General features: G+C 40.6%; 1 protein-coding gene across 1 annotated transcript; it reads left to right on the plus strand.

Moving 5' to 3' along the window:
* The first annotated feature begins 1,688 nt into the window (after positions 1 to 1,688).
* On the plus strand, positions 1,689 to 53,902 carry LOC131695336 (uncharacterized). Its single transcript, XM_058983799.1, has 2 exons — positions 1,689 to 2,263; positions 51,895 to 53,902. Exon 2 carries the CDS (start codon positions 52,207 to 52,209, stop codon positions 53,854 to 53,856), a length of 1,650 nt encoding a protein of 549 aa, XP_058839782.1. The 5' UTR covers positions 1,689 to 2,263; positions 51,895 to 52,206; the 3' UTR covers positions 53,857 to 53,902.
* The last annotated feature ends 8,351 nt before the right edge of the window (positions 53,903 to 62,253 follow it).

The following is a 62,253-nucleotide window of genomic DNA, read 5'->3' on the forward strand; positions in this document are numbered from 1 at the left end:
TCAAACGTGATGTCCCGTTCGAGCAGAAGTTTTGTTTATGCCGATGAGACACAAGTGAAGCCGAAACTTGTCTTGGCTTAGCAGGCCTATGCGAAAGCACTATGCTATATTTCACCCTAAGGAGGAAAATTTGGTAAAAACCAAAATTTCTCACTAGGGTGAAAATTTGTTGGTAAAAACCAGTCTTTGTACAGGAGGGCACAAATCCTTATTTCATACTTATGCCGAAACGCAACATAGTATGAAATAAGGATTTGTGCCCTCCTGTACAAAGACTGGTTTTTACCAACAAATTTTCACCCTAGTGAGAAATTTTGGTTTTTACCAAATTTTCCTCCTTAGGGTGAAATATAGCATAATGAAAAATTCATTTTCCGTCGTCAACGTAAACTGTTCCTGGCAGCACTGCTCTATCGGAATCCAATCAGACTAATTGCAATAACTTCAATTCTAGAGCTGATTCTTGTAACTGTTAATAATTAAATGGAAGGTAATAGTCACATTTATTAGCCTTACTTATTTTTGTGACCAAATCTTGCTTCATTCAAAAGTTATAGCTGTTTAAAAATGTTATTGTCCACAAACAACATGGGCATGAAGGGGTTAATAAGGATAAGTTGTTAAGTTTTAGTAAAATCTAAAAATTCCTGCTAAATTTGCGTTCCGGACCACTGTGAACTGCTATGATAAACCGTAATAAAAGTATATAAATTATTCTAAATTCAAGGATCTATAGATTAACAAAAAACCCACTCATTTGATTTATCAGACCATTAGATAGAATACACACCGAATTGTAACCATGCACGGATACTGTCAGCAAACACTTCGCCTGTGCATCTTCAGCCAGCTTTTCCGGATTGATTGGTATCCAGTGAAAAATGGTGATCATTAACTTGGCGCCAGTGCACCTCACACCATTAGCCACATAAACTAGCGCCTAAAACCGACAGCGACGGTCGGCGAGAAAGTGCCCCAAACCATCCTGTGCCAACTATAATCTTAAATAAACACTCCCTCGGGCCAGGGTGAAGAATCCGAGCGAGAGCAAGCACAACTATGAAGCATCAAGCACAACCGGTCGTCCTCAATTTCCCGCCTGGCATGCTGTGCTACTTGTTGAGCCGTATCCAATCCCTCCCCACACATCTGGAAACGGACATCCCAAACAAAGGCTCCTTTCCCGATGCCTCCACAGTGCACTGTGGCGATCCTGGTCGGTATGCCGCACGCATACAAACCCGACCTGCGAAATGCTCCTGAAAGGATCGATGGACCAGCATCTGCGGCTCGATTTTCCATCGCCACGATTCGGCTGGCGGTGAGTTCTATTTTTCTTGTCCGTGGTCGCGTTCGGTTAACGGCGAGAACTCACTCTCTCCTGACTGACTGCCGTTTTCTGTCAGCGAGAGAAGAGAAAATGCGAACCCTCTCTCTCTCTCTTTGACACTCTCTGAGAACAGATGCTGCATGTCCCGTGGGATGGGTTAGTGCAACGTCACAACCAACCGGATCGCGCAACAGGTTGGCACATGTGATGTCGCTCGTCCCGAAGATTGAAGAGACTGACCTGAACTGCGCCTGACCGGTTACCATCGTACACCGGTAAGACCGGCGCGGTCGAGTTCCGTGAGATATCCGAGGGTTTCCAGGGGTCCCGGCGAGGTGGACAAATTCCGCGAGCAAAACATAGCAAAAATACGAGCATCAGCCAGAACCGTCAGCCCTCTGTCAGCAATGTATCCTTTTTCGGAGCGCAAATACCAGTGGGCAAAAAGCTTATCAACTCAGTCGGTTAGAAATTGTCGGCGAGCTACGTTGCGGATTTCACCGTCAACCGGGTAACCACCGGTGGATTGCTGTTTTCTGTGTTCGGTCGGTTCGACTCAGCGATTGCGTGCGTCCCGAAAGTGCGTGTTAGATTTGCGTCTCTAAGGGGGCTTCTCCACGTGACCCGGTGAACGTGGTGTTGATGTAGCCGTCCGTGTGTGTTTTCGTGCCCAGTTTTCAAGGGGAAGTACAGAAGGGTTGCTGGGGCAGTATAGTGGATGTGATTCTTGATGAAACCGAGCGGGTTTGAAAAGTGGTGTAATTACAGAACCAATTGATATCGATTTCTCGAACCAATGCTTTTGTTTGTTCTAGTATTTCACGGTAGTTTCTAGTATCTGTGAAAGTGAATGATTGAAATCAACGTGTAAGAGCTTCCGTTAGGCTGCTGGGTGAGATAATTGGATCGCTGTGGAAAACGGAGTGAAAATTGGTAAGTTGTAAGATGAATTGACAATAGTGTGTAAGGTCGTAAGTCAACCTGTCCACGGTGCGTAATTGTTTTGTTCGATGCTTTAATCAATTACGGGTGAAATATATTTATAGAGCACCAATGATTGAGCTTTTGAATGGAAGGTTGGGGTTATTATTCCACAGAATCCAGTAATGGAATATTAAATTATCGGATTGATGACCATGCCAGGCAGTCGTTCTTAGAATCACATTACTGAGCGTTTGGATATACTAATAGTTGCTGCAATTCAGTTGTCCAAATTAAGTGGAATTTGATGATTGGGTTCATTTTAACATTTGTCACAGTGATAAGCCTTCGATATTCAAAATGCAATGCTCTCAACATAAGGGAGTAGCTCTATCGAAATGCGTCACGACAGCATTAACCCTCAAAAGGACAAGCTAAAATTGTGACTTCAAGAAGCATTGCTCCTAAGGCCCAATGAAATCATAAGCCTCTTTTTTTCGTTTTATCAGTGAGAGAATCGAAAACCCGAAAACGTTCGGTCATTTGTATTTCAAATTACAAAATCATTGAAACTAAAGAACTTTAACTAGCCGGGCCTTTGAGACCCCTTGACTTTTTAAGGGTTAAGAGCAGCGAAATTTAGTTTGTATAGATTGATTCCTGTTAATCCAGATACTCGCATAAGGGCAGCAAATGATAGCTGAACTTTCCAGGACGGAGCGACCAAAAGAGAAATATAATACTCTCAGGCAGTATGAATCAGTGAATATTTTAGCTATTTTAATCATATTATCAAGGTTTCTGATGATTTTTGAAATAATGTGGGAATAATGATCGATGAACAACAATTTAGAATGCAACAATACACCAAGATCCCCGAAAATGGATACATTCCAGTGATTTCTCCGAGATGGTATAACTCTATCAAATAGCTTTTTTTCTGCGTGTGAAACAAATTACTGAGCGTTTGGATACACTGAAACGCAACCGATTTCCGTACACCAACTACAAAACTCATCTAATTGGTATTGTAGCTCAATTCCATCCAGTTAACATCGCTTAGTGACAAAAAGTTTAAATTCATCTGCGTAGATTCGGTTGTATTCTGGATACCTGCAAAAGTCCGAGATTGGGTAAAAGCCAAAAATGGCTCTACATTCCTTTCCGTCGATCTTCTGTTTCGACAGACTTCATCATCGAATCTTAGTGTCGCGGACATTTGCTGGGCCAGTGCTATGATCCAACTGACTATTGACTGGCTTAGAAACATCCGATAATTTGACAAATGAGGCACGGCCAACAGGGTATCGCCAATGAAGTTGAGTAAGGTACCCAGTGTCTCCATCTACGCTCGTGGGAGAGAGTGATCGACACGATCGAATGCTGAGGATCAGTTTTGAACCAAGACTTCTATACTTTTAATTTAATGACAAGTGAACTGTGTCTAATTCGTGATTGTCGATCTACCTGAACATCGATGTATATATATATTTTTTGCCTTTCTCAATAGAAAGGTATTGCAATTGCTCTGAAAACCGACTTTTTAACGGAGGCCCGGAGGGCCGAGTGACATATACCATTCGATTCAGTTCGTCGAGTTCGGCAAATGTCTGTGTGTGTATGTATGTGTGTGTATGTATGTGTGTGTGTATGTATGTGTGTGTATGTGCGTCTGTGTGTGTGTACGCGAACACAATCTCACTCACTTTTCTCAGAGATGGATGAACCGATTTTTACAAACTTAGTCCCAAATGAAAGGTGCAACGTTCCCATAGGCTGCTATTGAATTTCTAATGGATCCGACTTCCGGTTCCGGAATTACAGGGTGATGAGTACGAACACGCAGAAAATGTCGATTTTAATAAATTCTGCAATGAATGTATAATGGTGAAATTTTTTCCAAAATATGACCACAACTGCTTCGATTTGTAGTATTAGGTCACTAACATCCATTCAAAGTCTATTTGGCCACATTGGCCACCATCATCGGTTCCGGAAGCCCCGACGGAAGTATCTAAATTCAGAATAACAGTCACATCGGTTTCTCGAAGATGGCTAGACCGATTCGACTAAACTTGGCCTCAAATGAAAGATATTGCGTCCCCGTAAATGGCTATTAAATTTTATCCTCAACCGACTTCCGGTTCCGGAGTTACGGGTTGTGGCGTGCGATCACATAGCAAATTGTGATTCAAACCGATACTCCGATGGAAGCAAAAAAGGTAAAAATTTCGCTAAAATGTCTCTCAAATAACTTAACCTTGCAGTTCTAGGTCACCGACGGCCAAAAAAACTTTCGTTGGTCAACCATAGACGGTTCCGGAAGTACCCGGGAAAAGCGGCCATCTTTCATAACTAGCAAACTCATATCAGTTTCTCGGAAATGGTTGGGCCGATTTTCACAAACTTAGTCCCAAATGATAGCTATATTATCCTCACAGATGTCTGTAAAATTTCGAACGGATCGCTTGTATGGTTCCGGAAATATAGACTGAACGGTCCGGTCACACATGAAATTCCCATATAAGCCGGAATTCAAATTTTTTTTTCAAAGGGGGGACCCCATGAAAATTTCAGAAATCGAATTCGTATTTTTGATGCCAAACATCTTTAAAATGCATGAAACGTCGAGATTTTATGTTATGTGTGTGTGTGTGTGTTAACCTTTCTATCTCCCACTAGCTGGTAGTGATTTACAGAAAAAAGATGTTTGCATGTATTTAACCATTCATGCAAATAACTTGGTTCACGGATTTAGGAAGGTGTTAGCTCAATTGACTTTCCGATGACCCATTTCGTGTACAGTGCCAGGCATGTTCCGAGGTCATCGTTCCATCAACTAGCCCCGCCTTACTGTAATGTTTATATCAATTGGATTATAACATTACAGTAAAACTTTCGATTCCATTTAATCAGGAAATCGACACGTATTTAGTATATTGGTTCAATTTGTATATATATAACATAACTCATGTGTACTAGAAAACTTACCATTTTTGCAGTTTTCTACCTTCATTCCTATCTCCCATTTATGTCTCCTTTGACTCTCATCCACATTTCTTGAATTCCTGCTTATTTAAGAAAGAAAAGTGGAAATAATAAAAAAAGAACCGATGGACTCCGTGTTTTCCTCAGCGCTTCCGTTTCTCTTAGTCTGGTGTCACTGACTGTTGGACTTGTGTAAGTTGTTCCATTGGAGATCTCCAAGGACCTGTAATTGGAGGAAGATCTGACTTCTATCCAGAAGTATCAGTTTTTCACATTATAAATTATATGTGTGCACTACAAAACAATCCCGTGTATAATGCAACCATTTTTTGAACATTTATATGTACATATACACACATATACACATACACATATATACATACATAGACACACACATGTATACATAAAAATATACACGTGCATTCATACACACATACATATACAATTACCTACATACATATACGCATTGTTCATACATGTATACATACATACACACATATACACAATTACATACATATACTCGAGTTGAAGGAGGACCCCACGATTAACAGCTCAACTATACAAGAGATTATTACCACATCACGGGGTGAAACGGCAGAAGCTAAAGCCTTAAGCCCGTATACAGTGATTATGTGTATCGACCAGGATGATATCAGGACTGTGAACGAGCTAAAAGGTGCACTGAAGCTGCATTTTAACCTGGTCGAGTTGCACATCTTTCCGAGCAAGTGAAGTCAAGTGAATTTCCACTCCACTCCACCGTCGATGTGGAAAATAGGCTGGGGATCTAATCAAAATATTATACTCGAAGAGATCGCAGCAAAGCGTTTACAATCACTTTCACCTGACGCGGGGTGTATTCTTTGGTAGCGGGTAAAACTCTCTGTCGATCTCAATGTTATTAAAAAAGGGTTATCAGTAGATTATGCACAAACGTCGCGAATCACGAGTCACGAGTTTGCTAGACCAAAGCAAAATTAGCGTACGCGAAGCGAAGTTGTCCGTTGGTAGTTTTCATATAATCGAAACATTACTGTATATTAAAATAAAATAAGTTATATTATGATATGGATATATAAAAAATTAAAAGTTTGTGTACAAGCTACATCATATTTCTAATTCGGCTACCTTCGCTCCTCCGCTACAACATCCTCGCTACAAACCCGCATGATCCATCCAGACCCAAAACTCGCTACCGCGGAATCCACCGCAAAATGCAAAAAAAATATATAACAGAAGATAGGAGTTGGACACAGAAAACGCATACACTCCTTATTTGAGTCTCTCAGTGCACAATGAGGAACTCAAACTCGTCGAGCCCGCACACCCTTCCTCCACCATCGTATCCTATCCACCAGTGCTCTCTCAAGCACACACACACCAATTATGCTCTGAATAAGTGGATAAACTGAACACGCTTAAGGTTGGACAGTGAAAGGGCGAAACTCGTAAACGAAAAAAGCAGTTCCCCTCCACACCGCATGTCAGATCCTCACAAAAATCAATCATCAGTACTGTAACAACATTCTACATACGCTGACTGATCTCTATGAAGATCCGACACACGGTGCGGAAAAAAACCGCCTCCCCCGCCCGCAATTCCCGCGCATTCTCTGTCCAACCTTAACGCACAAAATTCACAGTAGACGAAGCCGAAGATAAATACAGGTAGAATACACGCCATCTGTCCAATCTGGTTGATGTCTTCGTGTAGGTGAATTGCATGAAAACTTAAACTGTTCCCATGTCCCTGTTCACTTCTCCTTTTGAACCTTGTTTCGCGGTAGGGATGCTAGGTATATTTTCGTAAACTACCGCACAATATATGAATAGTACCACTTATTCTTCACTATTAAAGCATATAATTATATTGTAATAAAAATTAAATTGACGCAATGTATGGTAGAAACCAAATAGTTAAAGGTATACGGACCCGTCACAATATACTACTGATACCAGCAGACATACCCAACACAAAAAATGAAACAGTTAGAAAACATACTAATTGGCCACACTTCCTCCTGTATATACACGACGTAGGCATGAGTAAGGAAAAAAACAACACACAAAAAATATATATTATAGTCCCAGCAAGCCATGCTTGACAATTTAAATAAAAAATATTCCAACTGGAATTCTCTCACCGCAGTCCGCCTTTATGGTCCTCTCTATGCCTCCTCGCGCCAGTAATGAGGAAATCGTAATGCCCGAAAGGCCAAACGCCGATATTTTAGTTCGGCATCACTCACACTACCAGTCCGTTCATCATCATCGGAGAAGCATGCCAATGGAACTCAGAACGTTCAAGCACAGTTCCCATTGACTAGCTCCCAATTTCCACGGCACGGAGTGCTTTGATGTGAAAAACATTTTCTGACTAATTTGATAAAATGATGACGTGCCGTTTACACTCCGCTCGGTCTTCAAAAAAACAACACATTGCGTGGATTGTACCCTAATCCCGCGAACACAAGCTCACTCCGTCACACACACATGATATCATCGATATATCGGAATCTCTACTTTGTACGAAAAGAGCCAACCACTTCTGGCCGATTGCACACACACAATTTCATCCATATCGCTTGACACTCAATACAGCAGAAGCAAACAAGTTCTTATCTGTTCATCATTCACATTCCCTCCTGGCTCATGGAAAACCAGAAAACCGCCAACCGCTTGAACACTAGCGAGTACTTTTCACCATTGCACCAAAATTCTTAAGCAACTTTCACGACATATCGCCCAGAGAAAAACAATAAAGCACAACAACGCGCGGAGCCAAATGAAAGCGTGACCGCCGCCTTCGGTTTTTCGAACCGAACTCTCAAACGTCGAGATTTTATGTTATCTCGAAAATTTTTTTTTATGAAAATCGACTTTTTGGGACTTTGCCGATTTCGCACCTTTTTTCAGTTCAATATTACCGTGGCTGTTTTTTTCTTTTTCAAAATTTTAGAACTCGAATAATGATTTATTTTCCTGTATATAGTTGTCATGTGATGTACAATAATAAAATGTAATATATGCATTTAAAAGCTTTTAATGAATATAAACAACGCACACATTCTCGTGATTCATGGTTGAGAAAGGCACAATTGCACCGCTAGGTGGATTAAAATAGGTTTTTTATATATATTTTAGCTGGTTTTACAAGACATTTCCAAAAATCAAAAGCAACATAATTCGTCTGCAGTCGTTTTTGCCGTGTACAGTCGTGATTCACTGGTTGGACACTTTTCAACTGGACCGCTTTTTAGTTGGACCTCCACTAGTTGGACCATTGTCCAACTAAAAATCATCTGAACGTCAAAATCTCATGTCAGATTGACTTTGACAATATATCTAACAATCTTTTACACTACTGACGTATTCTTTGGAGAGTTTTTGACATTTGTCAGTCGGTCCAACTAGTGAATTAAATTTGTTAGTGGGACATAGACTGTGGCCCAACCAACGAATCACGACTGTATCTATAGCGGAACGATTTTTAGTTTCTACTCTAGGCGAGATGAGAAGGTAGACTGACCTTAATAAACTGGTGATTAAAGGGGATAAATTTTGTGTTTTTATAGCACGTTCAAGGAATTTTTCTTTTAAAAGTGGATTGTGTTGAGATAGAACGGTGATTTTGGGCCTCGCCCAAGTAACCACTAAGCATTATTTAATGGCTTTAGACATGTTCTATATTTGCATACAAAACATATGGTTTACGGCGTCATAGTTCTATAGAGATCATGAGAGCACAATTAGTTCCGGAAAAGCGGCGAAATAGTGTGCCAGAATAGAGCTAGTTCAGAAGCACCTTAATGGCTGTCAAAAATGTTAATATAGAACCGTTTAAAAATGACTTTTCCCTTCTTTATCGATACTGCAAAAGAAAAAATAAACTTTCGATAACACACTCACCCTTCCGCTCTTCTTTCGTTTGACGTGCCAAACTGACGATTTAGTGCCTGTAGAAATGGGGTTCAATCCGCAGTTGAAAAGCTCATCCCAATGTGGTATACGCGTTTGATCCCTGATCTGTGAGAAGAATTGCTTGTATATTCGGTTTAATCCAAACTCTACTTGAACGTTTAGTTGAAATTACGCAAACGTGGATTATGTTCGCAATTGGATTTTTTTCGAAGAATCGTGCAGAATTTGCATTTTGATTTTAAGTTTATAGCATCATCATTTATTACAGGAAGGCATACGAGTTTAGGTGATTATTGGACCGCATAGGTATATTTGTTAATGGTCGGTGTCTCAAAGCACTATAACAAGATTCTATATTTTAGAATTTTCTATAAAAACTTTATAGCATTTAACTTCAAAAACTTTTTAGCGCGATGTCTATGTTCTGTATGTCGATATAGTGCTAGATTTAATGTTTCAAATTTTAGGTGCGTTGAAGCATTAAAAATACTTGTATACGGCTAGTTAGCTATAGAAATGCTAACTTATAGTCAATCTAGAGTTTTAAATTAGTGCTTATGGTTACTTGGGTGATCAAACGCGTATACCAAATTGAGACGAAGTTTTCGAGTGCGGATTGAATTCCATTTCTATAGGCACTAAATCGTCACTTTAAACATGTCGGCATGTCAAACAAAAGAAAAGGTAATTATTTCTTCTGCTGTGTCGATAAAGAAGGGAAGTTATTTTAAAAAAACGCAGCTCTGTGTTAACATTGCTGACAACCATTAAGGTGCTTCTGAACTTGCACATTATTTCGTCTTTTCCGATACTAACTGTGCTTTAACGATCTCTATAGAACTATGAAGCCGTAAAGCAATGGTTCTCAACCTTTTTCGTTCCACGGATCCCATAGAAAACACCCTGCATTGTTTTATTTCCTTATCTTCGGTGTACCTACACCGTACAGACACATTTTAAAAACTATATATTTCTTATTAATATCTTATATCTATGCTTGGAAACGTTAAAATCATTCACTGAAGAAGCTTCGTTAAATCTGCGGCAACATCTTTCCAGTGGATTATTTTGTCCATATGAAGTACGGTGTCTAGGGATTCACAACAGAGTGGGGTTACGAAGAACACGAGTCCCGAGAGAAGATCGGGACTGTCGATATTACCTGACAGCAAGTCGAAAACAAAAACTCTTTGCAGGAAGATACGGCGAGTCGCCAGAGTCTGCAGACCGAGTAGCATACATCTATCGGCATAAGGAGGCAACACAACTGGATCATTCCGTGGAAGTTTCCTGAGGGCGAATCGCACAAAACATCTTTGTATCGATTTTGTTGGCTATTTTCGGCAAATTTGAGACTAAGAGAAACGAAAGCAATGAAATTGAAAGACGGATAGGTATTCTAGAGCGAATCAGTTATAAACTTAGAACGGAAAACTAGAACTAGGCAGGCTCATATGGGCATGATCGAAAGGAAATGTGAAGAATTTTTTGCCTTCTGCAGAGTAGGAGTTGGGCGTTTCGCCCAAGTCTACCGCATGGTCTATGGTAGAACATAACTCATCATCATGTTTTACCGCCGACGCCGGCAAAAAATTCTTCACAAATCCTCGCCTAGAACGACCATGCGATCATTCTTCTCCCTTTCTGCTAGCATCAAGCCGTGACGTATGCATTCAATCGACACCAAGCTATATGTGCGGAACGAAAAAATAAATAAGTAGTTCAATCACAATAGGATCGGTGCGACACCGATAGCTTGGTGTCGATTGAATGCATACGTCACGGCTTGATGCTAGCAGAAAGGGAGAAGAATGATCGCATGGTCGTTCTAGGCGAGGATTTGTGAAGAATTTTTTGCCGGCGTCGGCGGTAAAACATGATGATGAGTTATGTTCTACCATAGACCATGCGGTAGACTTGGGCGAAACGCCCAACTCCTACTCTGCAGAAGGCAAAAAATTCTTCACATTTCCTTTCGATCATGCCCATATGAGCCTGCCTAGTTCTAGTTTTCCGTTCTAAGTTTATAACTGATTCGCTCTAGAATACCTATCCGTCTTTCAATTTCATTGCTTTCGTTTCTCTTAGTCTCAAATTTGCCGAAAATAGCCAACAAAATCGATACAGTAGAACCTTGCGGCAATTAAAACATAGTAACACAAAACATCTTTGTATACGCAGTAGTCGGTCAATTTGAACGGCTTGGTATGGTGCCCACATTTGCACAGTATACTCCAGAACACTTCTGATCAGGGCACACTAAAGTGCTTTTAGTGCGTAGAAATCGAATCATATAATCATCGAAGTCCGCCGTGTTCCGCTTTAAGAAGCCCAGCATTCTGAAAGCCTTAGCAGTTGTCGCGGTGATATGGTCGGAAAAGCTCAACTTCCTATCGAAGAGCACTCCCAAGTCTCGGATCGAGTCGACGCTTACAATTGTTCTTCCTTTTAGGCTGTATTCATAACGTCCTGGAGTAAGCAAGCGTCGAAACTGATTGCTTTGCATTCCGTTAAGCGTACACCATTCTTGAATAGTACAGATATCTTCTTGAAGCACTACCGCGTCAAGTGCAGAAACGATAGTTCGGTAGATTTTGAGATCGTCCGCCTACAGCAATTTCCCAGACTTGATCCGACTACAGATATCGTTAATAAACAGAATAAAAATAAGCGAACCGAGATGACTGCTTTGCGGGACACCTGTGGGTGTTCTGAATGTGCTTGAGCGCGTGTTTCTTATACTCACGAATGCCGAGCGATCGGAAAGATACGACTGCAACCAGTTAGTCAGCCAGGTGGAAAATCCCAAACGCTTTAATTTCAAGATTGCGAAGTTGTGCGGTACTTTGTCGAAAGCTTTTGAGAAATCGACGTAAATTGCGTCCACCTGATGACGCTTCACGACGGCGGGAAACAACTTAGAAGTGTAAGCTATCAGGTTAGAAGTTGTTGATCGTTTTGTGACAAACCCGTGTTGATACTCCGAGATAATGTGGGATGCAGCTGTATACGTGACGTTGTAGACCAGCTTTTCGAGAACTTTGGAGAGACAGTTTAATAATGAGATACCTCTGTAATTTTCGAGGTTGTGAATATTTCCAGCCTTGTGAATGGGAACGATAGCAGCCTCTTTCCAGGCGATAGGAAAAATGCCTTCAGCGAGAGAGCGATTGAAAATGATGCACACTGGAAGAGACAGCACGTGGGCGCAGCGTTTTATAAATTGGGGCGAGAGATGATCGGGGCCAGGCCCTTTCGACGAATCAACAGCAGTCAGAGCCTTTAAGACGTCAGCTCGGCTTACAGTGGGACGGGGGAGATTTATGTTGTACGATGGTAATGTTTCCAAATACTCTTCCGAAGGGACGGTATAGTCGCTTCTAAACACTCCGCGAAAGATATCAAATTTACGGTATCCGCTGGAGATTGCGCGCTTGCGTTTCCAAGGAAAACTTCAGTGGGAGTACTACCAGATCGTTTTCTGCTGCTAACGAATTTCCAAAATGTTGCGTGGTGATCGCGAAGGCTATTTTGCACATGATTCAAATACTCACGAAAAGCGGAATTCCGGGCCGTTTCGTATTGCAGTTCTATCCGCGATGGGTAACTTTGTTTTCGTCTGATTTATGGCGGAAATAACGCTTTCGTTGTTTTCGCAGGGCATTACGCAAACGGCGAATCTCAGCGTTCCACCATGGAAATTTGAAATCCACCGTCCTGTTGATTCGTTTCAGTGGAACCTTTAGGCGGAGTATATTAAAAGTGCAAAAGTAATTAAAGTTAATTATTAAAATCACTAGATTAACAATAAAACGCTTGATTTTCAACAATAAGGGGATTGTGTTTTCTTTCTTTTTGCCTTTCTCATATAGAAAGGTTATGCAATCACTCTGAAAAACGGCAACCTAATCCCGGCCCGGAGGGCCGAGAGTCATATCCCATTCGACTCAGTTCGTCGAGATCGGAAAAAGTCTGTATGTGTGTGTGTATGTGTGTATGTATGTGTGTATGTGTGTGTATGTGTGTGTATGTATGTGCGTATGTGTCAAATAATGTCACTCATTTTTCTCAGAGATGGCTGGACCGATTTGCCCAAACTTAGTCTCAAATGAAAGGTGCAACCTTCCCATCGGCTGCTATTGAATTTTGGATCGATCGGAATTCTGGTTCCAGAAATTTCTATTATAAACTATAGGAAAAATTTAAAAAAAGAATTTTTATTTTTGATGCTAAATGTGTTCAAGGTACATGAAACGTCGAGATTTGATGCAAACTCGAAAAAAAATTGACGACGATTCACTTTCTTGGATTTTGGCACATTTTTGCCTTTCTCATATAGAAAGGTTATGAAATCACTCTGAAAAACGTCAACCTAATCCCGGCCAAATTTTTTTTCGACTCGCATAAGGTTTCTGGATATTAACGGGGCGTAGTTGATGGTTTACGGAGAGGGGTTACACCCCCACCCTCTACTGTTCACTCCCCTCCTTTAAAAATCTCCTTAAATCACCCCTCAGACCACCACCCCATCCAGCCCTCATACCCCTCCCTTTCAACCCCATCATCTTTAAACCACCACTATATCACAAAGCATACCAATTTAAGCTGGGGAGTCGTTCGTTCATGGGACATTCGTCCTCCTCACATACCCACCCCCGCATGACAAAATGAGTTAGCAAGCAGATAACATTGATCTAATGCCGATTAGGCTAATGGAGTATGATATTTTTTGTTTCAAATGTTTCACCGTCGACACGTAGCTCATCAAGTTCGTGGCTGGCATGCCATTGTGTATAAGTGCAAAGTGTACTAAGAATGTACTAAGAATGTGGACATTTCCACAAATATGTTGAACATAAAAAGCCTCCGTGCCATAGTTTAGAGGAATGGGAAAGGCACAATTGCACCGCTAGGTGCATTAAAACAGGTTTTTTTTAATTATTTCGTTTGATCAAACAGTAGTGAAGTTAAACTTCTACAACAAAGGGTGTACTCGAGTTGATCGGTTGGAAATTTCTCTTGCAATCATTTTCACTGATTTCGAAACCCTTAAACGCTTGTCAAATTTAACATGTTGACCCGGCGCAACTCCGTGGAATCCGGTTCTATTATGTGAAAATTTCAGAATGGAACTCGAAGTATTTTGCGATATATTTCAATTATTTACTTATTTATTTATTTATTTACTCTATTTTTCATCTGCCCTAAGATGGTCTCCATGAATTTTTTGGCGGGAAAGCCCATTTGAAGAACTATTTTCAAATGCGCGTAAAAAGCCAGCCATCTTTTGCGATAGTACGTACAGTGCTTTACAAAATTATTGTAACAAAGTGCATTAGCCGATTACACATCGGTACATCTTTGTTTCTACTTAATATAATTACAAAACACATCTTATAGTCTAAATGAGTCGTTTAGGTCTATTTTTAAAAGCATTACAAGATTCACAAGATCTGTTAAATATATTACGCATTGCCCTTATGGGTTAGTTCTGGCCATATTCAGTTCGCTGAACGTCAAGTCTCAAAAAAACCCATGGTCTTAGACATCTAGGAAGCACATTTACATTGATCTGTGAGAGATTACAATACAGTTCTGGATATATCTCGCCTTTTGACTAGATTATCCGTATCCAATAAACGACAACGTTCAACGTACGATGGCAGATTCGATGGGTTACGCCATGGCAAAGATCTAAGAGACAGACCTATCACTGGGCGTTTAGTGCAAAATTGGCATGTTTTAAGTTAATAATTGTATTCTTATACCCACTCCCCAAATTTTTACACAAATTACGAAACTACCTACGCCCATGGAATTGAGCTAAGGCTTTTGAATAATTCAACCAAACATACCAATGTGATAAATCTAAACTATATGATGTTATTTTGGTATGCTATATGAAATGTCATTGGTACACCCGCAGTGTTGGCAATAAAATGATTTTTGCCAATTAATTCGATCTATCGAACTTTGAACTGCTATAACTTGTTGTAGAGACATTCTAGCACCATGCATCCTTCGGCAAAGTTGTTCAGCATATCCTGCACACTTCTATTTAATTATCTGTATACTGCAGGAAGAATTGTAGTCTGTAAAATTGAAAATGCCAAAAAGTAGGTTTTCCCATACTAATTTCCCTACAAATTTCAAACGCAATGCCCTACGCCGGGTCAAATCCAATCGACCCCTAATTTTGCACAGTTGGAACCAAAAAAGTGCTGTGCTCGGTTGATTAGGTTATGATTACGTTTTTCCATATAACAATGCCCCACCTTAATACTTACACGGTGTTCGTATAAATGCAACTGATGGAATAGTCGCTTAATCCTTATAATGTGCTTCTTTCTAATTTCACACTTTCCAGAAATAAAAAAATCGAAAAGTCAACGACTAGGCATTTGGTGAGGGGGGGGGGGGGGGGTGCCGGGGAGGGTTTGTCAAAAAATCTCAAATTTCGGTCTATGTGACTTATGAATTGCCTTTGCTGTATAACGTTAACGAAAGACTGCAAAATGAAAATCACCATGCGAGATTTTTATTCCTTAGAGGTGTAAAATTTTTGTCTATTTTTCCGTGGAGGAGCTGAAAGCTATTTTTATTTAAATGAAAAGTTTTGATTCAAGTACATTTCTAGGGTGTATTACCAATATAATTGTAGGCCAATAATGAACAAACGTCATATTATGGAACCTATGGAAACTTGCAGTGTTATGGACTGCTTCAGCATTAGGGTACGGATGTTACGTTTGTGCCGATACCTTTGTTGTTTCGGAAACTTGTCACAGTACACGAGAAAACTCTCCCTCGTATCAGACAGTTTCCGTAGTTCTATCTTTGAGGGCCTCAAAAATATAATCATTGAACTGAAAAATATGGGAGATAATCAATATAGAAGCAGCAAATGTATCAATCTTTCTTCCATGAGATGTTCTTCAAGGCATATATATATTCTTCTCGGACAATTGCACCATGCATGTAAGTGAGAACTAAGTTAACCTTTAAAGGCGCAAATCGATTTTTTTTTCAAATTTTGTAAAGCTTCAATACTGCGATAATTTTGAGATAATGTTCGCAATGTTGTTTTAAAACAACATTGTGCATTTAAGGGGTGCATTATTCATACACTAATACAAATAAGATTGTTTTTGTTGTTTTGTTTTATTTATTGGGTTACTTTGGAGCAGGGAAAGTCCCCTGGAGCTAGGTTTCAGGTTACGTGAACTAATTTCAAAATTGTTTTGTTCGATTACTGCATTTTAAAGAGCAAAACTATCTGAAAATGAGTTATAAGGAATGAATACTTCTATACGAAAAAAACATACACTGAACAAAATGTTGTGTCATTTTTCACAAAATAAAAATTTGTGTTAAAAACTTAAATTGCAAAAGCACCCATTTCTTCTATTTTTTATATTTTGTCAACCAAAACCTAAGGTGAGAAGAAACTTTTTGAATGTGATTGTGTGATGGAGAACTTATCGGTAAAAAAGTTTTTCTAACAATAACTTTATACATGTTTTAAAATTAGATACTATCTCGTCGCTGTTGTTCTATCTTATGACAAACGCCATTTTGGGGTAAACTGAGTTAGAAAAACCACATCACTTGTCTAGAAAATCTCTACAAAGTGGCGTTTTTAGAATTTGGACTTCGAATCAGAAAGTTTTGCATCATCTAGGTATCTGGGATATTTATTATATTACCGCGCTTCTCATCCAGTAATTCCGGGACCGAATGTCGCATCAGAAATAAATTCAATAGCAACCTATGACTTTCATTTGAGACTTAGTTTGAGAAAATCGGTTTGGTTATCTTCGAGTGACCGATGTGCGATTGTTGGTAAAATACACACACACACATACACACACATTTGCCGAACTCAACAAATTAAGTCGAACGTGCGAGGTGAAGACTTAATCACTTAGTTTCTTACCCCTGGATAATGTTGCTTAGGGCATACTTGTTGTGTTGACAGCACTGCCATTGCACAGTGGATGTCAAATATGCTTGTCACAGTCCATCATCATCTCGTTGTTTAGCAGCCGTCCGTAGAGGTAACTCTTGCTCTTGTGCCTCTCGTATCGAGTTCTTTCTTCCGAAGTCATGGGATTTCACAGAACGGGATGAGGTACGGCCCTTCGGGCCTCTGTTAGGCAATTTCAGTGTAATTGCATAACATTTCGATAAGAAATACGTAAGTAAGGTGTTTTATATGGAAAATTCATATGTGATCGGATTTTTTTTACTCAACTCCAGAACCAACACTTCATTCAAATGAAATTCGGTGATTAATTAATGTTAATACTATACCCTTCATTTAAGACTAAGATTGTGAGAATCGAGTCAGCAATATATGAGAAACAGGTGTGAATCAAATTTGGGAATTTGGCTTTCCTCGAATTTCTGTAATCCTCAACAGTTCTCAATGTGGTCAAAGAGACTTTGACTTGCAATTATTGATCTGAACCAACAATTTCAAGCAATTTAAAACTCATTTCAATTAGTTTTGCATCATTTAGAAATAATGATTTGTATGGGAATTTCGCATGTGACCGCATACTTCAACCCGTAACACGGGAACTAGAACTCCGATTTCAATCAATTACAATAGCTGTCAATATGAATGTTGTAGCTTTCATTTGAGGCTAAATTTGAAAAAAATGAGTCAGACATTTCTAAGAAGCAGATGTGAATTCACTTCAGGAACTTAGCAACTTCCCCGAAGCTTCCGGTTCCGCCGAAGGTGTATTGGTCAATGTTGGTTTGATTGGGAACCAGTTATCTGAAACTATAAATTCAAGCAATTTTGAACACATTTTATGAGATTTTGCATCATGCTGATAATAATTTATATGGGACTTCCATGCGTGATCGCACTCTTGAACCCATAACTCCGGAACTGGAAGTCGGAATTGAATGAAATACAATAGCAGCCTATGGGAACGTTGTATCTTTCACTTGAGACTAAGTTTAAGAAAATCGGTTTGGCCATCTCCGAGCAACCGATAGGCATATTTTGGTCACATACATACCTACATACGCACACACGCACAGACATTTGCTGAACTCGACGAACTGAGTCGAATAGTATAAGAGACTCAGTCCTCCGGACCTTGGTTCAAAAGTCGATTTTCAGGGTGATTACATAGCCTTTCTATAGGAGAAAGGCAAAAATAGCAACGGTGAATGCCCGGTCAGGTTAAAACCCGAATATGTTTATTCGGTTTTTAACCTGACCGGTCATAGCATAAAAAATAAAGAAACAGAGAATAATAAAATCGTTCCAATGCCATTCGCAAGATATTTAATTCGATTGAATATTAGACAACTTCCGAAAGTCGGCTGCCTGGAGTTGAAATTGCATTTCTTACAAACTGAGAAATTCTATTATAAATTCTTGGCAGCCGGCTACCCAGATGAGCAATAAACATATGATAACATTGCATTGATCATATTACTAATGTGCATGAATTCAGATTTGTGTAACCTTTTACCCCATCTCAGTAACAAAAAAAACCTTTACATGGCAAACGTAGAGATGCAGAGGTATACACGGTTTCCATAATAACGTTTGTCACATTATTAGTCTACATCTTCCCCTATGACCATAAGGACGTGGCTGGCGCCGTTATTGGGATTACTTATATACCATAAAATTTAAAACAAAATAATTAAAAAATTGAGGGGCCCCGTTTCAGATAAAATGAAACCCTACTATTTGACGTTTGGTGAACCAGAATCTATACATTCGGCTAAATTGTACTACAATTCTAAAAATATTTTGCTACTTTGGAGAAGTTTTTCTGGTATCGCAACTTTGTTATAAGACCCAAATTAATTAGCAAAAGTCTGTACGGTCCAACATGTTTTACAAATAAAAAAATGACTGTTGTACATGGATTTCTTGCAAAAATATTTATTTTGCGTTAAATATGAAACGTTTTGAAAAACTATCATTTCATATTGAGGACAAACATAGATTTAAACGTAAATTATTTATAGCTTTCTCGCTACTAAAACATGTTGCAAATTGATATTCCATGGCTTGTTAGAATGATATTTCTGTAAACTTTCTAACCATATCAGTATGCATCTACGTTAAATTGCCGCGTTGGGCCTTCCGATAGAAACTAGTTTTGAAAAGATTGGTTCAGCCATTGTTGAGATAGTTTGGTGACATTAGTATTCATTAGGGTGGCAACTACTTTTGCGAAGTTGGAATTTTATCCAACGCCGGCCAAGGAATGAATCATGGTATCAAAAATAACACTTGAGCAATATTTGACCATACTAACACGTGCCTTAAAGCGAGAATCCGACAACTATCCGCTTTCAATTTTTAGGAAAAACGTTGTAAAAATACATGAATTTCCAAAACTTAAAAACCTTTGGGGCACGTGTTAATATCCAGTTTTTCACAAATTTCGTTAAAATGTTTTGTTGATGCATTGATTCACTCTTTGACCGTCGATAGATAAAATTTCAACAACACAAAAATATCTGCCACCCTAGTGATTCAATTTTTGACTTTTAGCTCCACCAGGCTCTACTGGTAATTGTGCAAATTTTGGGACGGCGCCGGTGGTTGAGTAGTAAGCGTGACCGCCACTCATTCCAGTTGGCCTGGGTTCAATTCCAGCCGAGGTCGTTGAAATTTTTCTGAGGTGAATCTGTGGTCACGTCTTCCTTCGGAAGGGAAGTAAAGCCGTTGGTCCCCGGTCTATGAAATTGGTGGATCGATATCCAGGTAGTTGAATCACCTCTCTGACGTCGGTAAAGAAAAAAATAGATCCAACTTCTATACTCTTACTAACAAAAATATTTGATACTTGTGGAGTGCGCAGTAGTATATACGGCCTCTAGCAAAAGCAAGTATCGGACTAACCATTCCTTCCCTTTCCTTCCGCGATCTACGTTCGGGCCTGGCCGCGCCGGTATTAATCAAAAACACTTTAGGATGACCAGGAGTTGCACATTGAAAGATGTTTCGCTACTCCCAAGCATAATTATCTACTGATTCCCTGTGGAACTTCAGCTAGTCCCGATCGATAACAGCCAGGGGTGGTCACACAAGCTCAAGCTCAAACTTAGTAATTGTGCAAATTTTGGTACCGATCGGTTGTGTCTACGGACCCTCCAAAAATTTCACAGTTTATATGGAAATTAGCATGGAAAATCGGTTAAAATTGAAAATAAATTCTTAAAAAATCACCTCATCAATCAATTCATGAGAACACTATATATTTCTAAAGGTATTCTCCATCGTTATACAACGGTAAACTAGACATGCCACGCACCGCTCGCGTATGACAGATGCAGCTATTCAAACAGGGTTGCTATGATTAATAATAAAAACCAATGGTTTTGAAGTCATGCTTCTTTATACTACGTTCACACTACGAGTTAAAAAGTGTTTTAACGCTATCTTGATGACATTTTTCTTGTTGCTAATTATTTAACTCTGTAGTGTGAACATGGTATTAGTTAATAACTTTTCTCAGCAAATTTCCACAAACATACAATGCTCCATGAATGTGTTCAATAGAAGAATACCTTTAGAAATATATAGTGTTCTCATGAATTGATTGATGAGGTGATTTTTTAAGAATTTATTTTCAATTTTAACCGATTTTCCATACTAATTGCCATATAAACTTTGAAATTTTTGGAGGGTTCGTAGACACAACCGATCGGTACCAAAATTTGCACAATTACTAAGGGCCATAAAATCAGTAGAACCTGGTGGAGCTAAAAATCAAAAAATTGAACCAGTCTAGTGCACATTCATACATTTACATCAAGGCCCATTGGCTACAAAATGTCGCTTTTCTAGCAAACGCTTTCATATTACATACTTTTCAAAGTCATAATTGTAATTAAAAATTCCTCGATGATGACCAAATGTTTAGTTTGAAGTATGCTCAAACAATGCGAATCCTTCCAAAATATCAACAATGAATCGTAGTAGTAACAATTTGCGCAATTAGTCGCTAAGACAAAACAAACCAGGAGCTCTTCCCGCATCAAAACAGCACGAGCTCCAGCGGCTACACAAAGTCTGTTTCTATCCATTATTGTGTTCACACCCGTAGAAGGCGCGGCACGTAACCGAGCTGCCAACACGAACCCCTGCTTGGCCAGCGAGGCTTCTACGCGTATCTACTCGCAGACCAATTTTCCCGGGAAAATATAGCAGCTGGAATTCCGCAAGCAATAAATATCAATTTACACTTGCTTTCTTTCCGTCCGACGCGTTTCCCGCAGCATGCCCGAGCTGGCATTTTTGCTCCTGCTTAAATCTGCCCGCAAAACACTCTGGCGTTTTGATGGACAGCGTCTGGGCCATGCCGTCGGCTGTCGGGAAAACTTCTTCAAATTTCGATCTCAAGTTTCACCTTCAACCACCCCCCCCCCCCTCCCCCGTGTCTCACTGGCTTCCATCAGAGCACAATCAATCGCAATCGAGACGGACGCGAGACCTGCGAACGGGCGCGCACTTCTATCTGACCGAAACAGTTGAAGTTTGTTGTTTTGGAATTTTCTTTTTATTTCACATCGTCCTCCGTTCGCATTTTTTTCGTGTTTAAAATCACGTTCTCGGGCGCGTGTCGTTCTTCTCTTGGTCCCGATCCGACCGGGTGTTCCCGGAAACGGAATTGGTATTCCGATGGAGTTTCGGCACCTGGCACTAATGGTGGCAATCAGTGTTTATTTATGGCTTTTAATTTGAACCTCCTTACGCTGGCTGGCTGGCGTTGGCGGTTCGCTGAGTGGAGTAATGTTTGTTTGTCTGTATTTTGATGTGCACGGATTCGCTTGTTCGTCGGAATGAAAAGGAAAACATTTCAATCGTTCAATTAATCGAAATGGACAGGAAGCGGGATTTCAAGTAAGAACGTATAATATTATTCAATCAGTTGTCGATTATTGTTTTTCGCCTTTCTCGTATAAAGTAAACAATTTAAGTTTTGAAGACAACGACCGTTGGCAGAATCATTCATCGATTAGTAAAGCGCTACCGCTGTGTCTGTTGGGCAGCGAAAGTATAGTGAATAATTCTGGATCAAGAGCTTTCAAGTAAGAAATCTACGCGAGCATCCAAGATATTATGGTTTAATACTTATATTAAATTTTCGCTGCTTGGATAAACTTCACTAACCTAACCAAGAAATTCTGAATAATTAATGTAGTCCGCTTCGATATGCATCCAGTTTTCGACCATTCGCACAGAGTAACTATTTATGAAAGGCTAACTGTGGATCGAGAATTAGTGCTCTTCCCCTACGAGGACAATCTGAGCGGCCAACTCTCGATTTACTGAGCCCTTCTGCGCCCTTGTGCCATTCAGCATCAGGCTCGGCTCCCATGTTCCATACAGCCACAACTTCTTGAGTCCTTTGGACCCCTGTCTAGTCTCATTCAGCATCGCAACTCCTTTAAGCTGTTTGATTTTCTTTTTGTGCCATTTAGCACCCCTTTCTTGAAGAGCCATTCCGCTCCCGACTTGTTCGAAACTACTCGGTGTAGTTCCTGACGATGGTTTGACGGGGGTTTTCTTTTTTTTTTTTTTTTTCATACGTTTATTTGACACGGCATTTGCAATAGCTTTTTACGCCAGTTTCTTTTTTTACATAGCACGTTACAAAAATCCTTAAGACTAATTTTAACTATACTAGTACTTTGTCTAAAACTAACACTGAAATCACTTTATTGTTTGCTTTTTTCCTTACATTGTTGTATTTCATACTGATCTAGTATTTTCGGGTGTATTTATTTACTTTTTTTTCTGTTATTGTCTAAATTTAAAAACTAAATATTCTAGGTTCCTTTAATTGGTGAATGATTAGCCTTGGATGAGAGTATGAGGAGATGAATTTAATTAAATTTTGACAGACGCTGTTTTTAGAAAATGATAGATAAGTTCCATGTATAGAGGATCGCGATACGCCAGGATGTCTCTAACAGGAACATGGATTGGTCTTCCTCGGACTTGTAAAGAATCTACTAATTGTGATCTGGCTTCACGATATTCAGTGCAGGACCAAACAACATGCTCAATGTCATGGTAACCTTCTCCACAAGCACAATGATTACCCTCAGCGAGCCCAATACGACGGAGATGCGCATCTAAAGTATAATGATTGGACATGAGCCTAGACATCACACGGATGAAGTCCCGACTTACATCCAATCCTTTGAACCATGCCTTCGTTGATACTTTAGGGGTAATTGAGTGTAGCCATCGTCCCATATCTCCATTGTCCCAAGATGTTTGCCAACTAGCAAGTGTCCTCTGTCGAGAAGCGCTATAAAATTCATTGTAAGCGATGGGTCTTTCATATATTTCACCATCTAGTGCACCAATCTTGGCTAAATTATCAGCTTTCTCATTGCCCGCAATAGAGCAATGGGCGGGGAGCCACACTAGGGTAAATTTATAACATTTTCTTGTCAGGTTACTCAGAGATTCTCGTATCTTCCCCAAAAAGAATGGATCGTGATTATCAATCCTCTTTGAGCGTAGAGCTGCAATTGTGCTGAGACTATCAGTGAGGATAAAGTAATGGTTCGGGGGTAAAGTATTAATTATTTGCAAACTATAGTGAACTGCTGCTAGTTCCGCTATATAAACAGAGGCGGGTTCTGCAAGTTTGAGAGAAATTGAAAAATTATTGTTGAAAATACCGAAACCAGTGGCCTCACTGATTCGTGACCCATCAGTGTAAAACATTTTAAGGCAGTCTATGTGTTGATATTTACTTGTGAATATTTTAGGGATCTCCCGCGAGCGTAGATGATCCGGAATTCCACGAATCTCTGCTTGCATGGACGTGTCGAAGAATAAAGTGGATTCAGGAATATCTAGTATATTGACGTATGTGGGAACATACCTAGCAGGCGTTATTTCTTGTGACATGTGATTGAAATACACTGTCATGAATCTGGTTTGGGGTTGAAGCTCGACAAGTCTTTCAAAATTTTCAATTACCAGTGGGTTCATAACCTCACATCGAATAAGTAAACGAGAAGAAAGATCCCAGAATCGGTCTTTTAAAGGAAGAACTCCCGCTAGTACTTCAAGACTCATCGTATGGGTCGACTGCATGCAACCTAAGGCAATTCGTAAACAGCGATACTGTATCCGTTCCAGTTTAATAATGTGAGTGTTCGCAGCTGAACGGAAACAGATGCACCCATATTCCATTACTGAAAGTATTGTTGTTTGATACAATCTTATCATGTCACTTGGATGAGAACCCCACCATGATCCAGTTATTGTTCGCAGAAAATTTATCCTTTGTTGGCATTTCGTTATTAGATACCTAATGTGGCCTCCCCATGTGCCTTTAGAATCGAACCAAATTCCAAGGTATTTAAAAGTCAGGACTTGGGCTATCGTTCTACCAACCAACTGAAGCTGAAGCTGAGCTGGATCACGCTTCCTTGAAAAAACAACCAACTCTGTTTTCTCCGTAGAGAAATCGATGCCTAACTTCAAAGCCCAACTTGATAAATTATCCAAACTATCTTGCAGTGGTTGTTGTAAATTTAAGGCTTTTGGTCCTGTAACAGAAACCACGCCATCATCTGCAAGTTGTCTTAGAGTGCATGGGCTGACAATACAATTATCAATATCATTCACGTAAAAATTGTAGAGAAGGGGGCTTAAACAAGAACCTTGTGGGAGGCCCATGTAACTTATTCTGAATGTTGCCAAATCGCCATATGAAAAATGCATGTGCTTTTCTGACAATAAGTTGTATAAATAATTATTTAATATTGGTGAAAGACCACATTGATGTAGTTTCTCTGAGAGAACATCAATGGAAACAGAGTCGAATGCTCCTTTTATGTCTAAGAACACAGACGCCATTTGTTCTTTTTTTGCATAAGCTAGTTGGATTTCTGACGAAAGTAGCGCCAGACAATCATTCGTTCCCTTTCCCCTCCGAAAACCAAACTGGGTATCTGATAGCAAGCCGTTCGCCTCAACCCAATTGTCGAGACGTCGTAGGATAATTTTTTCCAACAATTTCCTGATGCAGGATAACATTGCAATCGGTCGATACGAGTTATGATCGGAGGCTGGTTTTCCCGGTTTTGGAATAGCGATAACTCTCACTTGTCTCCAGTCGTGCGGGACAATGTTCTGCTCAAGAAGCTTATTGAATAAATTCAACAAGCGTCTTTTTGCTAGGTCAGGCAGATTCTTCACCAAGTTGAATTTAATTCTGTCTAGTCCCGGAGCATTATTGTTGCATGAGAGGAGTGCAATTGAGAATTCCATCATTGTCAAGGGCGAATCTATGAAATCGTTACTTGTGGGAGCATCGCGAGTGATTTTCTGCGCAGGAGCAGAATCGGGACAAATTTTCTTGGCAAAATTAAATATCCAACGATTCGAAAAATCTTCGCTTTCATTAGTCACGTTTCGATTCCTCATTCTTCTGGCTGTGTTCCAAAGAGTACTCATTGATGTTTCTCTTGACAAGCCATTAACGAAGTGTCTCCAATAACTAGATTTTTTGGCACGACGTATACTGTCAAATTTGTTTTGCAAAATGAAATAATTTTCAAAGTTCTCACGTATACCCCCTTTCTGTTTCATAATTTCTTTGTAGGCAACTTGTTTAGCTTCATATGCATCAGAGCACTCTTTGTCCCACCAAGGATTAGGGGGCCGTCTATTTATTGTCATTCCAGGATTGCATTTCGTTTGGGCTTGTTCTGCTGCTTCAATAATTAAACCCGCTAGGAATTCATATTCTTCGGTAGGGGGTAGCTCTTCTGTCGAAGCAAGAGAAGTGGAAATTAATGTTTCGTATGTTTTCCAATCAATATTTCGTGTTAAGTCATAAGGAACATTGATTGAATTCGTAAGGCCTAATTCACTGTTAATTGAAACAACGATTGGCAAATGATCGCTACCGTGAGGATCAGGTACAACCTTCCACGTGCAGTCTAACCGAAGTGATGTCGAGCACAGAGATAGATCTAATGCACTTGGACGTGCAGGAGGTCTGGGGATGCGTGTTGTTTCGCCAGTATTTAAAACTGTCATATTAAATTCGTCACAAACATTGTAAATCAAAGAGGATCGATTATCATTGTAGAGGGAACCCCACAATACTCCGTGCGAGTTGAAGTCTCCCAGTATCAGACGCGGAGCAGCCATGGATTCCACTACCTCAAAAATTTGACGTTGTCCAATTTGAACTTTGGGAGGTATATATATAGAAGCGATAGACATGTCTTTGCCTTTAATGTTCGTTTGGACAGCTACAGCCTCAATGCCCGCAAACAAGGGGATGTTAATTCTATAGAAAGAATAGCACTTTTTAATTCCTAGAAGCACTCCTCCATACGGGGTGTCTCGGTCTAGGCGAATAATGTTGAAATCATTTAAGTTGAAATTAATGTTTGAGGTAAGCCATGTTTCACATAGAGCAAAAGCATCGCATTTTAAATTATGCAGTAAAATTTTTAAGGAATCAATTTTAGGTATGATACTTCTGCAATTCCACTGTAAAACAGTGATGGAATCTTTCATTGGAGGAGGTGAATTACCCATTGAAAGATACAATCGCTGCAAGGATGGGCCATTGAGCAATCAGCTGCTCTAAAAATGTTCTAATTGTTGGGAGGAAAGCTGAAAGTATACTCTTTAGTGGTTCAGAAATATTGAATGCTTTAAAAATCCAATCAACAATTTCAGAAAATTTCAATAATCCTACCCCCGGCTGAGGCTCAGAGGAAGTCGAAATTTTATTATTTCCAGTAATGGTGTTCTGTTTGGATTGTACGTTCCCAAAACCGGGCGGAATTGATTTCGGTTTTGAATCGGAATTTTTCGGTTTTGGGCGCAGTTTGGAGAAATTTTAAGGCCCTTGCTTGGCAGCTTGGGAAAAGAAGACTGTTTTCTTTTTCTGGAATTTCCGGGTAAAACAAATGATGTACCTTCGCACGCTCCGTCAGAGTCAGACTGTTCCGAAAATAGAGATGTGTAAGTGTTTTCTAAGAAGATGGGTTTAGGGGTAGCATTTTTCAACATTTCTGCATAGGAGCGCTTAGACCTCTCCTTCAAGGATCGTTTAATTTTATCCTCACGCAATTTATAAATGGGGCATGCAGGGACCTCATGTGAGTTTTCTCCGCACATTAAACATTTTTCTGAATTTTCATTACATGTATCCTCTTGATGAGAACCCCCACATTTGCCACACCGTGCCTTATTGGAACAGTAAGTGGCTGTGTGGCCAAGCTGTTTGCAATTAAGGCAATTCATTACACGAGGGATAAAAAGGCGAACAGGGAGACGAATCTTATCGATAATGACATAGTTGGGCAGCGCAGACCCAGCGAAAGTCACTCGAAATGAGTCAGACAGTCGATAAACTTTTTTATCTCCTTCGTGTGATACTGAATGCAATTGCTTGCATTCAAGTATTTTTACGTCTTTAAGTATGGTGTCTTTGAAACGACCAACCCCATGCTTAACTAAGTCATCAACAGTCAAACTCGATTCTGTGATGACCCCATCAATTTCAATTTCCTTTGAAGGAATATACGCTCTATACTCACGCGTAAAAAGCTCGCAAGAAGCAATTGCATTGGCTTGTTTGAAACTACCAACGACAATGCGTATTTTATCTTTATTGACTTTGACGATCTCTTTTACATCCGAGAATCGCGAAGTCAAATCTTTAGAAATTTGAATAATATTTAGCGCCTTTACTTTACGCCTAATAAATACAATCCATGGTCCCGTTGACGACTCTGGGTAAATTTTAATTCTAGTCGGATTTACATTTTCAGCATAAGGCTTAGGGGGAGGGTCTGTTACTCGTTCTCCCATCTCTTCATCCATTTTACCTAGCAAGAAAAACTATCACAAAAAGGAATGAAAAATATACCTGTTATACCTGTAGAACACACCTCATGTGTTACGTTGTAAACTCGGTGCCCGTTGTTTGACAATGTGACACCTGCTGTTCTTCTTCGTCGCGTTGCTTCTTCAGTAGAGAAATAGTCCTACCTGCAACACTTCAAAACTCTCTCCGATTAAGCTGCTCGTCGGTATCACCACCACAAGCGCGCTCTCTCCGTTTCCACCACCTCGGTAGACAAATGTGGCTACCTGTGGCTTGCTGCGAAAATCCCACTGTCGATGCGGCACTTTTCAGTGCCACTTGTTTTCCTTATTCGTCGTACCACTTCTGCGGTAGACAAATAGAGCAAATGGGTCTACCTGTGACGCTTCCCTCTCGTCGATTAGAATTGCCCGACGACACCAATACACTATATTTTTTTCTGTGTGTACAGGCACGATCACTGTCGATCTCTGCCACCGCGGTAGGCAAATTCGTCTACCCGCGGTTTGCTGTCAAAACACCACTTGTCGAGGATGCCGTTGACCACGCCTCCGACGTATCAACTGTCGACTCACACTTAACAAACTGGTCTCTCTCTCTCCCACAATAACGCATACAGCGTCTCGCACTCCGTCACTCTCTCGAGAACAAATCCTTCCACCTGGAGGCACAACCGTCTCGGTCGGTTGCAAAAACTGTTATGGGGGGTTTTCTTTGATTTCAGTTGCTTCGATGCTTCTGCTAGCTCGTCGTTAGTCACTTGTCGATCGTCCGTGTTTGCATTTTTTCCTACGCTGTACGGTATCGGTGATCAGGTAATAGGTGCGTTCTTCGCAAAAAGACCCTCAACTATTATCTTCAGCTTATCCGAACACATTTCGGCTGGCGTTGCTATCACGACTCGGTACGCGTCCCCCAGGGATTGGCTTGTAGCTTCCTGAAAAACTGTCTTGCGCTCCTCTCTATCTAGCTCCGATACCGCTCTCTAAGCCCACATTTTGGCTGTGAGACAAGCAGCGTAGCGTTCTACGTGTCTCGTTACTATTGGAACGCTGGACGCCATCTACTACGTGGCTCCAGTTTTCGCGGCATTGTGGCGTAGCAAGCCGTAACATTCCATGATGGTCGTTTCCGTCCTCTGGAGTGCAAATCATGCATTTCGATCTCTGCGTACAGTCCCTCGTGAGATTACCCATCTCTCCGCATTTCCAGCACATCCTGGACCTATCAGGGTTTTGCAAGTCTCTGCCAAATGTCCAAAGCGCAGGTATTAGAAGCATTTCCTCGCTTGTGTTTTCACTTGCGGGGCAGCGCTCAATTGGCATCTCAACCACCCAAACATAACTTTACCTACCTCCAGCGAATTGGCAGTAGCGGTCCTCCTTTAACCGAATTTTTCTTTAACCGAATCGCCGCCCAGGTTGCACTGTGTCTTCAGTGCTCCTCGCAGATGGCCCACCGTCATTATCTCATCAAGGTTCTGGGCTTAAGGCTTTTACTTCTGTCTCTTCGCCCAGTGATTTGTTCATAATTGTCTGCATAGTCGAGCTATAATTAGTGAAGTTCTTGTTTAACTCGAAGAGCATCTAACTGTTTTGGGTACGCCTGGTTTTCATTACGTTTTCACCCAATTTTCCCAGATTTTGATTCTCGTTGACTTGTTTTAAGAGCGCTGCATACAGCGTCGCGTCATTAGTCTTGCAAAGGACGGTTTCTCTCCTTGTCACCTTCTGACAAGCCTGAGGTTTTTCTTTGCTCTACTTTTCTCTTCTGCTTTCGCTTTTGTTGTTTCCTTTGTTTGTCCTTCAGACCGAGAACGGTACTCCAGCTTTCTCCCGCCCTTCGCTTCGGCAGTGAAAACGTTTTCGCGCAAATCTTTTTGCCCTTCGTGCGCGCTCGTGTGTGTGTGTTGCCAAAAATATGCACATCGGTTACTCAGAGATGGCGGAACCGATTTTTTTCAAACTTAGTCTCAAATGAAACGTTCCCATAGGCTGCTATTGAATTTCATTTAATTCCGACTTCCGGTTCCGGAGTTACAGGTTGAAGCGCGAGGTCACGCATTAAATTCCCATATAAATCGGAATCAGCATGGTATCTAAAAGATAAAAAGCTTCATAAAATGTGTTCGAAATTGTTTTGATTTATAGTTTCAGCTCACTGATGCCCAATCAAATCTACTTTGAACACATTGGACATCTTCGGCGGAGTCGGAAGCTTCGGGAAAGTGGTTATGTTCCTGAGTTGAATTCACATCTGCTTCTCAGAAATATCTGACTCGATTTTCGCAAAATCAGTCTGAAATGAAAGCTAGAATAATCCCATTGAATGCTATTAAATTTCCTTTGAATCGGAGTTCTGGTTCCTGTGTTACGGGTTGAAGTATGCGGATACATGCGAAATTTCCATATAAACCGGTAATCAATATATGTATGAATAAGCTGACCAACTCTGACGAAAAAATCAGTACACCATACCGCAACGAAGCGAAATCGTTCACCATACTCAAGCAAACAGTCCGCACGGTGTACGGATTTTTTCGTCAGAGTTGGTCAGCTTATGTATGAATGATGCAAAATAATTAAAATTAGTCACAAATTCCTCTTATACCATTCGATGCACTTCGTTGAGTTCGGAAAACGTGTGTATTCGAATGTGTGTATGTTTGTGACCAACAATTGCGCATCGGTTACACGGAAATGACCGAACCGATTTTCTCAAAACAAGCCTCAAATGGAAGGTATAATAAGCAGTTTGCTGTAGTATCGCCCCCTACATATCCTAACACCTCCACATTTAATCAACCCCCCCCCCCCTGGCCACTCTCGCACCCGCATTAGGGCATTGCAAAAACACTCATTTTTGAAATCTCAAAGGCCTCCTATTGTGACAAATAGCAAAATTGACAATCGTCTGAACTCTCGATCGAAGCAGATCGTTTTCTTGTGCTGTGCATAGAGTGGATCAATATAAATATATACATTGTGAAGGCCAGTCATTGTTTGCGGCAGGCTTTGTTCGCCGGTGCCTAGGTTGGTGAAGTGAATAGTTCAATAACCGGACAAGCCGCTATATACGCTAAGTATCTTTTTTTTTCTCATTTCCCTTTCCCCCGATCTGTCGCTACTTCTTAGATCCCTTTCCCCTGAATATAAGTTTCATCTCTCGTTTACACCACGTGCTATCCTCGTGCCTAAATGGCCGAGGGCGAAGTAACATTGGATGGGAATGATATTCCCATGGATATACCGGATAAACCCGAAATTACTCCCTCCCCTGATTCCCCCAGTCCTCCTCGTATTAAAACATACCCACCCAGTTCAACTGGGCCCTGGGTGGTCTATTTCCGGCCCATTACGAAATCGCTTAATATTTTAGAGATCTCACGGGAGCTGACTGCTAACTACCCGGCCGTAGCTCAGATAACACGTGTTAGAGCTAATAAGATACGCATATTAGTGAATGACCTCGACCAGGCAAACCAGATTGCTCGCAGCGAGCGTTTTACAAAGCAATTTAAGGTGTATATACCTTGTTTGGCAGTGGAGATCGACGGGGTCGTTGCCGAACCGGGTTTGAAGTGCGAAGACGTGTTGAAGTATGGAGTTGGTTGCATTAAGGACCCCTCACTTGAACATGTGAAGATTCTGGAATTCAAGCAATTGTATTCAGCAAAAACTGAGAATAATAAGACAACTTATTCATTGTCAGACTCGATTCGGGTGACTTTCTCCGGGTCTTCCCTTCCCAACTATGTCCTCCTGGATAAGGTTCGTCTACCGGTTCGCCTGTTTGTACCGCGGGTAATGGACTGCAGCAATTGCAAGCAGCTGGGCCACACAGCCACCTATTGTGGCAATAAGAAAAGGTGCGGCAAATGCGAGGGAGAACATGAGGATGACGCTTGCAGTGGAGAAACTGAGAAGTGTATTTACTGCGGGGGCCTTCCGCATGATCTTAAATCATGCCCCGCGTACAAATAGCGCGGGGATAAAATTAAGCGCTCCCTTAAGGAACGCTCGAAGCGCTCTTATGCAGAAATTCTTAAGAATGCTTCGCCATCTGTCCCTTCCGAAAATTCCTTTGCACTTTTGGCTGGCGTTGAGCAAGAATCTGACGACCCACAAGAGGGAACATCTTTGGTTAACCCAGGGGAGTCCAGGAAGAGGAAAAATCAAGCTTCCCCTAGATTGCCTCGTAAGGGTGCCAAGGTGTCGTCCACTCAGAGTGCGCCAACTACTATCAATAAATCCAACGGAAGTGATGCACTAAAGCCGAAGCAATTTGCTCCAGGACTTGGAAATTTTAATTCTAACAAGGAGTATCCACCACTTCCAGGGACACCAAAAACCCCAAGTGTTCCCTTTTTTCAAACAAATACTCAGTCCAGTAGCGGACTAATGAAATTTTCTGACATAGTGGACTTAATTTTCACAGCTTTCAATGTTACTGATCCTCTTAAAAGCATTCTGATACATTTTCTCCCTATGGTGCAAACATTTTTGAAACAGTTAACTGCTAAATGGCCCCTCCTTGCAGCGATCGTATCCTTCGATGGCTAAGTCATCAAACGAGGTCACTGATTCGATCACTGTCCTACAGTGGAATTGCAGAAGTATCCTCCCGAAAATCGATTCCTTCAAATTTTTACTAAACAGTATAAAATGTGATGTTTTCGCATTATGTGAAACTTGGTTAACTTCCGATATAAATCTCAACTTCCACGACTTTAATATAATCCGTCTGGATCGAGAAAACCCTTATGGAGGAGTACTTTTGGGGATCAAAAAGTGCTATTCTTTCAACCGAATTAACCTCCCTTCGACACCAGGCATTGAAATTGTCGCTTGTCAAGTTCTAATCAAAGGTAAAGACCTTTGCATTGCTTCCATCTACATTCCTCCTAGAGCCTCGGTAGGGCACCGAACGCTTTGTAATATCACGGAATCCTTACCGGCACCGCGGCTAGTTCTGGGAGACTTTAACTCGCACGGTACGGTATGGGGCTGTCTTCATGATGATAATAGATCAACATTAATCCAAGATCTTTGCGACAATTTCAACATGACCATCTTAAACACGGGAGAAATGACGCGGATTCCTACACCACCAGCACGCGCAAGCGCGTTGGATTTATCGCTATGCTCGACATCGCTACAGTTAGATTGCAGGTGGAAGGTGATCCCTGATCCCCACGGTAGCGATCATTTGCCTATCGTGATTTCAATTGCTAACGGTTCAAGACCATCGGAAACAATCAATGTCTCGTATGACCTCACACGGAACATTGATTGGAAGAGTTACGCGACCGCGATATCCGTTAAAATCGAATCCACTCAAGAACTTCCTCCGGAGGAAGAGTACAGGTTTTTGGCTGGCTTGATTCTTGACAGTGCGAATCAAGCTCAGACTAAACCAGTACCCAGCGCGAATACCCATGGACGGTCTCCCACCCTGTGGTGGGATAAAGAGTGCTCAGAGCTGTACGCGGAAAAGTCCACTGCATATAAGGCCTTCCGGGAAGACGGGTTACCCGCTAGCTATCTACAGTACGCGTCGTTAGAAAGGCGAATGAAGAGTCTAATGAAAGCCAAAAAACGCAGTTATTGGCGCCGGTTCGTCGACGGGTTAACGAGAGAAACAGCGATGAGCACTCTTTGGGGTACGGCTCGACGTATGCGTAACCGTAATAGTACCAACGAAAATGTGGAATATTCAAACCGTTGGATATTCGCTTTCGCCAAGAAGATCTGTCCGGACTCTGTCCCGGTACAGAAAACGTGCCGCGCCGCGTCTCCTCACGATACCGCGAACGAAACACCGTTTTCGATGGTGGAGTTCTCACTTGCTCTCTTATCATGCAACAATAACGCCCCAGGGTTAGACAGAATCAAATTCAACTTGCTGAAGAATCTGCCTGACACTGCAAAAAGACGCTTGTTGAATTTATTTAACAAGTTTCTTGAGGGTAACATTGTCCCTCATGACTGGAGGCAAGTGAAGGTCATCGCCATCCAAAAACCAGGAAAACCAGCCTCCGACCACAACTCGTATCGGCCGATTGCAATGCTGTCCTGTATTCGGAAGTTGTTCGAGAAAATGATCTTCTATCGCCTCGACAATTGGGTTGAAGCAAATGGATTACTGTCAGATACACAATTTGGCTTCCGCAAAGGCAAAGGGACGAACGATTGCCTTGCGTTGCTTTCTACAGAAATCCAAATGGCCTATGCTAACAAAGAGCAGATGGCATCAGTCTTCTTGGATATTAAGGGGGCTTTTGACTCAGTTTCTATCAACATTCTGTCAGAGAAGCTGCACCAGCATGGTCTTTCGCCAATTTTAAATAACTTTTTGCTAAACCTGTTGTCTGAAAAGCACATGCACTTTTCGCATGGCGATTTAACAACATTGCGATTTAGCTACATGGGTCTTCCCCAGGGCTCATGTCTAAGTCCCCTGCTCTACAATTTCTACGTGAATGACATTGACGATTGTCTTGCCAATTCATGCACGCTAAGGCAACTTGCAGACGACGGCGTGGTCTCTGTCACAGGGCCCAAAGCTGCCGACTTGCAAGGACCATTACAAAATACCTTGGACAATTTGTCTGCTTGGGCTCTTCAGCTGGGTATTGAGTTCTCCACGGAGAAAACTGAGTTGGTTGTTTTTTCTAGGAAGCGTGAGCCGGCGCAACTCCAGCTTCTATTAATGGGTGTAACGATCAATCAGGTTTTCACATTTAAATATCTCGGGGTATGGTTCGACTCTAAAGGTACCTGGGGATGTCACATTAGGTATCTGAAACAGAAATGCCAACAAAGGATCAATTTTCTCCGAACAATAACTGGAACATGGTGGGGTGCCCACCCAGGAGACCTGATCAGGTTATACCAAACAACGATATTGTCGGTGATGGAGTACGGGTGTTTCAGTTTCCGCTCCGCTGCGAACATACACTTCATCAAACTGGAGAGAATCCAGTATCGTTGCTTGCGCATTGCCTTGGGTTGCATGCACTCGACCCATACGATGAGTCTCGAAGTGTTGGCGGGCGTTCTTCCGCTAAAAAATCGATTTTGGGAACTCTCATATCGATTGCTCATCCGATGCGACATTCTGAACCCGTTGGTGATTGAAAACTTCGAGAGGCTCGTCGAGCTTAATTCTCAAACCCGATTTATGGCCTTGTACTTCGACTACATGGCACAGAGCATTAATCCTTCTTCATATACTCCCAGCCGTGTTCGTTTCCTAGATACTTCTGATTCTACTGTATTCTTCGACACATCCATGAAGGAAGAGATTCGTGGAATCCCGGACCATATACGCCCGCAAGTGATCCCCAATATATTTTATAATAAATTCCGAGAAGTCGACTGTGACAAAATGTTCTACACTGACGGATCAAATCTCGATGGGTCCACTGGCTTCGGTATCTTCAACAATACTATCACCGCTTCATTCAAGCTCAATGATCCCGCTTCAGTTTACGTCGCAGAGTTAGCTGCAATTCAGTACACCCTTGGGATCATCGACACTCTGCCCACAGATCACTACTTCATCATTTCGGACAGCCTCAGCTCCATCGAGGCTCTTCGTGCGATGAAGCCCAAAAAGCAATTCCCATATTTCCTGGGGAAGATACGGGAGTCCTTGTGTACGTTATCTGAAAAATCTTATCAAATTACCTTTGTTTGGGTCCCCTCTCATTGCTCTATTCCGGGCAATGAAAAGGCCGACTCATTAGCAAAGGTGGGCGCATTAAATGGTGACATATATGAAAGACCAATCTGCTTCAACGAATTTTTTAGTATTTGTCGTCAGAGGACACTCAGCAGTTGGCAAACCTCGTGGAGCAATGGTGAACTTGGATGATGGCTACATTCCATTATCCCAAAGGTATCAACGAAGCCTTGGTTCAGGGGGATGGATGTGGGTCGGGATTTTATTCGTGTAATGTCCCGACTTATGTCCAACCACTACACCTTGGATGCGCATTTGCGGCGTATTGGGCTTGCGGAGAGTAGTCTGTGCGCTTGTGACGAGGGCTATCACGACATCGAGCACGTTGTCTGGGTATGCGCCGGGTATTTGGACGCCAGGTCTCAGTTAAAGGATTCCCTTCGGGCCCGAGGTAGACCACCCAATGTCCCAGTCCGAGATATGCTGGCAAATCGTGATTTCCCCTATATGTCCCTTATTTATACTTTCATAAAAACGATAAATATCCCAATTTAGCCCCTCTCTTTTTATTTCTCGTTTTAGAAGTTTTCTCCTGCCTTTTGGGACCGATCAGCTCCAGACTGCAACTATGTAACCGCCGTCGCACTTACCACTACGGAAACTGAAACGAGAGCGACTCGAGGTCCGATGACTTTTGACGCGGGTCCGAAGAATACCATCCGCCAATCCGACCTGCTAGACTGAGGCGCTAATTTGTCTCGCTGATCTCCCGTTTGCCCGAAAGTTGCAAGTTTTGCTCTTCTCTCCCGGTCACCATCTACGCTTTCTCTCCCCTGTCCTTGATACAACTGCTTCTACAGCCCCCTCTGAATATCTTGACCAAGTATAAGTCTCCGCTAAAAAAGTTCAAATTTGTATTCTGTATTCCTAGTTTTAAGATAGTTGTAATTTTACCTCTTTGTTAAAACTATTGTCCCCCATCTTGTAAATAGAATTGTATCCCTAGTTTTAAATCACCGGTGAATTTTCTCATAAACATTTGTTCCCCCTTTTGTGTACCAAACTATATTGTTAGTTTTAAGATAACTGTAAATATTTCCTAAAAAACTATTACTATTGAATTCCTTGTTTTAAAATTTTTCATAAAAAAAATCTTTTGCTCCCTCTCTTGTATATAGAATCTTATTTCTAGTCTTAAGATAGCTGTAAAATTTTTCTTTAAAAAAAAAAAAAAATTTTTTCACCATTGTAACCTCCTAGTTTTAAAATATCCAAAATGTAAAAACAAAAGAATTTGGCACCGCCAAGCTAACGCATTTGTGCCTATCAAATAAACGAAATGAATAAAAAAAAAAAATAGCAAAATAAACTCAGATGTCAAATTTCATATCATTTGGATAATTTTAGACCGTCGCCCACTTTGTTTGAAGTTTTTGACATTATTCCATGAGAAAATACAGTGAGTCCCACATTTATAAGATCACCCTAATTTTCCAGAATAACTTTTTTTCTATTCAAACAAACTGCACAAAATTTTCATAGTTCCTGCAAAAAAAACTTTCCTAGTAGGTCTGAAAACCAGTGAAAAATTTGGTTTGAAATGATTTTGAGTTTGAAAACTACTTTAAAATTGAAACTAATTTTAAAATTTTTAACAAGTTGAAACTTTTTGACGGGGTCCGGACCCCCCCGAACCCTCCTTCTGAATCCGCTGCTGGGTTCAAGTGTTTCAGCTTCGACACATAGCTTCTAAAGTTCGTGGCTAAATTACGAAAACCATGACCAAATACCTAAAATTATGAATAATGAACCTCAAATTCATGAAATTATTTGTGTTTTCAAAAACTAGTTCGCCCCGAATATATACATGGCGTTACATTAGAATGTTTGGTTACGGTACTGTTGTTGTTTCCTGGACATGTTTAGTTTTTGTTGTGATTCTAGTTCATGATTTGAGAATACACAGCCGACAGTCAAATGATGCTCATGATTTCAAGAGCTTATTCGCGATTCTTGTGATTTTTCATCACATTATTGTGCCATCATATTCATGAGTTTACTATCGCATTTTTCTGTCAGACTAGCGGGATTAAAATTCATGATTTCAGCATCTTAGTCGCAATTTTATTAATTTATGTTCACGTTGTCGTGATATTTTAGTTATGAGTAGAGTGAAATGATTCCACGAATAATTCTCCAAATTTTGTGAAAGAGTTCACGGCAAAATTTCATTATCATATTGCATGAAATTATAAATGATTAACGATATCTTCTAAATATCACCAGTACGCATAATAGATTGTAAATCATGTACTAGGGAGCACGGATGTTGGTTCGTACCTAATATATTAGAGATCATGAATTAGTTCACGAGAATGAATTCATGAATACAATTTTGAATTTCGTGAAATTGTTCACGAGAACATATCCAGAATATTTTGATTTTGTGAACTAAGTCTCCTATATCTATGAAAGTCATCATAAGTCAACCTTTGGTTTTATGAATAATGTTCATAAAATTGTGAACTAGTTCGCGTACTGAAAATCGCATTAGAAATGACTTGGCGGAAATCGTAACTGAAGTTTGCAAAACTAAAACAAATAGTTCCACTCATTCGTTTACGAGCGGTCTCTCGAGAAACAAATGTTTTTTTTCCAGTCCGTCATTGTTCGATAAAAAATCGTACTAATCCCCGTTCAAGGTTACATTCTTTACCTCTCGAGGTTTTGGACTTTTTCTTTTTTTGTGCGTGTGTTAACCGTTAGGCCGTTCTCAGCCTTTTGTTCGCGTAGTGAGGATTGAACAATAGCCAGCTATATAAGCTGGACTGGTGCGTCGTGGGAAACAAATTTACAGATAAGTAAAATCTACCTCTTTTGACACATTTACGGCTTATTCCAGGCTGCGCGGGTGCTAACCCCGTGCGTCGACGGTGTCGATGGCTCCCTCCCCGGACGGCCAAATGGAGGTCGAATCGACTCCCAAGGCTCTCCCCCGACCCAAACAATATCCAGACCTCTCGACCGGTCCCTTTGTGGTCTTCTTTCGGCCCAAAACAAAATCGCTGAATCTATTACAGATTTCAAAAGACCTGACGGAACGGTTCTCGGCTGTGACCGAAATAAGAAAGGTCCGCTCAGACAGAGTCAGGGTCGTGTTGGCTAATTCAAAGCAGGCAAACGATATTGCTTGCTGCGAGCATTTTTCGAAGGACTATTACGTGTACATTCCACACGTACCCCCAAACTCTTATCGGGTGACCTTCGCTGGTACCGCTTTGCCAAATTACGTTCTCTTGCACAAGGTTCGTCTGCCTGTGCGTCTGTTTGTGCCGCGGGTCATGAATTGCACAAAGTGTAAACAAATGGGTCACACAGCCACCCATTGTAGCAATAAGGCCCGCTGTGGAAAATGCGGTGAAAATCATGTGAATGATTCGTGCAGTAAGAATGCTGAGAAGTGTCCTTACTGTGCAGAGAATCTGCATGATATCTCGGCATGTCCCGCGTACAAACTATGCGGGGATAAACTAAAACGTTCCCTTGCGGGACGATCCGAACGTTCTTTCGCAGAAATGCTAAAGAAAGCTACGCCACCAACCTCAACAAACATCTATGCTCACTTGCCTCCTAACGAGGGCGAGGCTGATGACCCACAAGAGGGAACATCTACTGGGGTGCCTAGAAGTTATAGGAAGAGGAGGAACATTTCCTCTCCTAAAGTTCGTTGTAAAGGCCAGAAGGTATCCCTTGACGGGACTCAGAAAGTCACATCTATTGGAAGTGTTGCAACCAAGCCGAAGCAAGTAGCTCCTGGTCTCGGAGGATTAAACTCAGAGAAGGAGTTCCCAGCACTTCCCGGAACATCAAAAATCCAAAGTGTTCCTCTGTTTCAGTTCGAGAATAATCGCGGCACTGGAATTATCAAACTCTCGGACATTGTGGACTGGATAATAAAAACTTTCAGTATAACTGATCCTATTAAAAGTCTGTTGTTAGCTCTTCTACCCACAGTAAAATCATTTTTAAAGCAGTTGACTGCGAAATGGCCCCTCTTTTCAGCGGTTGTATCCTTCGATGGCTAACTCATCGAACGAGGTCACGGATTTGATCACTGTTCTACAGTGGAATTGCAGAAGTATTATCCCAAAAATAGATTCTTTCAAATTTTTAATAAATAGCTTGAGATGCGATGCATTCGCTTTATATGAAACTTGGTTAACTTCCGATATAAACCTTAACTTCCACGATTTCAATACTATTCGCTTGGATCGAGATACCCCCTACGGAGGAGTACTTTTGGGGATCAAAAAGTGCTATTCCTTCTACAGAATTAACCTTCCCTCAATACCAGGCATTGAAATTGTCGCTTGTCAAGTAACAATCAAAGGCAAAGATCTTTGCATAGCTTCCATATATATACCCCCCAACACCGCGATTGGGCACCGCCGGCTACATGACATCATAGAATCCCTGCCTGCACCGCGACTAGTTTTAGGCGACTTTAACTCTCACGGTGCGGAATGGGGTTGCCTTTATGATGATAACTTTAATTCACAATATTTGCGACAACTTCAACATGACAATTCTAAACACGGGTGAAATGACACGGATTCCTCCCCCACCAGCGCGCCCAAGTGCATTAGATTTATCCCTTTGCTCGACCTCGCTACAGTTAGATTGCGCGTGGAACGTAATCCCTGATCCCCACGGTAGTGACCATCTGCCGATCGTAGTCTCGATCACCAACAGCTCAAGACCATTGAAATCAATCAATATTTCGTATGACCTCACACGAAATATCGATTGGAAGAGCTATGCGGCCGCGATATCCGACAACATCGAATCTACCCAAGAACTTCCTCCGGAGCAAGAGTACAGCTTTTTGGCTGGTTTGATTCTCGATAGTGCGAATGAAGCTCAGACTAAGCCAGTACCCGGCGCGAACATACAAAAACGTTCTCCTAATCCCTGGTGGGATAAAGAGTGCTCAGACGTGTACGCGGAGAAGGCCGTCGCGTTTAAGACCTTCCGGAACGACTGGTTACCCGCTAGTTTTCGACAGTACGCGACGTTAGACAAGCGAATGAAGAGTTTGATGAAAGCCAAAAAACGCGGTTATTGGCGCCGGTTCGTCGACGGATTAACGAGAGAAACATCGATGAGCACTCTTATGGGGAACAGCCCGACATATGCGAAATCGAAACAGTACTAATGAGAGCGTGGAATATTCAAACCGTTGGATATTCGATTTCGCCAAGAAGGTTTGTCCGGATTCCGCCCCGGCACAGAAGATCTACCGCGCCGCGTCCCGTCGCGATAACGCGAACGAAACAGCTTTTTCGATGGTGGAGTTCTCACTTGCTCTCTTGTCGTGTAACAATAAAGCTCCAGGGCCAGACAGAATCAAATTCAACTTGTTGAAGAATCTGCCAGACTCTGCCAAGAGACGCTTGTTGAACTTATTTAATAAATTTCTTGAGGCTAACATTGTCCCACACGATTGGAGGCAAGTGAAGGTCATCGCCATCCAAAAACCAGGAAAACCAGCCTCCGACCACAATTCGTATCGACCGATCGCAATGCTATCTTGTATCCAGAAGTTGTTCGAGAAAATGATCCTATCCCGCCTCGACAATTGGGTCGAAGCAAATGGCTTACTGTCAGATACACAATTTGGCTTTCGCAAAGGCAAAGGGACGAACGATTGCCTTGCGTTGCTCTCAACCGAAATTCAATTGGCCTATGCTAGCAAAGAGCGGATGGCATCAGTGTTCCTAGATATTAAGGGGGCTTTTGATTCAGTTTCGATCAACATTCTTTCAGAGAGGCTGCACCAGCACGGTCTTTCAGCGACATTAAACAACTTTTTACTAAACTTGTTGTCGGAAAAGCACATGCATTTTTCGCATGGTGACTTATCGACATCACGATTTAGCTACATGGGCCTTCCCCAGGGCTCATGTCTAAGCCCCCTGTTATACAATTTCTACGTCAACGACATTGATGAATGTCTCGACAATTCCTGCACGTTAAGGCAACTTGCAGACGATGGCGTGGTGTCTGTTACGGGACCCAAAGCTGTCGATCTACAAAGACCATTACAGAATACCTTGGACAATTTGTCTGCATGGGCTATTAAGCTGGGTATCGAATTCTCCACGGAGAAAACTGAGCTAGTTGTATTTTCTAGGAAGCGTGAACCAGCACAACTACAGCTTCTATTAATGGGTCAAACTATAGCTCAGGTCTTCACAGTAAAATATCTCGGGGTCTGGTTCGACTCGAAAGGTACTTGGGGATGCCATATTCGGTATCTGAAACAGAAATGCCAACAAAGGATCAACTTTCTTCGTACAATAACCGGAACGTGGTGGGGTGCCCACCCAGGAAACCTAATTAGGTTGTATCAAACAACGATACTGTCGGTAATGGAATACGGATGCTTCTGCTTTCGCTCCGCCGCGAGCATACATTTCATCAAACTCGAAAGAATTCAGTATCGTTGTTTGCGTATCGCCTTAGGGTGCATGCAGTCGACCCATACGATGAGTCTCGAAGTGCTGTCGGGCGTTCTCCCGTTGAAAAATCGATTTTGGGAACTCTCATATCGATTGCTCATTCGATGCGATATCTTGAAGCCGGTCGTGATTGAAAATTTCGAAAGGCTTGTTGAGCTCAATTCTCAGACCCGTTTCATGTCCCTGTACTTTGACTACATGGCGCAAAATATTAATCCTTCTTCTTACAATCCCAACCGTGTGCATTTCATAAATACTTCTGAATCTACTGTTTTCTTCGAAACATCCATGAAAGATAAGATTATTGGAATTCCGGACCACATACGCCCACAAGTGGTTCCAAATATTTTTTATAATAAATTCCGAGAAGTCGACTGTTCTAAGATGTTTTATACTGACGGATCAAACATCGAAGGGTCCACTGGCTTCGGTATTTTTAATCAAAAGTTCACCGCCTCCTACAAACTCAGTGACCCCGCTTCAGTTTACGCCGCAGAGCTAGCTGCTATTCAGTATACCCTTGGAGTCATTGACACATTACCCGCAGACCATTACTTCATCGTCTCGGATAGTCTGAGTTCTATTGACGCTATTCGCTCGATGAAACATGGAAAGCATTCCTCGTATTTTTTTGGGGAAAATACGGGAGCTACTGAGTGCTTTATCTGACAAATCTTTCCAGATTACCTTGGTGTGGGTCCCTTCTCATTGCTCCATTCCGGGCAATGAGAAGGCGGACTCCTTAGCTAAGGTGGGTGCCTTAGAAGGAGACGTTTACGAAAGACCAATTTGCTTCCACGAATTTTTCAGTATTACTCATCAGAGAACCCTCCAAAGCTGGCAAAACTCGTGAAGCAATGGGGTGCTAGGAAGGTGGCTACATTCGACAGTCCCTAAGGTATCGACGAAACCTTGGTTCAAGGGGATGGATGTGGGTCGTGACTTCATTCGTGTGATGTCCCGACTCATGGCGAACCATTACACGCTGAATGCACATCTCCGACGTATTGGACTCGTGGAGAGTGGTATCTGCGCTTGTGGCGACGGTTATCACGATATAGAGCACATAGTCTGGGCGTGCACCGAGTACAGTTTCGCCAGGTCTCGGCTTATGGACACCCTCCGGGCCCGAGGAAGACCACCCAACGTCCCGGTTCGAGATATGTTGGCCGCGATGTCCTCATATGTCCCTTATATACCTATATATATATATATATATATATATATATATATATATATATATATATATATATATATATATATATATATATATATATATATATATATATATATATATATATATATATATATATATATATATATATATATATATATATATATATATATATATATATATATATATATATACCTATATATACCTTCGTAAAAACCATCAATATCCAACTTTAACTGCCCCTTTTTCCTTAACATTCTCAGAAGCGCTCTCTTCCATCTGTACCATACACCCACGATGGTTTAATGCGACTCCAAGGCGACACAAAACATCCCTGTCGAATGAGCCAACAAACACGGGACCTAACGCACGAACATCACACGCACAACTCGAAATGTAGCCGATCAACATCTGAGCCGCACTACGAAATCGTCTGGAGAAACCCCTGCCATCTTGAGAACGACCACCCGGCGTCCCAGTACATGATTCTTCCTGATGAAGGGCACCCTGATTCTGTAATCCATCCGTTGATCTCCCGAAGCCTGAAACTGAAATAGTGTTCTCCCCCTGCCATCTTTGTCCACCCTATTTCCCCTGACTCTTATACACAGAAGTAACACCCCTCCCCCCCCCCCCAAATATCTTCATGAACAATTTAGCTCTTCTTGCCTTTTCTTGTTTTAACTATTATATTATATGATCTCGTTGAAAATGCCCAACTCTACTACAACATAAAATAACTCTAATTAATGTCCCCGAATCTTTACAAAATTTAATCACGCCCTCTAATTATTTCTACTTTTAAGATAGTCGTAAAAATTTTCCCCCTTAGTTAAACATTATTTGCTCCAATAATCTCATTGCTAAAAATGTCAAACCATATTGCCATAAAAACTAAATGACCCCCCTAATCTTACGAAAATTATATTACCCCCTTGTGTATATGTATAGCTATAAATTAGCTTTAGTTTAATTTCAAAAATGAATATGTAATCCCCTAGTTTGAAGTAATTTAAAGTGTAAAACGAAACAAAATTGGCACCTTTAAGCTAACGCAAACCTGCCTTATCAAATAAACGAATTGAAAAAAAATACTGCGTATAACAGTTAGGAAGTATAGTATCTAAAGTATTAGATATGTGTCTTGGATAATAAATATATAACGCCTATTTTTGTATCTAAATATTTCATGTAATGTTTAATATGATTAGGAGGAAAATTAAAATAAAGCACACGTAAATTATTTTCAAACGGTCTAAATAAATACTTAAGCTTTAATACGTAACACATGAACACAAAACATCAAATTACACACACGTTAGGAAAACAGGAAACGCTCGGGACTGGGAAACTACGGGAAAGCATGAAGTAAAACCAAACGGGAGAGGAAAATTGCTAGTGAGAGGGAAGCTACTGGGTTAGGATAGAAAGAATGTGAATCACTTTTGTTTATTTGTTTATTTGTTGTACCGTCACCAACAGACAGACCAGAATCACTTTTGCTAAAGACTCAAGAAAGGCAGACAACAAAGTAAAAAGAGTAAGAAGATAGACAGTTGGAAATATTTTTATATCGTAAAGTTATAGTGGAGCAAATAGAGGAGTGATAGAAAGTGAATTAAATAAATCCCGAGAAGGAATCAGGTATGAAATAAAAATAAGAGCAAACCTATAAGATTTCCCTCCCTCGTCAATATTATCCGCTTGCAGGACCCATAAAATTAGATCCTAAAGCCATCGGAGTGGCGTATTGTCCGAGGCGTGGTGTCCCTTGAACGGCCCGTCATTGATAGTGGCACCATCTTCGCTAAAAGCCCGTCAAAAGCGCCCATGATCACACTGAACCAGCCACGAGGTTCCATCGAGACCTCCGAGTCATCAGCAGGTAGCTGAGTCCAGCCACGAGGTGCCAGAGTGCCCTTGAATCGCCGGCCTGTCGCCGAAGATCAACCGCAGTGATCGCCTATCGACACGCCCGCCAGAAAGTGGTATCGCTGGTCGCATCGGACCCCGCCACCCAACAGCCCACGTGTACCATCGCCACACCAACAGCAGACAATCGCAGCAATATCCCGTCGTCGTAGCCATCGCAACAGCAGCCGACCGTTTCCCGCTTCGCCCCAGCGTTCGCCGGCCGGCCGTATACACACCTACACTCACATACCAAAATTGTAAGTTACAATAAATAATTTTAAAAAAAAGTGAAAAGACCGTGTTTGTTTTCTGATTGGGATAGAGTGACATTGAGCCGACCCTGAAGCCTCCGTGCCTCAAGCTCGAGCTAGCCAAGAAAAGAGACCTTCGGAGTACACCCCAAACGGTCCACGTGGCTTAACCAGGGACTACAGGCAATATAAGTCGCGACCCCTTTGGTCCGGCCAGTAGCAACGTTCGCTTATTGTATGTGTTACATCTATTAATCTCATACTGTATGTTAATGCACTTCATTTTCGTACCATGATCAGTATATTTGTAGGTTTACATATTGTATACACTACATACTCCATTTTTTTATGTATATTTGTTACGTATACACTATTTGCGTTTTTCAGGGAGGAAGACTTCCACTCAAAACATTCATTATTAGCATTTTTTAAATATTCTAAATTGTATGATGTTTCCACATTCAATATACTCATTTTATTATACTATATTATATTATATGTTCGTTACATCATTTTGAATTGCATTATATTCTATTATATGATATATTTACATTACAAAACAAAGGAAATCGCATAGGGGATGGGAGCTTCAGGGTATCATACAAATTGAGGACTAGGCGAAGGAACGTGGGTAGCCAGCCTGAGTCACTTGAAGGAAACTTTAGAAGGTCCGATAGGAGTTTGACGCACCCTTCTCCAAACAAACCATCAGGTGGGTTCAAGCACGTATAGCGATTTTTTTTACCCTTTCGATGGATATTATTGTTGGAAGAGGATCTTTCCATCGCGCGAAATGCGCGTAAGTGTCTCTGTTTACGAGTTCGCCAAAACCCCTTTTGTCCCCTCTTCATTAACAACAGTAATATAAAGGTTAAATGATAAACTATTTCGGAGCTGCGATCAGTGTACCCGTATACACTGGAAAAACCTTGAGCTGATGGTGGCTATATATCACATCACATCACACCTCGTGTTATAAGCAATCGGCCGCTTCGGTGGATCCATAGGCACTCTACAGCATATGGCCAGAATAAACCGGTAGACAGATGTTGCAGCAAATTCTTACCTCTTCGACTTATGTGCTACTAAATTTAGTTATAAGTTAGCGTTTCGAAATTTCTAACACGCCAATAATAAGTTTCTTAATCTGTACGGTATCTGCCGAAGATCGAATAACTAAATAAATTTCACCATGAATTTGTTGTACAGTAATGTTTCGATTATATCACTATGCGTTTATATCAATACTCGTTTATATCAACCTCGACTATATCACGGTTTTGTCTCGATTATATCACGCTTTTTGAAAACAGACAAGGCCTACTACGTTGTCACCCAATTAAGCCACATATTATGTTCTGATACTTTTAAGATATTCTTACAATTGCTTATTTACATGTAGGGAAATGAGCCTATTATTGGCTTTCGAACTATTTCGTTAAGGGTTTATATATGATGGGGTCGGTCAAAAAGTCGAAACCTTTTTATTCTTTTATCTTAAAGAATAGATTCTAGGAATGAATCTGAAATCTTTTTAGAGGTCTAAGTAGTAGAAACAGTAGTTCAGTAGTAGTTTTTGTTTTAAATTCTTCGTAACTTTATTGCCGTTTCCTTAAGAAGGCGTCTGGTGTAGCGGGTAAAAAAACGACTTCATTTTTATTCGCTCAATTGTTAGTTATCCGCAGGAAAATCTAACACAATGATGAGAAAAACAAAATAGGAAAGATATGGTAGGTATGCCGAGATATGGCATTTTCTCTTGAATGGATGTGAAACCTTTTCTTTTGGAAGGATTGAATATGGGACTATTTATATGGATGTTGAAACAACGAGAACTGAATCGTAGTCCCTTCGACTACATCTTAACGTGCCAAATTCCTTGAAGTTTAGATTTTGGTGGTTCAACAATTTTAAGAAACGGTGCGAGATACGTAAAGGGAAGCTATGTGGAGAAACATTATCCGCTGATGCCATACCATTTGATCCAATGCGTTGAACAAAGATGGCGAACGCTGTTCTAACCAACGGCTTGAAATGGGTAGTATGAAAATAGATACATGGCAAAAATAGGCTCATTACCCTACTATAGTTTATTCTTTTTGACTAACTTTAACTTTTTGTTTATAGAAATACATGGATTAATGCTTGAATGTAATATTTTGTTTTGTTTTGAATATATCGCGTTTCAAATATATCACGCTAAAATACAGACCGACCGTGATATAATCGAAACATTACTGTATATGGGAATCATTTCATTCGATTAGTTATCTCAATGAAGACGTTTGGTTCTTAACTCATCCAAAAAGAACTGCGCATCTCCATCATAAGCATCAAACATTAGAAAACAACTTTTAGGTTTTCAACTAATCTGTTATTATAAAACGGTGAAACTCTGGCTTCGAGAGTGAATAATCCATTAAGTCCCATTAATTCCATTCCGGCTGCGCTTTCCGAATGTAGTATAAAGAGTCTATTTTCGCTCTGTTTCTATTATCACTATTTGGAGCCGTTGGTGAGAGCAGTGCCTGTCATCTTTGTTCAACTTATTAAGTCAAATGGTAGGGCGATAATTGTGCCACTCGATTCGTGTTTTATTTGCATTCAAGGATGAGCATTTCACCGTTATGAGACCATTTTAAATATTATATTGGTTCTCTAGGACGAAGCAATGACGTTGATGCCAATTCATACGCAATCCAGCGTTTGAAAGCCGAATAATTAATTAAATAGTTCAGCACCCTTCATAGTAGAACCAAAACAGGCTCTTTACTCTGATTGGTTTTCAATTATACTACACTAAAGTATCGTTCCAGAAATACCTGGAAATGAAAATAGGTATCTGGTAAATGTTGACATCACACGCAAAATGTATATGCATCATGTATCTCAAATGTGCTAAATACTATGATCCGATTTGTACTGGGTAAACCTGACACATATAGAAACACATACATACACACGCTCGCCAAAACTGTTAGCAGTGTATAGAAATAATAACGACGATCGATCGAGAAGCTATTTGTAATGCAAAACCCATTTTCCGGTTGAATTATTAACTACCTACCGATAGTGTATCTGAGAAGGCCAAAAATGCCGAAAAGGACCCATTCGATCCCGAAACAAATCGAAAGCTTTTTTGCTTGCTACGTTGTTGTCGATTTTCCTAATGAACGAAAAATGGTTTTGTTCCGTTCACTTCCATTTATTATCTAATGCGTTACGTTACCCGAACGAATTTTATTGGAAGGTGTTGTTGGTAGTTTTTACTAACCGAATATCGATCTAAAGGCAAGTATGAAAATGGAAGCACCGTTGAATGAAACCACCTTTCAGTGTATGCTGGGGGAAAGGGAAATTATATTAAATTACTGCAAGAGTAAAAACCCATAGTCATACCGTTACGACACACTACGTTACGCGAGTGAGTGCTGGAACGAATCAGTACAAAGTTGGTGTAATGAACCGGAATGCAATTACTCTTAATAGTTTTCATTCTCAGAAAATTTGACTGACATTTAACAATTAGGAACTGTTTCGGCTGACATATTATTAACTCTGACACTCTTGGGAAAGCCAACTTGGATGACCTGCCCTTTTCGATACGTACACTCAGGCAAAAAATACAGCGAATTTCATAGGAATATCGTATAATTTTTAGCCACAAGTAGCACGTATGTAAATCATGAGATTATCTTATGAAACGGCATTTATTTGGTCAAATCGGTTTGCTATGATTTCATGTTCCATAAGGCATCTTTGAATTATCATAAGACAACATTATACATTTCTCTTATGTTTATGAGAATCATAAGATGCTCGTATGAAATTCGAACGACTGGCATATGCAATAACTTATAAAATATTAAGGTAATCATACAAGTCGTATGGTTTTCATATTAATCTTATGGAAACATAGTTTTTCTACTTTTCTAGTCATCATAAGATGAATCTTATGAATTTCGCTATGTGTTTTGCCTTAGTGTACTACATAAAGTTAGTTAGGTGTGCTGATCAAATGTGCTTTTTATGAACCTGCTTCAGCAGAGGCAGAAAGGTCCAGGGATGTAGGTGGTCGGGATGCTTATTAAATCTTGGACTTCGAAACTAGCACCGAGGAAATTAAATGTTCGCTTTAGGTTTGCTTTTTTGTATTTAGGTGATGACTTCTAAAACACTTTTTGGTGTCCCACTGAACCAGACATAAATTGGAAGGTACACAGCGGTTCACAATCAACCATCGTTCTGTCCCTGCGGCCTTGCTTCCGGTATCCATCCAACCAACCATATTAACGAGTTGATGCAGAAACGGGCCGGATACAACGAGCAAAATTCTAAACCATCGCTGCTCTGTTCCCCTTTAATGAACCCACTGCACTCTGGAAAGTTGCCCATTTTATGGTGATTTCATTCGTGTGCCAAAACCCTCACCCCACTACTCCCTTCGCCGATCAATGCCGCGGCAGCGAACTGGGCCAATGATGTTTCAGCGTTCTGCCGCTTTTTGTTTCTCGGTTCATCGCCAAATAGCACCAACTTTTCAGACGTTTAGCTACTAAACCCCATCAGAGTCATCACCATCGCCGCATTTTGGTTCGCCTGGTTCGCTCAATGCCACCCTCCGCCGCCGAGCATCCGTGTTCGGTTGGAAGCATCAAGGCGTAGTGCTGACGGGAGGGAAAAATCATCACCTGCAAACCGGTGCCTCTTTGATCATAGCTGAACCGGAAAAATTCCGCTTGGGATCCTGGTTTTCTGTGTACTTTAGTAACTGTACCGCACCGGATGGGCTCACTCCGCTGGTATGTTGGTAGGTATACACCCTTTCTCGCCAGCCTCATTACCGATGTACCCAACAGAACGGGAGTTGTATTCGCAGTTTCCAATTCTGACAACAGTATAGTTTGCAAGTGCCCATTCCCCACGTTGGATTTTTTCGTTCATTTACCTCGAAACTGCTCAACCGGTGCTTCATCCAAACGTATACACAGCCGTTGGCATCCGATGCTGGCAAACGCCGATGCGGATATGATTTAAAGCGGCTACGAGTTTCGGCCTGAGTCGCATGTCGGTTTCTGCAATTGGAAGAGGTATGGCGAATGTTATTGATGGAAAATTGGGATATCTGGTAACTCTGAATATTACATAGGAAAATAATACTCAAGTTCACGAAAAGTTCGTCAGCGCACATTGTTCTATAAATCCCAATTAAAAATAAAAATCTACATCAGTTCAATCTAAGTTTGGACAGAACGAACTAATTTATAAATCTCATGTTCTTATCGAATCGATCTCGTCACCAATTAACTTTCAGCATCTCACGTTGACTTTTGGGGTAAGCTCGAACTGCTAAAGAATGTCGCGCTCCCAAAGCATACTCCCGGTGAACCGCAAAACAAGTGCAATCGTACCTTCTGAAAGCAAACCGAAACTTTTCCAACCGACATTAAATCCGGGAGAAATGTTTTATCGCTTCTTAAAAAGCTACTACTTCCAAACAAGTTCCATCACTACCACGAACGGACTAACAGTACGAAACGATTAAAAAACAGAAATTTATTCAAATTACCACCGCACAGTGAAAAAAACGATCCTCACTGCCAGTCTCAGATCCGGCAACAAACCTCGTTGCACATTTTCACCTCCGGGGGTCTCTGGGTCAAACGTTGCAATCGTGTTGCCAGAGCGCCGGGGATCAGGGAGTCAAGGGGAGAAAACTTTCCTCGACTTTCTCGCTGCGTTCGTCTCACTGCAGTTGCTGACTTTAAGGTCACCACCGTTCAGGTCAGGTCAGGTAAGGTGATTCTGGTTTAAGTTTTTTTTTCTTGGTTTGAAGTAAAGATAAGGGGAGAATTTTCAGACGTTCAGCATTTACTGCTCTGCGTTTGTGTACTGGACGTACTGAGTGTAGAATTGGGACTTGTTAAAATTATTTAGAGAACATTATTCCAAGACAGATGCCCTATGGGTTAGTTCCGTAGTTGGCCAAATAAACACAAATCAAACAAAGGAAATAGTTTCCTCACTTCACTTGTTCCACAGTGCCATCAAATCAACGAACATATACGATTACATCCGACCAAAAATGAGCAATTTTGGTTATCCATGATTTTCCCAGTTTTTCCAAAGAGTAAACCCCACGAGTAATGATTACTGTGTTCGAATTAACAGGTCAAAGTGTATTTTACTTCACTCCGGTTATGTCTCTGACATAACCCACCCATAGTTACTATTTTTACACCCATTTGCTTGAGTCATTGTATACTTTCCTGAACAATATTGGAATTAAAACTGCCTTTTTCGTTTTCTGAAGGTAACGCTTCTCCTGGGCCCCAACTTCAACATACAACACAAAAAAAACATTCCGTATGTTCGTCTCGTAGCGGACGTTGAGACAGCTATAAAAAACAAACCAGAGGCCGACGACATTCGAGCTGAAGTGTCTACAATTGTTTCCAACTACATCAACTACCAAAACCAACCACGAACGAAGGAAGACGAATGGATACAAAAAGACATCGTAAAAAGCCAAAAATATTTGCAAGAGAACCCAAATCTCTATGTGACAAAAGCTGACCAGGGAAATAAAACGGTAATATTGTCAGCCAACGAGTACCACCAAAAAATGACCACGATGTTAAATGATACATCGACCTACAAGCTACGAAAAGACAATCCATCGAATAAAGTGTTGAAAAAGTTAAACACCATAGTGGAGCAGTGGTGGTTAGACAAACACATAGACTCAGCAACCAAGCGCAAACTTAAAGTATACAACTGTAACCCACCGCGAGTCTATGGACTTCCCAAGATCCACAAAGAAAACCGTCCTCTCAGACCCGTTGTATCCACCATCGGCTCAGCAACTTATCGTATGGCCCAATATCTATCAGAAATTTTGAACAATTTGGTAGGTAAAACGGAGTACCATGTGCGCAACAGTTTCGACTTCGCAGAAGAGATATCCAAGGTGAGGGTACCGGAGGGATTTGTACTCTATTCGCTAGATGTAATATCCCTCTACACTAACGTTCCGGTAAACAAGGTGTATGAGTATGTGGAGGAAAGATGGAACGAGCTAGAGCACGAAACGAGCATTCCCTGGCAAAGTTTCAAACAGGCCATGCAGACGGTACTAGAAGCTTCCTTTTTCCAATACGATGGGAAATGTTACGATCAAATATTTGGTGTACCGATGGGATCCCCATTGTCTCCAGTTATTGCAAATATAATTATGGAAAAACTAGAAAAAGATGCAATAGAAAAACTAAAGCATAAAAACATATCGCTCACAGTATACCGCCGATATGTAGATGACTGTTTTTTAGTAGGACGAGAAAACGAAATAGAAACGGTTATGAATGTGTTCAACGGGGAACAAAACAGCATTAAATTCACGGTAGAAAAGGAGCAAAATAATTGCATCCGCTTCCTAGACCTTCATTTGACTAGAGAAGGAGAAAAAATAAGCAAGACGTGGTACCCTAAGCAAAAAACGGGTCGATACCTTGACTACACATCAGAGAGTCCGCATAGTCACAAGAAAAACACTGTCATCGCACTATTTGACAGAGCGCTTAAACTCACAGATGTAGAAAAACGGGAAGAAACCATAAAAGCGGCATCGGACATGTTACGCTGCAACAACTACCCGGATCATTACATTAAGCGTGTGCTTAAAGATCGAGTAGAAATACTTTACAACACCATGCGAACCAGGAGAACAGACGAACGAACAACAAAATATGCAGCGATGCCGTACATCCCCTGTTTGAGTGAGAAGATCGGAAAGCTTCTACGCAAAAATGACGTCATCGCAGCGTACCAGCCGATGGACAAAATAAAACACACAATTTTTACCCGACTGAAGGACAAAATCCCAAAAATGCAACAAACAAATGTTGTCTATACCATCCCTTGCGGCGGCTGTGACAATAGAGCGTACATTGGACAAACATCACAAACACTGGACAAACGCATAACGCAACATAAAAATTCCATACGCACAAGCACGTCGATCACGGGTTTAACTCAGCATGCGATGGAACATGGACATCAGTTTGATTTCTCCAAGACGCGTGTATTGGAGAAAATCAACAACGAAGCAAATAGGCTGGCAGCTGAAACACTACATATAAAAATTCGAGAGAAGAGCGCAGTGAACTTACAGCGCGACGCTGCCGGTTTCTCCTGTGCCTACAACGGCCTTCTCAACAAGCTGCGACCGACTCAACACTACGAGCGAGAGCGACAAAGAGAGACGTCACATACGTGAGGGAAAATATTCAAATTTAGTTAGAACGTGATAGCCACAGTGAGAACATGAGGTGAACGGGTTAAAATGTGAGTGGATAGGTTTAAGAAGATATTCAAATGTAAAATTAATTGTACTTTTTTGATTACTCTTATTATAAAATAGTTCTGAAGATAGCTGAATATAGTAAGCTGAAACGTTAACTACGGAAATGTTTTTATTTTTATCATCACCGAAACACATCAATCATAGCATGTAAACAATAAAGTTATGTTTGTGAGTAGCAGCACATCTTCTTAACGAGACTATCCTCCTCGAGCCGACAGGGGTTCGTCCAAAACGATTTCGTAGTACGGCTCAGATGCGGATCGGCAGCACACCGAGTTGCGCGTGTGTTGTTTGAGAGTAGCTCCCATGTTTGTTGTTTAATTGAACAGAGATGTTTCGTGTCGCCTTGAAGTCGCATCAAATCATCGTTGGTACACGGTTCAGGTGGAAGAGAACATTTCTTAGAATAAAAAGAAAAATCAAAGGAGCAGTTGATGATTTTTAGGAAGATGTTCTACTAACAATGATCGCATATCAGTCCCACAAAGATAGGAAATCCCATAGAAAATGGGACAAATATGCGATCATGGGTAGTATACGAGGGACAAGTAGCGGAGGAGGCTGCTTGCCAGTATATCTGTACATTGGGTGATCTTCCTCGGGCCTGAAGGGAATCCAATAGTTGATGGCAGGCAGAACAATACTCGGCGCATGCTCGGACAACATGGTTCAAATCTACTAGATATCTAGATATCTAGATACCTCTACTCGCGAGCTCAATGTATCGGAGATGGGCGCCTTAGTATTACCTGAATGAAATCCCGACTCACAACCATTCCTCTGAAACAAGATTTCGTTGAAACCTTCGGGATAATAAAATGTAGCTATCGCTCTAACTTTCCATTGCTCCAAGATGTCTGCCAACTTTCTGGTATCGTCTGACGAGAGATGTTGAAAAATTCATTGAAGCAGCTTAGTCTTTCGTAGAAGATACCTTCTAAAGCGCCCCAGTACCGTTTTCACGCATGGGCACACTGAGCCAGGACCAGTAGTTTTTAGTCTAATGAATATATTGTCAGAGTTTCATCAATATCAAAGCGATTCATTACGATATTCTGATTGTCAGACTGAAAAAAGCTTGGCCACACGATTAGGTTTTGTGAGCGGCTTCGATCGTATCTCGTTCAACGTCAAGTTGCTGTTTGTATTGACACTGCTCAGTTTGATTGCTTTTCGATCAGCTCTGGAGTTCTTCAAGGTAGTACACTCGGACCGCTGGTATTTTCACTGTTTTTCGCTGACGATTTTAAACTATGTTACGTAATTCACGATCAGTTCGACTGCCTGGTACTGAAAGCGTTCTGGATACTCTTAACGACTGGTGTGTGCTAAATATGATAGTTTTGTGTATTCCCAAATGCAGTGTCATCAGCTTTCATCGCACTAAAGGGCGAACACGAAATTATTGCGACACCGAAAATGGCATGCCAATTTTCTTATAATGTTTAAAATCAAACCAAAATTTTAGGGTAGTTTTACACATATATTTACTTCAAAAATCAAAAGAAAAGTTAATCGCTGGAGCCTTGGGTGTAAAATTGAACGCATTTTCGCTTGATGCCCTCCATCAAAGTCTTTACAGTGTCATCCGGTATCAGTTTCTCAGTTTTTTTCCATTTTCTTAACATGTCCTTCTCATCTTTGACTGTCTTCTTGCTCTTCCGAAGTTCCCGCTTCATCATTGCCCAGTACTGCTCCACCGGGCGCAGCTCCGGACAGTTTGGCGGATTCATGTCCTTTGGAACAAAATTGACAGAATTGGCCTCATACCACTTCAGGACACTTTTAGAATAGTGGCATGATGCCAAATCTGGCCAAAATAGCGGAGCTTCGTCGTGCTGCTGCAAGAACAGCAAAAGGCGCTTCTCGAGGCACTGAGATTTGTAGATCTCGCCATTTACTGTGCCCTTTGTCACGAAAGGCTCACTCCTCAGTCCGCAAGAGCAGATGGCCTGCCAAATGAGATATTTGGAGGCGAACTTCGACATTTTCTTCTTCTTAAATTTGTCGTCCACATAGAACTTGCTCTTGCCGGTGAAAAACTCCAACCCCGGAATTTGCTTAAAATCGGCTTTTATATACGTTTCGTCGTCCATCACACAGCAGCCATATTTTGTCAGCATCGTCTCATAGAGCTTCCGTGCCCGAGTTTTAGCCGTCGATTGTTGCCGCTCATCGCGGTTTGGGAAGTTCTGTACCTTGTATGTATGTAGTCCAGCTCTCTTCTTTGCAATCTGAACGTAGCTCTGCGACATGCCGATCTTTTTAGCCAAATTCCGGCTTGAGACGTTGGGTTTTGCTTTAATCATCCGCTTCACCTTTCCCTCCGTCTTTTTGTTCTCCGGTCCCGGTTTTCTTCCAGCTCCTTTGCCGTGGTCCAACGTCAACCGCTCCTGGAACCGCGTCAATACTCTGGAGACGGTTGAATGGTGAATGTTCAACATTTTTCCCAACTGCCGGTGCGACAGGTCAGGAAATTCCAGGTGTTTGGGAAGAATTTGTTCTCTCGACTCGCGTTGGTTCACCTCCATTTTCGTTGACTCGAAAAACAAGACTTCGAGTTTGACAGCATGTAAACAATACACATCAATGAGAAAGTATGCAAAATTTGGTTGATTTTTACCCAATGGTAAAAAGGTTATGCCCTGTTGAATGTGTCGCAATAATTTCGTGTTCGCCTTTAGGAAGACCATTCCTTTTTATTATAATATTTATGGAAATCACCTACAACGTGTTGACTGGCTTATAAGCCAACTTACCATCGTCACTTTTCTGCAACAATCGACAACGCCAAACGACAACTGGGATTCATGTTTAAGATATCCAACAAATGTCGTGATCCGTTGTGTTTTAAAGCTCTTTGCTGTTCATTAGCGCGTTCGATGCTAGAATTTGGCAATGTCTTTTGGAATCCTTACAATGCTGTTTGGATCAATAGGATCGAAGGCGTTCAGAGACAGTTTGTCAGGTACGCTCTGCGTTTCTTGCCATGGAGTGATCCGCAAAACCTGCGGCGCACAACAAATGCTGGAAAAATCAGATCTCCCCAAGGCGGCCCTCTATAGAAATACTAAAAGTGAAGTTTGTCTCATTCCTTGATCAAATGCAATTGATTACTCGCCGTTTGGTTGCACGTCCGCCATTGTTATGAAGTAGGCGCAAGGCAATTGTCAGTTTCCGGTGTCAGGCGTATGCATTGACTTTTTGAACAACTGTAGCTTTTAACCCAAGCAAACAGAAGTTCGGATAATACTTTAAAAAAACACTTTAAAGTTCACATAAAGTTCCTAGCGAACTTTCAAGCTGCTCAAGTTTTAATAGAACTGCTTAAGGTGCTATTAGAACATAAAACGCATTGCAAAATTACTTAAAACGAGAAGCTTATGCAGCTCCTTTATATCAACTGTTTGTTGCTTGGGTATTTACTCAAGACGTGCTTACAAAAGTATGAAAGGCTAATTATTGCGACTTTAACACTTCATTTCAGAACTAAGAGTAATATATAGTGATGTATTTGATGCCGGAACAGCTCTAGTATGGACAAACTTTAGCTCTAGTATTTCCATAGAGAGCCGCCTTGGGGAGATCTGATTTTTCCTGCTTTTGTTGTTCTTTTCTTGCATTTTAATTTGTTTATAAAGTGGTTTGCCCGTTTTTGCCCGTTTAAAAGTTATCGGCATTGAAAAAAGTGCTATTTTCCATCAAAAAACGTGAATATCTCCACACATACTAGCGATAGAAAGATTCAGTCTTCGGTATAGTAATGCAGTTTCATAGTCCAAACAATGTTCTAGAACATTTGTATAAAGGAAAAAATCTAGAAGAACAGTTATGAGCAAAAAACTGGTTTTAAGGGGCCTTTCATAAATAATGTCCCATATCTCAAAAAGCTTAAAAGATAAAGAGTTGAAGTCTTCAGATAAAATATTTGTAACGAGTTTCTCTACAACTTTGCTGAAGTAAGTATTTGTCTATCTGAATTATTGAAGAAAATAAATTTCCTAACTCACTATTAGGGGGATTAATCATCAATCCGATAAGACAAAAAGAATAGGAGTTCTACTCCAAGAAACTTTCTCAAAGACACCATATTGCTAAAGTCAATAGTTTTGACGCAATCTAAAAAACCCCCTTTTTACATTTCTTATAAAAGAAATGTATAGAATTCGCTCAAACTTTCAAGATTTTTTCCGAGGCCCGGAGGGCCGAGTCTTATATACCAATCGACTCAGCTCGACGATTTGGGACAATGTCTCTGTGTGTGTGTGTGTGTGTGTGTGTGTGTGTGTGTGTATGTAACGGACAAATTCTCATTCGTGTTTCTCAGCAATGGCTGAACCAATCTTATCCAAACCAATTTTAAATAAAAGAACTATGAACGCTATTAATTTGTTTTTGATTCTGATGTTTAGTTTCCAAGATATGAATGTTTGAATGCGTAAAAATGGCGTTTTTTGCAGTTTTTTTGAATTATCTGCCGAAATTGACAATATAGATTAACAATTTATATGTTTTTAGACAGCTTTAACGAATACCTTTCGAAACAAGCTATATATTGTTGAAATCGGACTATTATCAAAAGAGATATTTAACATTAAATGCGGACGAAAGATTTTTATCATTTCCCATTGCCAGAAATATGACCAAAACATGTAATCTATTATTAATGATAAAACGGCTTATTTTAGGTCAATAGTATCTTCGAAGAATTTAATGGAGGTAATATGCCCTTTCTTTTGGTATTATGCTTTTGCTGATTAATCCCCCTATGAGTGAGATATTTTCACAAATTTTCTTGGAAGTGATTATATCGAAATGATGTCTTCAGCAAATTTCTAGCTCTTACTTTTGCGAATAACTTTACTAAAGACTTTAAATATCTATTTTGAATACTTTAAAAGTTATGACTTGTTGTTTGTTGATTACTCTTTGTCGCCTATTTATTGTTCAATATAGTAATAATCTATTGAACTAAGTCAAACATTATTTCGATAAAACGAATTTTGTATTTCATTTTTCTATCTACAACCGCTAGAAATAATCACCGAACACTTCCAAGTTGTCTGGAAGGAACTTGATAACTTATCAGTGCAAAAATGTTCATTTGTGCGAACCTTCTGACTCCAATTTTTCTAACTTATGACCATCGGATCGATCTGAAACATATCGGAAAATGAAAAGCGAAATAAATAACTCCAAGCAACGGCGTAGCCAAGAGAAGGTTGTGTTGTAAACATCATGAGGACTTTTGATAAATTGTCGGAAAGGGGTCCTGATACGTAACTGATCTATTGGTTTTGATTTCACAGTTGTCTAATAGCATCAATATCAAATTCCTACCTGAAAACATTCCAATAGAAAATTCCAGAGTTCTGTAATGTAATGTAATGAGCTCGCTTTTGTAGAGATGTACTGTGATAAGGGTCTTTATTTAATAGGAAGCGAAGTTAAAATTGATTTAATGTCTATCAAACATAGAACTGCTCACCAAAAAAATGCATAACTTTCAACATTTGCTAAAAATGTTTTTGCCTTTCTCATTCACTCTAAAATTCGTCAATCTAATCCCGACCCGGAGAGCCGAGTGTCATATGCCAATCGACTCAGTTCATCGGAAAATGTCTGTGTGTGTATGTGTGTATGTGGAAAAAAAATGTGACCTCTGTTAATCAGAGATGGCTGGACCGATTTGCACAAAGTTAGTCTCAAATGAAAGGTACAACCTTCCCATCGGCTGCAATTGAATTTTTTATTGATTGGACTTCCGGTTCCGGAGTTACGAGTTGAAGAGTGCAATCACACAACAAATTCCCATATAAAGTGAAATGAAAAAAATTCAAAATCAAATTTGTATTTTTGATGCCAAATGACTTTATAATGCATGAAACATTGAGATTTGATGTAAACTCGAAAAAATAATGTTTGACAAAAATTGATTTTTTTGGACTTTGGTACATTTTTGCCTTTCTCATATATAAAGGTTATGCAATCACTCTAAAAGTCGTCAATCATACCGACCCGGAGGGTGTATGCAGTGAGGGGTTGCTACTTTAAAATTAAAACTAGTTTAAAATTTCTTAACAAGTTGAAAATTTTTGGCAGGACCCGGACCTCCCGGATCTTTCTCCATGATCCGCCGCTGGTTTCAAGCAATGTTTCAGTATCACATAGTATCTCTAGATCGTGGCTGTCGATCCATTGTACGTATGTGCAAATCGTACTGGACATGTAATATTCATTTCCACCATTGCACTATGGGTCACAGGGGCGGTTTTTTGGTACAAAAATCAATATCTTCCAAACCGTTCATTTTAGAGAAATTATGTCTGAGAGAATATTTTTGGAAATTAAATTGGCTTTCTTTTAAAGTAAAATGTAACTAGGGTGGTCCTCTCGAACATTCTTTTCGAAAAATTATTTTTCGAACGAAATGGTATAGCAAGGTACTTACTTCAGCAAAGTTGTAGAAAAATGTTTTTCAAGAAACATTTTCAAATACATCAAAGTTATAGCACTATCAGTTTTCATGTTATAATTATTTTTATTCTTTAACTTAGGGTGTTTCTGAAAAAGTCAGTTTTTTAACTATAACTTTTTAAGTAGTTCGTTTATCTTAATACTTTCTATGAAGCAATTTTAGTACTTTTCATTGCGCATATTTTTGCTGAAGAATGTGAATCGATATCATTTTTCGTTGTCGAGTTACGATCATTTTTTTAAATAAAAATGATAGTTTTCAATGACCTCTAACTCAGAAGGTTGCAAAAAGTAGCAGCTAAATTTGTACTCTTTCGAAAATGCATAAAAAATACTATCAAATATCTCGAAATCAACTTTAGCTTTTTTGTCCTTCGATGTCATATATAAACAACAACACCACGAGTCGTGACAGTTTAATTGGTATCAATCCCATTCATGTATCGAATCGCAGTAGCCGTCGACTGCTTTGATGAACGCGTGTAGTGCTTTGTATTATTAGTTCCGTTAAAATGGATAAAAGAAAATCATTCGATCTCTGGAAAGTGACCAAAGGTGAAAATAGAAATAAAATAAAGGCTGGGTTTGAGAAAATTATGAGATCATTTGATGTGGGAGAAAATGAAAAAAAAAATTTCGCTCGGAATGCAAAAGCTGTAGCAATTAAAACATGTTAAAGGTTTGATCAATTTTGGAAAGACAGTCATCAAATTGAGACGAAAGTGCTCGATAAAAATTCGAAATATTTTGAGAAGCTGTTAACAGTTCCAAAAAAATGCACTTCCTCCCAAACCAGCATTCACAGAAATTCGTCGCTTACTCAGAACAGAATGAAGGGTAATTTTGGATATTTGATAATTTAAACGCAAAGCTGTTCCCTTGTTGGTAGTTTTTCATAATCTGGTTTATTCCATTTAAAAATCTTACGAGCTAACCTAGCTAACCTGACTTAAACTATTCTATGTACATCAAAATGGGAGGAGTCAGTTACAATTTCAAAGTACATAATTATGTACGGGTAGCGTAAAAAAGGGAAAACAAATCGATGAATAAGTATGGGTACCTTGGTTGCTATCGGTGCTTTTGTTTATTTGTCGCCTCTGCATAATAATGACCTAGTGAGAATGTTGCTATAACAAGTGGTGCGACCCAGAATGGTTTAACTGGAATGCGCCCATCTGGTTATGCAAGTTGGATTTGAAAACGATCGTTCAAGTAATTTACGATCTGTGGGAAAATATGAGTGTGGCCTCGTTTCAAGTGGCCTGACTAAAGGGTATGTTAAATTTGGTTTTTATGACCTGTGACCTGAGAAGGATTCACATTGGTGCATGTAGGGATTGGTTTTGTGGGAATAATTTGTGATGCTAGAAAATAAGTCCGTTACAGTAATCCTTAATTCATTCGCTTTTAAAAGTAACATGCTCTACATTTTATACTGTTTATATAATATCCAAAAAACCGAGTGCATGAATTGTGCTTGAAAAGGAAACTCAATCTTTGGGAAAAGAAACACGATTCAGATAACTATAGCGACGACGATATTGATGATGTTGATGATTGTGATTATAATAATTATGATGATGTCGATTATAGTAAAATAGTTATGTAGAATAGTAAAATAAATATCTGCCTGAGCCTAACGTTTTCAATATTTGCTCAAGCTCAAAAAATCATTTAAAAACTCGACTTTTTGATCTAGCAAAGCAGGTGCTAAATGGCGACGACTAGGCGCTTAGCCCATTCATGCCCATGTTGTTTGTGGACAACAACGTTTTTGAACAGCTATAATTTTTGATTGAGGCGAGATTTGCTCACAAAAACAAGTAAGGC

Source organism: Topomyia yanbarensis, unplaced genomic scaffold (genome assembly GCF_030247195.1).
Source record: "Topomyia yanbarensis strain Yona2022 unplaced genomic scaffold, ASM3024719v1 HiC_scaffold_37, whole genome shotgun sequence".
NCBI classification, from domain to species: Eukaryota; Metazoa; Arthropoda; class Insecta; order Diptera; family Culicidae; genus Topomyia; species Topomyia yanbarensis.

Excerpts from the sequence above, each read along its gene's own strand:
- LOC131695336 (XM_058983799.1), top strand. The coding sequence starts at position 52,207 with ATGACCACGATGTTAAATGATACATCGACCTACAAGCTACGAAAAGAC.